The sequence below is a fragment of the Trichosurus vulpecula genome, chromosome 8, assembly GCF_011100635.1.
Source record: "Trichosurus vulpecula isolate mTriVul1 chromosome 8, mTriVul1.pri, whole genome shotgun sequence".
Taxonomy (NCBI): Eukaryota; Metazoa; Chordata; class Mammalia; order Diprotodontia; family Phalangeridae; genus Trichosurus; species Trichosurus vulpecula.
In genome coordinates this window covers 74,802,003-74,874,091 of record NC_050580.1, presented here as the reverse complement: position 1 = coordinate 74,874,091, position 72,089 = coordinate 74,802,003, and the positions used below count along the sequence as shown (strand labels likewise).

Here is a 72,089-nt window from a genome sequence, read left to right as displayed (position 1 = left end):
ATTTTTATAGTTGTAGCATTAAAAAAAGTCTTTTTTTGGTCCAGTTTTTTCCTCTAAGGAAACTAATCTTGATGTATTGGCATGAGGCTTTTGTCTAGCTAACAGGTCTTTGGCCACTCAGTTTCTTTACTTCTGAACGATATTTTCCAACTTTTTTTCCCATCCTTTTTTAATATCTTCGAAAACCCAAGATCACCTCCATGTCACTATAAGGTATCAAGAAGAGGACTTTGTTAAAGAATATGTCCTTTAGGTTGTCTAAATAGGAAGTGACCTATGTGATGTTGGGTAAGTCACTGAATTCAGTGAATTAGAAAGCATTTATTAACACCTGATCTGTGCCAGGTACTATGCTAAGTACTGGGGATAATACAAAAGTGAAATGAAACAGACCCATAAACTCAGTGCATTTATGTTCAGTTGGAGGAATGTGTGTGTATTTGTGTAGTAAATATATATAGAATCAATAGAAGGTACTGGCAGGAAGGGGGCACTAATAGTTGGAAAAGCTTCATGTAAAAGGTGGTACTTGATCTGAGTCTTGAAGAAAGTCAAAGATTCTAAAAGCCAAAGAATTGAGGAAGGAGTTAATTCATTTCAGATATGGGAGGTAGCCAGTACAAAGCAGCAGAATGATAGGATATCATGTATGAAGAACAGCTAGAAGGCTGGACCATGGAGTGGATGAAGTAATATGTCCAGAAAGGTAGATTACAAACAGGTTAAATTTATATTTTATATTTTTAAAAAAAATTTTTTATATTTAATTCTAGAAATAACAGGGAGCTGAGCCACTGGAGTTTATTATGTAAGGGTCAGACCTGAGCTTTAGGAAAATCTCATTAGCAGCTGTGTGGAGGGTGGATTGGAGAGAGCCTCGAGGCAAGGAGACCAACCAGAGAGATGCTGGAATAGTGCAGGCAAGAAGTGAGGAGAGTCTGTTAATTGGTTTCCCTGCCTCAAACCTCTTCTGCCTTCAGTCCATCCTCTAGACAGCTGCCAAAACAATTGGAGGTGATGCAGTTGGGCATCCATTAAGAGAGTGTAGAGAGAGAATTGAGCCAAAGATATAACATTGGAAGACACCAAAGAGGAAGGTTATGGAGGATGAACCAGCCAAAGAGACAGAGGGAGAAGATAGATATCTAGGAAGAAAACCGAAAGAGCCAAGTATCACAAGATGTGGAGAAGAGAGAATATCAAAGAATAAAAAGTGGTCAGGAGGGTCATATGCTACAGAGATGTCAATAAAGGTAAGAATTGAGAAAAGATAATGGGATTTGACAGCTGAAATTGCTGATAATTTTGAAAGGAGCACTTGTAGTTGAGAAATGAGGTCAGAAGCCTGCTTACTGAAGGTTTGAGGAGTCATAAGAAGTAATTGATAAGACTCCAGTGGTATCTAGAAGTCCTTGACAGAGATCACACAAAAGAAAATAAAGAAAGCCTCAAGGGCACAAATCACTTACAGCTGATATGACCCTTAAAAAAAAATATTTGTTGAGACATCAAATACTACTTTAAGTATAAAGCATAAACTTGAATGAATTACGCTCATAATTAAGATATTAAGATAATTAAAATATTAAGATAGCATTTTCCCTACATTATTAATTTGAACATGCTAGACTTTAAATTGTTTTTCTACAATATTTTCAATGTTTTTATTTTTAAAATTTCTTTTTAATTAAATGGGATTGAGTTTTGATGTCATCCCCACCCCTAACTTGTCACTAAAAATTACTTTGCTAACCCGAAATTTACTGAAATAGTCATCTACATTCATCCAACAAACATTAAGTTTCTGTCATGTGCCATACACCATCTTGTGAGTGGAAGAGGGAGTAAATGCAAAAGTAAATCAGAGACAGTTGCACCCTCAAGGAATTTACACACTAATAATCTATATATCAGAAACTTAGTACCAAGTACTGAAATAAGATTATATGGCCCACAAGAATAGTTATTTGAGCCATTTCCCAATGAATGCATTATCACAAACTAAAAACATAAATATAATGGCAAAATGAATCTTTCTAACATCTGTTTATAAAAGTTCATGATTGAAAAAGCAACCTTTTCATATTTTGTAGGCTGGGTCCCCACAACCCAGGAAATCCTTACTACCTTATATTCAAAATAGAATAAGTTTTGGGACATTGCTGGGATTGAAGGGGTAGGAGGAGATAGGAGTTTATTAAACCTTGAGGAATGAGTTTAGATAGGGGATTTGGCCTCCAGTAGAGGGAATTCTAGAGAATCACCTCAGGACACAGCTGGGAAGCTGGAAGAGGGTGGCATGTATGGAAAGGTACTTGGAGATGTGCATGGGGAAACTGGGGTGAGGTGACTGGTAGAGGGAAGCAGTGGAATGGCCTTTCCTATCTTCACAGACAGGCTTCATCAACAGCCCCTACAATAATTATCATTTTCATTTTTTGACATCTTTGCCGATACGGTGGGTCTGAGGTAGAATCTCAGAGTTGTTTTAATTTAGTTTTCTCTAATTATTAATGATTTAGAGCATTATTTTCTTTAAATTATTTCATTTTTGACATTTACTTGAAAATTTTGAGTTCCAGTTTCTTTACCTCCCTCGCCCCTCCCCCATACTTTGAGAAGGCAAGGAACAGAATATCAGTTATACGTGTGAAATCATGCAAAACATTTACATATTAGCCACCTTGCAAAAAATAATAACAAAAAGCAGGAAACAAAGAAAGTGAAAAAAGTATGCTTTAATCTGTACTCAGAGTTCATCAGTTCCCTCTCCAGAGGTGGAGAGCATTTTTTCATCATGAATTCTTTGGAATTATCTTGGATCATTATATTGATCAGAGTAGCTAAGTCTTTCACAGTTGATCATTGTTACAGTATTGCTGTTATCATGTTCTGTTTTGGTTCTGTTCATTTCACTTTGTATCAGCTCATATAAATCTTACTAGGTTTTTCTGAAACCACCCCCCTTATCATTTCTTGTCGCTCATTAGTATTCCATCACAATCATATACTATAGCTTGTTTTGCCATTTCCATATTGATAGGCATCCCCACGGTTTCCAATTCTTTGCCACTACTAAAAGAGCTGCTGTAAACGTTTTTGTACAAATAGGTCCTTTTCTTTTTTCTTTTATCTCTTTGACCTAGTAGTGGTATTGCTGGGTCAAAAAGTATGCAAAGGGTGTGCCCTTTGGGCACAGTTCCAAATTGTTCTGAAGAATGGGTGAATCAGTTCACAACTCCATCAGCAATGCATCAGTCTGCAGTTTTCCACATCTTGTCCAGAATTTGCCATTCTCCTTTCTGTGATGTTAGCCAATCTGATAGGTATGAGGTGTTATCTCAGAGTTGTTTTAATTTGCATTTCTCTAATTAATAGTGATTTAGAGCATTTTTATGTGACTTTTGATAGCTTTGATTTCTTCTGAAAACTGCCTTTTCGTATCCTTTGAATGTTTATCATTTGGGGAGTGGCTCAGAGTATTTTTTCCTTACGACTATATACAGCCTGGATTTCTTCCCTCAACAACTGCCAGTTTTTATCTGTAGACCATTTGTGTTTTGAGGAATTTATTCTTATAAATTTAAATTAGTTCCTATATATTTAGATATGAGACCTGTATCAGAGAAACAGAATTAGTGGTTTGCTTTAATTTTCATATAATTAGACTTGTTATACATTTTATCTTCAGTGTGATCCTCTCTATTCCCTTGTTCTATCACGAACTCTTTCCCTAGCCAAATTGTGAATTATTTTCTTTATTGCTCTTATATTTTATTTATGACATGACCTTTTATAGCTAAGTCATGTATCCACTTGGAGCTTATCTTTGGACATAATGTGAAATGTTGGTTTGTATCTAAATTCTGTAGCCTTCTTTCCAGGTTTCCCAGTAATTTTTGTCAAATAGACCTTATCACAGGGCAGCTAGGTGGCACAAAGGTAGAGTGTCAGGAAGATCTGGGTTCAAATGTAGCCTCAGACACTTAGTAGCTGTGTGACCCTGGGCAAGTAACTTAAACCTGTTTGCCTCAGTTTCCTTATCTGTAAAACAGGCTGGGGTGGACACAACTGAAAAATGACTGAACAAGTCCTGCCTAATCTCTTTCAATGATTGACCTCTCTGCTTTTAACTAGTACCCAAAAGTTCTTTTTAATCATTACTAATTCAGTATAGTTTGAGGTATGGTACTGCTAGGCCCCCTTTCTTCCCACTTCTTTTCCCAATTTGTGTTGAGATTCTTGACCTTTTTCTTCCTCTAGCTGGATCTTACCCTTTTTGCTAGCTCTAAAAAGTAATCCTTTGGCTGGTATGGCACTAAATAAGTAAATTAGTTTAGGCAGTGTTACGATTTTGGGGTTGAAATGGATGATGAGAGAAATTCCAGATGGAGTTAACAGCTTAAACAAAATTATGGAAGCGACAAAGTACCGTAGCTTAAAATTTGGGTAATGTTGATAATGTATACTGACTGGTGTCTGTAAGGAGAGTAGGTTGAGGTCACATGATGGTGGCTCTTGAATGCTAGGTGCGAGCAGTGATGTTGATCAGAACTGTTCTAGGAAATTAACCTGATGATAGTGTGTCGGGGTGTGCTGGAGGTAGCTGTTAAATTTTCAGTGTCAGCATTTATACCTTTTACTCCTCTGAAAGTGGCAAATGCTTCAAATCACAGCTTGACTTCCTGTTTTATTGACTGACTAGACATAAGAAAGTGATGGAGAACATGTTAATAGTGCAGATTAAACTTAAAAGTGGGTTATGGGTCCATTTTTCCCCCACAAAGAGCCAGTTGTTAAACATTTACCAGGATAGTCCTGTGTCCTAGTAGGAGAGGAGAGACCCAGAGAAAGGAGTTCAGTCAAGAAGCTATCACCATTGCCTAGGGAGAGGCAATTCAGCTCTGAATTCATGGTGGGGGGGACCTGCCTCGAAGGCCTAAGGCTAGAGGTGCCTTTGCAGAATCAGGCCTGCTAGGCCTTGATGCCATTGGGCCCTTGGGCAGGGGGGAGCCAGCTTTAGTCATTGGATCACTGACATGTATGCAGCTTTGTGTGTGTCTCATGACATGGAATTGCATTGCATCCCCCTTCAGCAAGAGAACAGGGAAGATACCAACACCCAACTCATGTTAGTCCCTGAGTGCATTGGCATCCCCAGGACATCTGGGACTTCTTCTCTCCCCCATAAGAGGCAGAATGTCAGTTCAGTAGAGTAGTTTGGGTGGAAAAGGTGTCACAGACTGTCAGGGCTTTCTGAAGCTCCAAACTAGACACTTAAGTTTAAAAAGATAGCACCACTTTGTACTGGTTTAGGGAATCTCTATATTTGATGATTCCATGTGAGCGCATTGGGAATCTTTTCCTAAATTACCCAGAATCAATAAAGAGAGGTCAGTTGCCCTTTTCATCCATTTTGCAATATCAAGATTGTAAATGTGTTTTCTGCACTGTACTTACTGGTTCACACCCAGTGTCCTTTCGCCCCGGACATCTTTGATTGTTTACAGAATTTGACACACTTATGTCTTTTACTTTTTCCACATTATGTTTTTCTCAAATTATTGAAAGACCTTTCCACAAAAGCATATGACAGGTTCTGTCCTTTTAAGTCAAGGGCTATTACCCTGGGGTCCACAGGCCCCCAAGAGTGTTGTGGATTGATTTCAGGGAGAGCATGAACTTGAAGGGGGGAAAATTGCCTCTTTATTTTCACTAACCTCTTACTGAAATTTAGCATTTCCTTTAATTACTTTAAAATATTTTTCTGAAAAAGAGTCCATAGGCTTCACTAGACTGGCCCTCTAACCCAATCCCTCTGTTGATCTTTTAACATTTTTTTAAAAAAATATAATAGATTTAAAGTTGGAAAGGATTGTAGTGCTCACTCATCTGGTCTAACTCCTTCATTTTACAGAAGAGATAATGTTAACTTGTTTTCTCTATTTTTATTTTAACCAAATCCAGTAGTGAAATTTTTTTCCACAGGCACAGCTGAGTTTGTTGATTGATTGAAATACCATTTTAATGAGATATGTGTTAACAAAAGGAGTACTAGTAGACAGCTCCCTCCTGGTGGATGGAGCACTGGGCCTGAAGTCAGGAAGACCCGAGTTCAAATCTGGCCTCCAACACTTAACTAGCTGTGGGCCCCTGAGCCAGTCACTTAACCTCTCTCAGCCTCAGTTTCCTCGTCTGTAAAATGGGGACAATAGTAGCACCTACCTCACAGGCGCTTAGTACGGCCTTTCAGATGGTGGGCACTATATAAATGTTAGTTAGCTATTAGTATTATTATTATTTTTAGCATATTGTAATAAAATCCTTAGAATCTCAGGTTTAAAAGGTCCCACAGAGGTCATCCAGTTCAGCCTGTAAATGAAGAGAAATCTCTTTTTTCTGCAACCCTGATAAGCGGTCATCTAGGCTATTCTTGAAGACCTCTGGTGATGGAGGTGCTCACTACTTTTCCAAGACAGCCTATTCTAATTTTGAACACTTCTAATTATTAGGAGGTTTTTCCTTGCAGTGAGCTGAAACTTCTCTTCAACTTTGCCCGTTCTTTACCACTTCTGGCCCCTGAGGCTGAGCAGAGCAAGTTTAACCCCTCTCCCACATGACAGCTTTTTAAATTGTGAAGACAATTATAATATCCCCTGCTACATCTTTTATTTCTAAATTAAGCTTCCCTAGTTTCTTAAGCCAATACTTTTGTGTTGTGATTTTCACCGTTCTTGCTATGATGGCCCTCTTCAGGGTGTGCATCAGCTTGTCAGTGGCCTTCCTAAAATTAGATGACTTACAGTGAACCCAGTGTTGCGTATGTGACCTGACCATTCTATAGGATTATCAGCTCTCTTGTTCTGGACTTTCTGCTTCTGGGATCCCAGCGATTTTTCTGGCTTCCTAGTGTCCTGTTGTTGAATTAAACTTGTTTGTGTTTTGTTTCTCCACAAGAATTGCCCATCTAGTCACACTCCCCCTTTCAGTACTTGTTAAGCTGAATTTTAAACCCAGTTCTAGCTCTTGACTTTCGTCTAATTTTTTTTCTTAGATTTTTGCAGCTCATTTTTCTGTACCTTGGGTTCTGTAATCTTAATATATTAGCCATCCCTCTTAGTTTTGTGGCATCTGAACATTTGAGAAGCATGTTGTTTATGCCTTCTGTCATTACACGAAATGTTGAATATCAAAATTGTGTTATTGTGTTCATATTTTGTTAGCATTTCATGACAATACCTTACTTCTCCAGATCTTCACTATCAGGTGGTCGCACAACCAAGATCATAGAACATTAGATCTAGAAGGTGACCTTAGAGTTTTTCTCATTCAGTCTCCTAATTTTACAGTGGTATATTAAAAAAATGCCTCTGAACAGCCAAAAGAGACTATCTCCACCGCTTGATCTTCATCAGGTCTCAGCTAAAATCCTACCTTCTTTCTGCCAGAAGCCTTTAGCAGCCCCATTGAATGCTAGCACCTTCCCTTTGAGAATTTTCCCATATTATTCTATATATCTTGTTTCTACATAGTTGTTTGCATGTTGTCTTCCCATTTTATTGAGGACAGGAAATGTTTTTGTCTTTCTTTGTATTCTCTTTTTTAGCACTGTGCCTGGTACATAATAGGCACTTTAATAAATATTTATTTGTTGACTTAAGGTATTCCAAATTGACAAGTTCCTGCTTTGTTTCTGCCACCCACAGATGTTGCTGTAAACATGTTGGTATGTATAGGACCTTTCTTTCTTTGAGTCCTTTGGAGACATTTAACTCGTACTGGGATAACTGTGTAGTTCTATGTACTCTTAAATATGCCATGTATAATATGTTTTATTTGTGCCTTTTGTTTTTTTATAGTTATTTCCTCTTTGACATTGCTTTCTTTCCATTTGAATCCCACCATGTAACCAAGGAAAACATTTAAGCAGAACCAACAAAATCATTGACAATTTCTGACAGTTTATACCACATTCTATATCTATAGTCCCTCATTTCTCTACTGAAATTATAGGCAGGGTTGAAACGGTATTTCATCACTGGATTTCAGGGCCCAAGATTGAATATAATTAAACAAAATTCAGTTACCTTTTAAGTGTTATTTTGTATACATTATTATAGTTGTCTATATTTTCCTAGCTCTCCTTAGTTTTTTCTGCGTCAATTCCTGTCTTTCCATGTTTCTCTGAATTTCTCTCGTGTATAATTTCTCATGCCACAATAATGCACTAAATTCATATGCCACAATTTTTTTTCAACCATCCTCCAAGTGGTTGGTGCCCACCATATTTCCTTCTTTATGTTTTTGAGATCTCCTTGATGACCTGTGCCCTATCATGAGATTCCTGGGTTGTCCTATATATCTTTAAAAGGATTTAAAAGCAATATGTTTTAGAAAGGTTACTCTTTTTATTATTTCCATCCCAAGTGGCAAAAATAAAGTGTAAGTATGTAAAAGACTGCTTACCGACATGGAAAATTCATTCAGTCAATATTATTGAGTATCTGCGATAGGCAGACTCCTGATTTAGATGCTTTGAGGATTCCATAGAGTTGGGATGTGACACTGCTTAATATATCAAGACCCATAGAAGTAACCTATGGAATATAGATGCCATTCAGATAAGGAAGGGGTTCATTTGCATGCTTTAACCTTGTTTACTAAGTCTCCAAGTTTCCTGCCTATTGCATAAACTTTCTAGAAAGGAACAAAGTTCTGATCATCCATGGTGAAAAGAGAAACATCAGTTACAGGAAAGCTGTTTACTAGATTCATATCATGATAGAGGACTAATTGTGCTGGAGGACTCATGCCACTTGCTGCATCCTAAACTTTCTCAGTTGCTGTAATCATTCACTTCCACCAAGTGTACGAATGTAAACTTTGTACCAGCCATGCATTAACTTAGCAATGTAGTAGTAAGCATTTTTGCATTTAATAAGTTATTTGAAATTCTGAAGAGTGTTATAAATGACTATATGCCTATCCCAATTGATAAAAAACAAAACAAAACTGTGTATTACACATAATATGTCATTGTTTCAGTAATCTCTCCCCAGCAGGTATCTAACGTAGTATAAATTCCTCCTTGACTGAGAAGACTTGTATGAACTGACACAAAATCATGAGTGCAGAACAAGGACAGTTTATACAGTAACAACACTATAAAATCAAGTAACTTTGAAATAGTAAGAATTCTGATAAATGCAGTGATACCAGAAGACTGATGATGAAGCATACTACACACCTTCTGAGAGTCAGTAAGCATTTATTAAGCTCCTACTATTTGCCAGGCACTGTGCTAAGTACTGGGGATATAAAAAGAGGCAGAAGGCAGTTCCTTCCCTCAAAAGCTCACAATCTAATGGGGGAGGCAAGCAAACGGATATATACAAAGCAAGATAGGCAGATAAATAGATATGCATATCTATCTATATGATAAATAGGAAATAATTGACAGAGGGAAGGCACTAGAATTTAGAAGGTTTTGGAGACTTCCTGTCGAAGGTGGGATTTTATTTGGGGCTGGAAGGGCAGAGAGGTGATAGACTCACGGTGCAGAATGAGACATAAGTTCTTTGGACAAGGCCAAGGCAGGAATCAGTTTTGCTTGGCTGTGCATATTTGTTAAAAGAGTTTTGTTTTTTCTTTTTTCTTTTCCAAGGGGGAATCGACTGGAGAGATGCAGCAGCATATATTCAGTTATTACTATGTCAGGCACTGTGCTAAATGTTAAAAATACAAGCAAAAAGAAAAGACTCTCTTTGCCTTCAAGTAGGTTACATTCTAGTAGGGAAAGTACACACAAAAGGGAGCTGAAAAGTGGGAGGAGAGAGGGAGAAGGTACCCCTGTGAGTGCATGGTTTTGGAGTCTGGGAAGTTAGAAGCAAAAGCAAGAGGGGAATTGAGGTTGGCCAGCGAGGTCCCCCACTCAAAGTAGAGGCACTGGAGGAACTCCCCAGCTCCCCTGTGGTGGAGGAATATCCCAGGATAAGAAAGCTGTGGAAGAGGACGGGATCAGCTCCTTGAAAGCAAAAGCAGGGTTTTATTCATTGACATTTAGCATCATAGGATTTTGGAGCAAAGAGCACATAGAAAGAAGCCAAGAGGCAGCAGTGTTTAGTGTGATCCCACTTCAGAAGCTTGCTAGTGACATCATCTCACAGCTTAAGTTTCCTCATCTATAATACAGGAATAATGATCTTTTTACTACCTATTTGACGGGGTCATGGGGCTGAAAGCACTTGGCAACACTGAATGCTAGTAAAGGCAGTGTAGGGGAGTGGATAGAGAACTTACTTTGGAGTCAGGAAGACCTGGGTTCAAGTCCTATCTCAGACACCACACCGGCTATGTGGCAATTGTTTAATTTCCCAGGGTCCCGGGCAACTTTAAGATTATTAGGTGGTAGAAAAATTACTGATCTGCATTGGAAGAGAAAATTGCTTTTCTTGGCAACTTTAAGCAACAGTTAAATCACAGATCAGACATTCCCTGCCCAAAAAAGGATCAGTGCAGGTTGTTATTATGTGACTAGTCAGGGCCACAGCTGGGACTAGAACCCAGGTATCTTGGATTTGGTCCAGTGATCTATTATATCATGCAACTTCATTATATTGACAAAATTACTCTTCCTTTTTATATTTTCATGTTAAACAGTGTGAACTCTGAACACTTTCTCATGGTTCAATGCAAAGGACTTCTCCCTGGTGTGAACTCTGATTGATGGGAATGGGAGGGGGAGGATAATAGAAATGCTCTCAAAGTTTAGTTCGCAGAATTTCTTTTTAGAATGAATTCTCTGATGTTCATTAATGAATAACCTTCAACGAAAATTTCCCACATTCATTATATTTCTAAGGTTTTTCTCCACTTCTGAACTCTCTAGAATAGAAGCATCTGAGCTCCTACAGAAGGCTTTCCCACATCGATTGCACTCAAGGTTTCTTTACAATGTTAATTCTCTTGTGCTGACTGAAGGCCTTCCTACACATTAGAATAGTGGATTTTCTCTCCAGTACCCAATGTCTCTTTTATTCATCTTTGTGTGCTCCATAACACTTAACACAGACACATAATAGTTGTTCAATATTTGATTAATAAATGACTGAATACTAATACTATTATTTCAGTTATACCTAACCTCCTCAAGAAACCTTATTTTTATAGGCAAGTAAATTCAGATTACTATATTGAAGTACCAACTAAAATTAGGGACTCTGTCAGCTCCTGTTTCTAAAGAACTTAGTTACTCCTGGTCACCAGTAGTTTAGTATCATAATGGCTGAATAAGAAAAAATCCTCTCTGTGTTGATCATCCTGAAATACGGAACCAAAAATATTGGCTCCAGATACACATTTCCCAATGTATTTATATGTATCAGTCAATGTCTAAGTCAACAGAAATAGTTCCTGCTTATGCAATAACTAGAATGCTCTTATGATGACATATTTTCCCTACTTTCTTTTCGTTCACTATGAATTAAATAGAGGCTCTTTTTTTTTTTAAATGCAAGTGTACTGTTGCATCTAGAATAAAAGAAGTCACTGGATGGATAAGTATATTTATAGTCTATGTGTTACTACTGTTAGTCTCTAATTTTCTATGGTACAAATGAAATGCAAAATTGATCTCAGTGAAAGTACTTTCTATTATGCAAAAATATAAAGCCCAAATGTAACTTATTAGACATTGTTCCCAAAAAGAAGAATGTGAGTTGACTCAAAACCAGGGTTAAGGTCAAATCAGTAACAATCCTTAAATCAATATTTTTCTAACTGTTCTGTTGACTCCCGTAATTCTGAAAATCAGCTCTATCGAATCTATGGAGAATGTAATCTCACTTTTGTATTTGAATCTACAGCACCTAGCATAGAGTGGGGATTTACTAAAGACTGGTTGATTAATTATTGAAAAGAGGGCTGTGGCAACTACTTTAGAGTGATACGCACTATGGCAGTCATCCATGTTGAATTCTGTTTTAAAAACAAAAAAAAACCCTATATATTCTTGTGATTTTAAATTATTTTTATTATTTGTGTGGTCAATGATGTTTATAGTTTGTCCTTGTTGAGCTAACCCTGCATTCCTGTTAAAATCCAACCTAATTGTTGCATATAATTTTTAAAAATATATTGTTGTTGCCTGGAGTCAGGAATACCTGAGTTCAGATGCAGCCTTCAAATACTATTAGTTATGTGATCCTGGGCTAGTTGTTTAACTGTGGCTCTCTGCCATAGTTTCCTCAAAATCTGTGTGGATAGTAATAGCACCTACTCTCCAGAGTTATTATTGAGGATAAAGTGAGCTATTTGTAAAGCAATTTCCAAACCTTAAAGCACTATATAAATCCAGTCTATTATTATTATTATTATTTGTGGGGGTTTTTTCTTGCTTTCAGTTTTTAAATTTTTTTTTTTTAGATTTTCAGAATTTCTCTTGGGAGTTTTTTTATTTGTTACTTTTCTAGTTTTTTTAGTTGTATTCTGATTCGTTGATCTTTTACTGATTATTTTAATTAGAGATATAAAACTTCCTGTGAATACTGCTTTACTATACCCCCAAAGTGTTGGTATGCTGTGCCATTATTGTCATTTTCTTTTGTGAAACTTTCTTTTGTTTTCATGATTTGTTCCTTGACTCAGTAGTTCTTTAGGATTAAATGACTTAGTCTCCAATTAATTTTTAATTTTTTTAAAAATTTTTTTGGGGGGGCAGGGCAATTGGGGTTAAGTGACTTGCCCAAGGTCACACAGCTAGTACATGTGTCAAGTGTCTCAGGACGGATTTGAACTCAGGTCCTCCTGACTTCAGAGCGGGTGCTCTGCACACTGTGCCACCTAGCTGCCCCCCAATTAATTTTTAAAGTTAAATTTTATTTTACTTTCAGAGCCATAATCTCTCCCTTCCTTTCCCTTCCCCTCTCTGCATTGAGAAAGCAAGAAAAACAAAACTCATTACAATATGAATAATCAAGCAAAACAAATTTCTACATCAGCCATATCCAAAACAATTCCAATTAATTTTTAATGATTTTCTCAAAAAGCTTTTATTGAATTTTTTGTTTTGTGTTGGAGTTAGTAAATTGTGTTCAATATTTCTCCTTTTCTGCATTTGTTTGTGAATGTTTTTTACCTCCATTACATGGTTGGCATTCGTCAAGTGGCTGTGCCTAGTTGAGAAGTATTTTAACTCCTTTCCTGCTCACGTTTAGGAATCATCAGAGAACTAGCATATCCATTTCCCTAAGGTTCTTTTCAAGTCCTTAACTTCTTTCTTGTTTTTCTTCTCCCCCCACCCCCCAGATCTGTCTAGGCCTGAAAGGGGTACATTGAGATCCATCGCTTTAATGATAACAGCTAACATTTATGTAACACTTTAAGGTTTGCAAAGCACTTTACTTATGTTAAATCATTTGATCCTTATAACAACCCTGAGCAGAAAGTACTATTATTATTCTTATTTTACAGATGAGGAAGCTGAGGCACAGAGAAGTTAAATGACTTGCCCAGGTTTGCACAGGTAGTGAGTATTATAGTTTTAATATTTCTTCATGAAATTCAATTAACTTTTCCTTTAGGTATTTAAATATTGCGCCATTTGGTGCAAACATAGTAAGTATTGTTATTGGTTCATTATCAGTACTGCCTTTAAGAATCATGTAATTTCCTTGCTTACCACTTCTTATTATGTGTATTTTTACTGTCTTCTGTCTAAAATCATGCTTGCTACTCCTGCTTGTTTTGAGTTCGCCAGAACATGATTGATTTTATCTTTGTGAATCTCTGTGTTTCAGGTCTTGTTGGATTCTCCTTTGTAGTCTAGGATGCTCTCCCCCTCCTCTTTTCTGGATGAGTTCATTCCATTCATGTTCTTCATTAGGACTGTTACTCGGATATTCCCTGCATCCCGTTCTCTTATCTTTCTTCTCTTTCCCTACTCCATCTCCCCTTACAAAGAAGGAAGTGGCAAAGGACAAGCTTGCTTAAAACTGCTGAGCTGTGATTGATCTGTTTCCACTACATTGCCTCTGTACTGTTCCCCTTGCTTGGACCTTGAACACAAGTTTTCACTCACTCCTTCCTTTCCTTTTCATCCCTTTCATGCTTCACATCTAGTGCTGGAATTTCTTGTGCTTATGATAAGGCCTTTACCTTTTTTACCTGTTCTCTTAAATACCCCTCTCTCTTTCCCCATCTATTTGTCTGCTAAATTTAATGTATTTCCATACCATACTCTGTGTGTGTGTGTGTGTGCATGCGCGTGCGCGTGTGTGTGTGTGTTCAGCCTTCCTTTGTCTAGTTCAGATGATAGGGACTTTCATGAGATGCACATTCTCCTCACGCCTTTCTCCATGTCAGTATACTCTTCACCCCTGTTATATAACATAGTAAATTCCTTCTCCTTCCTCCTGTTTTCTTCCCCAGTAAATTCCCCTTCCATTGCATTTCAGTCTAAGAACATTGAAACATAACAACACCATGCTTCCCACCCTCTTGGGCTCTCTGCCTTTCTCTGTGACCTCTATAAACATTAAGTTTCTGAGAAGACACTTGTTTCTTCTCCCAGTTGAAATGCAAACCATTCATCATCCAATGGTTCCTTACAGTTGATGAAAATATTTACCTTTTTGTCTTTCCCTTGATTCCTGCCTTTGCATTTAAAAATTTTTGTCCTCAGGAATGTTTGGTAGCCTTCTATTTCGTTCAGGTTCTACTTTTTCCTTTTTTAGGATTATGCTTAGTTTTGCCAGGTTTGGTTTCTGGAATAGATTCCAAACTCTTCTCTCCTTCATAGTGGTAGCTACCAATTATTGTGTGACCCTGACTGTGGCTCCTTAGTACTGGAATGGGGGTGGGGTGGGTGGGGAGGGTACTTAAAATACCTTTTCTTGACCTGGAAGTTCTGGGCCTTGGCTCTGAGATTCCTAGGGGTTTTCATTTTGAAGTTTCTTTTAGGAGGTAACTAATGTGTTCTTTGTGTTTTTATTTGGCCCTCTGGTTTTTACAGTTGGGATATTTTTGTTTGACTTTGTGAAATATGGTATCCAGACATTTTTGGTTATGATTTTCAGGTATTCTTAGGATTCTTAGATTATCCTTCCTTGATGTGTTTTCCAGGTTAGTTGTATGAAAGTTACAAGTTGAGTCAAGCCAATGGGCATTTATTTCTTAGATTCCCTCTCCTTGTCAGGTACCTCTTCTTTTAATCTTTGATTTTGTTTATGATTCTTGTTGTCTGTTTGGCCAGTTCTTATTTTGAGGGAGGTCACTTTTGGGGTAAGTTTTACTATAATTTTTCCTAAAGTTGTTAATTTTTTTTGCCATTCTTTTTTCCCCTGGCCTTCGCTCCTTTTAACATTACAGTTTGTATCTCTGTTGCATTTCTTGTACTACTTGAGGCCAGAACATTATCTTCAAGCCTCTTTTGGGATTGTGGAGTTACCCTATTCTTTTTGGTTTGGTCTCTTGGCTTTGTTCGCTGTCTCTAGTGTTTCCTTGTGTTGAGCATTTTTCTCTATTGGGAGTTTGTGCTTGAGTCAGACTTGGCTCCTTTCCACCCACTTGGGTGATGTGCTCAAGTCTTTATTTTGGACATCGTGGCAAAAATCAGTCTTGCTTTCTTCAGATATTCCTGAGTCTTGGCTCAGTCTTTTGGTAGTTCAACTTAGGCTTTGACCTTGACTTGTTCTCTATTTCCCTCTGCTTGAACAACACCATACCTAGAGTTGGCTCTGCCCCTTGCTTGTGACCCTGACAGATCCCAAGCAGATATTATTGACTATGTTCCTAGTGGACCTTCCACAAAACCCCATTTGCTTTGCTTCCCAGGTACTGCCCAGGCCCTATCTCTTGCCAAGGCTGCCTTAATGCTGGGCTGCCCAGACACTGGGATGGTCTTGTTTCCTTCTGTGGTTCAGCTCAGGTTCTGGATTGGGCACAAGCTACCTGGCACTGGCTCAGTTGTGTTTCAGTGTTGGCTTGCATGAAGATTTTCTGGGCCCTGAACTGGGCTTTGACATGTCTCTATCTCCTGCACTTGGGAAAGTAGGCATATGTTTAGTAACTATTGATATTTTGAGATAACTCTGTGGCATAGTGGATAGAGTGCTGGAGACACTTGAGGCAGAAGACCAACTGGGAGATTATCAGAATAATCTAGGTTATAAATGATTCACTATTGATTATGGAGTACTAGGTCGACACCCCAGAAAGATAAAGGAAATAAACCCACATGTGCAGAAATATTTATAGCAACTCTTTTGAAGTGACAAAGAATTGGAACCTGAGGGGGTGCCCATCAGTTGGGGAACAGATAGTTGAACAAGTTATGGTATATGTGTGTGTGTGTATGTGTGTGTGTGTGTATATATTTATGTATATATGTGTATATATACATATATACATACGTGTGTGTGTGTAATGGTATATATATGTTAAAGAACGATGTATTCTAAGAAATGATGAAGAAAATGGTTTCAGAGAAATGTGGGAAGACTTTTGTGAACTGATACAGAGTAAAAAACGGAATGAAAAGAATAGTTTTTACAATAACAGTAAATATCATAAAGATAAACGACTTTGAAAAACTTAGGAGCTCTGATCAACATAACAACCAACCACAATTTCAAAGGACTCAAGATGAAACAAGCCACCACTTGATTAAGAGGTGACGGACTCAGACTACAGATTGAGATATATGATTTTTGGACATGACCAATACAAGAATTTGTTTTGATTGATTATACATGTTTGTAACAGGAGTTTTGTTTTCTTGCTTTCTCAGTTGGTGAGTGGAGAGGAGGTGGGAGGAGAAAAATGTATATCTGAAAATAAAATAAAAATAAAATACTATTAATTTTTAAAATAAGTGATAGGAGAATGAATTTAGAGTGGTAGCCATGTGAGTAGAGAGAAGGGGATGAATATACTCTCTTACCAGACTATTTCAAAACAGTCAGTCAATAAACATTTATCAAATACCTACTATGTGCCAGTTTCTGGCATAAGCTAAGCACTAGGGATGGAAAGAAAGGCAAAAGATAGTCCCTGCGTTCAAGGAGCTCACAGTCTAATGAGGGAAGACAATACATGTAAAAAAAAGTTGAAAATTGATGGGGTAAAGAGGGTATGATGAAGTCAAAGGAGAGCGGCCAGGTGGGAAATGAGGTGATGGCTGCCCTTCCTCTCTTCCTCAACTGTCTGTCAAGGTCACCACCGTTCTCCTCAGTTACACCCCCTATATCCGATGCATTGTCAAGTCCTGTCATTTTTCCCATGATGTCTCTTGTGTAAACTCTCTTCTCTCCATTAAGAGCCACTAGCCTGATCACGCCTCATCACCTCACAGCTGGGCCAGCCTGCTGGGTTTGATCTCGATGCCTCATCTCTTCCTGCTCCATCTTCCACTCAGCTGCCAAGGTGATCTTCCTAAAGCACATGTTTAACAGTGTCACCTCCTTCCCCCAGGAAACCCCAGTGGCTCCTTATTCTCCCCAGCATCAAATATAATGACATAGTAATTAGCTATGTGCCAGGCACTGTGCTAAGCACTTTACAAATAGTTCCTATATTTATAAAAATCTTCTCTTGGGCTTTTAAAAGCCTGTCACAGCTTGGTCCTTTCCCATCTTTGTAATCTTATTCTATTTTACTCCTCTCTTTTTACTTTATGATCCTTCTGACCTTCTGGTAATCTCTATGATCTCTGTGATCACCATTGACCTTGTTATTCTTTACACATGACGCTCGTCTCCTAACTCTGCCTTTCCCTGGGCTGTTCACCATGCCTGGAATGCTCTCTCTCCTCACCTTCACCTCTTGGCATCATTTAAGACTCAGCTCAGATTCCATCTTTTCAAGAAGCCTTTCCACTTCCCCCACCCCCAAAGCCTAGTACTTTGTATGAACACAATTGTTTGTAACTTATGTCTCCCATTATAATGGGAACTTCTTGATAGCGGACCTTTTATTTATTTATTTTTGCCTTTATCTGTATCCTCAGCACTTAACATAGTGCCTGGCATATAGTAATTGCTTAATAAATGCTTTTGAATATCAAGGATATTCTTAGATAGGGTGCCCACTCTTTGTCTGAGGAAGATTTGATTGGAGAAGAGGTAGGTTTGGGGAAAAAAGATGAGTTCTGATCCCATTTAATGCTAGTGCCTTCTCTCAGTTGGTTATCTCCAATTTATCCTGTGTATATCTTGTTTTTATGTAGTTATTTGCAAGTTATCTGCCCTGTTAGATTGTGAGCTTGTTGAAAGCAGGGACTGCCTTTTGCTTTTCTTTATGTCTTCAGTGCCTGACGATAGAATAAGTGCTTAATAAATGTTTGTTGACTGATATGTTGAGTCAAGTTGTCTATGGAACATCCAGTTTGAAATGTTCACTAGGTAGTTGTAGGGCTGGAGCTCAAGAGAGAGACTAGGACTAAATCTGTAGATCCTGAAGTCATGTTGCTAGCAATCAGCTGTGGCAGCTGATGAGGAGAGGTTTCTGTTGTGTATATTTTTTCTTTATGTGCAGAAATTGTTAAATTTGAGTAATTTAAATAAAATTTCAAATTAACAAAGGCTGAAGAAAATAGCTTATCATATGTCAGACTGATGTATTGGAGATGTTAATAGGTAAGTGTTAGTTTGAATATCTGAGCTTAGCTGTATTTTTAAATTCTCAGGGCAAACTTATGATTATGTCATCAGTTATAGCAGACATAGATTGTCCCTATGCTGCTAGGTGTTTTGTTTAGTGAGCTTCATCTATATTCATATATATATTTGTATTCACATAATTTCTCTCAGTAGAAAGTAGGGATCAAGTCAGGGTGAGTTTTTATGGTTGGTTGGTTGGTGGGATAGGAAAGCCTGGACAAATTTGGTAACAGCATTTTCAGTTTCAGTAATCTGAAAGGGTAAAAGCTGCTGATGCAGTTCATCCTGTTTTAATAGATCTTTGACCCTTCAATCAGACTCTGACCATTCTAAAGATAAAGGGTTGTAGTTGTATTGGTCTTCCTGAGTGAAGCAACCTTTTGTAGATTATGAAATGGTATAATTATTAACAAGGGTAATGGCTGTGTGCTTTCAAGTTTCATGTAGTGCATTAACCCTTTGAGCACACCCGAACATAGAGATTGGGCAGGTATAGCTGACTTGGGAGCACTGTGAGCCACAATATAGTAATCATATTCTTTTTGTCATGACTAACAGTGTTAATAAGTATAAACTTTTTCTTTCACAAAGTTCACTGTTTCTATAAGTAGAATAAAATGAAAGGGGAAATCACAGCAGCAGAAGAACTTAAGAGTTCATTAATGATATAAATTACCTTTAATAAATTTTACTTTTTTAAAATATTTCTTTACTTTATTTTTTATTTTTAGTTTACAACACTCAGTTCCACAAGTTTTTGAGTTCTAAATTTTCTCCCCCACTCTCTCCCCCCCCAAGATGGCAAGTAATCTGATATAGGTTTTACATATACCTTCACTTTAAACTTATTTACACAATAGTCAAGTTGTAAAGAAGAATTATAACCAATGGAATGAATCATGACAAAGAAGAAACGAAACCAAAAAAGAAGGAAAAAGAAAAAAATAGCAAATAGTTTGCCTCAATCTGCATTCAGACCCCATAATTCTTTTTCTGGATGTGCATAGCTTTTTCCATCATGAGTCTTTTAGAGCTGTCTTTGAGCCTCGTATTGCTGAGAAGATCCAAGTCTATCAAAGTTAGTCATTGCAGATACCGTGTGTCTGTAATCATGTATAATGCTCTCCTGGTTCTGCTCCTCCCACTCAGCATCAGATCACGTAAGTCTTTCCAGGTTATCATGAAGTCCGTATCTTCCCCATTTCTTATAGCACAGTAGTATTCCATTATATTCATATACCATAACTTGTTCAGCCATTCCCCAGTTGATGGGCATCCCCTTGATTTCCAGTTCTTTGCCACCACAAAAAGAGCCGCTATAAATATTTTTGTACATATGGGTCCTTTTCCCACTTGTGTGATCTCTTTGGGATACAGCCCTAGAAGTGGTATTGCTGGGTCAAAGGTATGAACATTTTTAAATCCCTTTGGACATAGTTCCAAATAGCTCTCCAGAATGGCTGGATCAGTTCACATCTCTACCAGCAGTGTAACAGTGTTCCAATTTTCCCCCATCTTCTCCATTTTATCATTTTCCTGTTTTGTCATGTTAGCCAATCTGACAGGAGAGATGTGGTACCTGAGAGTTGTTTTGATTTGCTTTTCTCTAATCAATAGTGATTTAGAGCATTTTTTTATATGCCTATAGATATCTTTAATTTCTTCCTCTAAAAACTGCCTGTTCATATCCTTTGACCATTTATCAATTGGAGTGAATTTTATTAAATATAGTATTATCTCAAACATCTAGATCAGCCCTGCATCCGTTCTGGATATAATCTAGTTATATTTTGGGACCTTGCTTCCTTTTACCACCCTTACCCTCTAAGTTAGAAGGTTTGGCTGTACTGACTATTTTATTTCAGTCTCTGATAACCTTCCCACTAATTGAAACTGAGAAAGAAACAAGCTATAAAACTTTCTTCTTTGGGCATATTGCTTGGCTTAGTTGAAGCCAAGAGGTAGAAAGGTAGAAAGTTGAGGTAGAAAGTCTCAGACTAGGAATCAGACAGAGGATGTGGTCTCTAATATCATCAGACTCGGCACTAGTGTTGTCACCTTGAGTAGGTCCTATAACCTAGGGGTTTCCTTCCTCATCTCCAAAATAGCAAGAGCACCTGTCCTACCCACATCACAAAGTGGTCAAGAGGATCAGATGTTTATGGAGTGCCCAGGTGCTGAGCACGATGCGATGCAAAGTTGAGATGAGACATGACCGCTCCCTCAGTACAAGAGAGGGATTTGACACATCTAGAGGTCACTCTAGTTCAAAATGCTTAAGTGCGCCAGAGAGCTTCAGTCCTAGTGCCTTGTGAGCATCAAGGGCATAGAGATAATTACCAGACTGGGGAGGACCAGGGGAGACCTCCAAGGGAAAACAGCCTTTAAGAAGGTAGTTAGGAATTCAGCCATGGAGGGAGAGGGCAGGCACTCCAGGCAGAGTAGCTGATGAGCAAATGTGCTGGAAGCATTGATGTGTGGGGCATGCATGGGGCCTGGCCAGTAGTCCGTTTTGTCTGCAGAGTAGACCGTGGGGAGGGAAGGCAAGGGAAGGTCTTTGTGGAGAGCCTGTTGTGCAAGCTGAGGAGTATAGGAAGGTCTTAGAAGGCTTTGGTAAAGGAGTGACAAGCTCAGGTCTACACTAATCAGAGAAGATAAAGGTGTGAAAGCACTTTGCAAAGCACCCTACAAATGTCAAGTACTCAGACACTCAGAAAGATCTGTGGTTTCATTGATGAGGATGTTTCTTCTACAGCTGCAGGTCCCAAACCAGAGACGGGGAACCTCTGGCCTCAGGGCCACACATGGCCCTCTACATCATCAAGTGCAGCCCTTTGCCTAAATCCAAACTTCACAGAACAAACCCCCTTAAGAAAAGGATTTATTCTATGAAACTTGGCTTCAGTCAAAAGGCTGCACCAGGGACCTAGAAGGCCATGTGTGGCCCCAAGGCCACAGATTCCCGACCTCTGTCCCAAACTATCCATTCCTGCCCATTCTGTGCCATGCTTGTTTGTATTTTCACACACAGGGGCCACTGTGGGTCCCCCTTTCTGCTGGTGGCCTCTCTTGCTTTCACCTGATATTTTAAGGACACCATTGAAGCACACAGGCTGTCCACTGATAATCTCTTGCTCTTGCCACATGACCGGCCCATCTTCTTTGATCTGGCATTTCTCTGATAACATCTATCCCTTGATTTTTCTTTGAAGTTCCTTGTTTGTTATGTGCTGCAGTCTGCTCACGCCCACCATGAGCTTGCCTTTCCAATGGCCCCTGTGTGATATTTATTTATATTTTATAGAATCATAGTTCCACAGCTAGCAAGGATTTTAGAGGTCATTTATTTCAACCTTCTCATTTTACAGATGAGATAGCTAGGTGGCACAGGGGACAGAGCGCTGAGCTTGGAGTCAGGAAGACCCAAGTTCAAATCCTGCCTCAGACAGTTACTAGCTGTGTGACCTTTGGCAAGCCACTTAACCTCTCAGCTTCAATTTCTCATCTGTTAATGAGGATAATAACAACACCTACCTCCCTGAGTGGTTGAGGATCAAATGAGATAACACTGGTAAAGTCCTTAGCACGGTGCTGGGCACATGGTAGGTACTACATAAATACTGGTGATTATTTTAAGGAAACTGATGCTCATAGAAATCAGAGGACTTGCCCCATATTACACAGGTTATAGGTGATAGGGTAGGATTAAAAACTCAATTCCTTTAACTACAAGATGAGCATTTTTGCATCTGAACTCCCCTACTTTGGAGTCTGTGGCATTGGAACCATTCAATACCAGTAGAATATTAGAATCAGAAAGATGGACCTTAGTTTTGGGGGGAGGTGTGGGGTCACTAAAGGAGCTTTGCATTTTCTCCAGTTCAGACCAGCTTGGTCCCCTGCTTTTTAATTCTGAGCCCCATGTGATCATGTGTACTATCTAATATATACTCTACTCCCGTGTTCTTTTCCAGCTAGTCTTTCCTATGTGACGGTCTCTGTGCCTGACATTCTATCTCTTGTGCCTTTGCACAAGTGCTCCCCTTGATCCAGAATGCATTCCTTCCTCATTTCAGCCTCTTTAAATCCATAGCTCACTTCTGAGAACAATTCAGATCCCACCTCCTACATGAACGAATAAGTGCATTTACCATGTGCCAGGCACCATGCTTAAAAGGCTGAGAATACAAACATAAGAAAGCAAGACAATCCTTGCCCTCAAGGAGATTGCAAGACAACACATAGATGTGAGTGGCCAGGAGGGTTTGGGACAGTTTAATGCTCTCTCTCTTGTTGAGGTTTGGGGTTGAGGGGTGCTTGAGACCCAAAAATACTGACATGCCAGGCCCTGCTCGAATGAATTCGACTCAGAGCCTTCTCAGCCAAAGAAAAACAAAGTTTATTAAAGATTCACCATACTGGGTAGGCTGTTAGGGAGCCTGAGTATTTGTGATGCTAGTGGCAGTGGGCCAGATTGAATCTAAACTGAGCTAGATTGAATCTGAGCACCTTAATGGAGGCAAGATGGAGCTTATATACAGAAAGATTGTGGTCGAGTAATCTGGGGTGATGGGAGGAGGCATTTAGGGAAGATTGGGGTGACTGGGGTGAGGTCAGACTCCGGGGTGGAAATAGCTGAAGGCCACCTGAACATGACAGACAATAGAAGGTCAGGATAACAGACGTGGGTATAAATTTTTTTTTGGAGGGGAGAAGGCAGGGCAGTTGGGGCTAAGTGATTTGCCCAAGGTCACACAGCTAGTATGTGTCAAGTGTCTGAGGTCGCATTTGAACTCAGGTCCTCCTGACTCCAGGGCCGGTGCTCTACTCACTGTGCCACCTAGCTGTCCCCGGGTATAGATATTTTGACAGGATCTAGGGTGGGAATGGCCAGAAGGCAATCTGGAGGTAACTAGACTGTGGAAGGCTAGGCTATTTGGGCATGAAAAGCCAGATCAAGTGGGAAGATCCAGGGTAGGGTTCAAGGGGGTTCCCAGAGTCTAAACCCCATCATTTGACTTCATCTGTTTTCCAGCCTGCAACACCCCCCAGCCCCACTCTGTCTATCTCCCTCTTCCTGGGCTGAAATGCAGGAGCTAATCATGGGCTGTTCCCATTGTTGATCAGCACAGGCTCTTTGACCAGCTGTTTCTGACCTGCACTGGCTCTGCACTCCTGGGGGCTCTCAACATTGTTGTCAGACTTAGTGTGGACACCTGTTTGGCTTTGCCTACTTCAGGTCAGACCTGAGCTGAAGGGATCCACCAGACTCAGCCTTCCTGGTGGCTCTGATTACAGGCATGTACCCCCATGCAAAGCCACAGTCCCTTTCGTATAGGAGCAGAGATCCTGGTTCGAGAATCAAATCTCTTCTTAACAGATGGTCATTCTGTTTTGCTTAGAAGAGTTCTTGAGCTGGAACGCTGGAAATTCCACAGACCACTTCTCTTTTCTGCCACCCCATCTATGGGGTGCTGAAGACTGGGACTAGATTAGTGTCACAGTGCCTCTTGTTGGCAGCTTCAGTTCCATGAGACAACACAAAACGTGTGATACAGAATTAGAATGAGTTTTTAAAACTTAGTGTGGCAGGTGAATCTAGTTCATGTAGATGTACCCTGGTTTTACTAGCTTTGGCTCTAATCGTTCATTTCCCAACATTAGGGGAAAAGCAAATTGGAAAAGAAGGTCACCTTTTTACTCTCTGGACATGAAGTTCAGTGACCTGAAATCACACATGGAACAACAACCCAAAATGTAAAAATGGCCTCCTAGAGCTGATGCCAAAAAGTGAAGAAGCACTTTTCTTTCCTTAAAAAAATAATAACCAGGAGTAGAGAGAAAATACTGAGTCTGGGTAAAAATTTAAGGGTACAAAGGCCTGGAAGAGTTTACCCTATTGAACCTAGTCACTCTTAAGTAACCATAAACTCCTCTTTTACTTCCTCCCCACTCTTAAAGTGGGGAGGGAGAAGAGGACCAACATTCTCAACTCTTTTCTCTCATGGTCAAGGGAGCTTGTTTTTTAGTAAATGCAGTGGAATTCTTGGACGCTGCTGACTTTGTGAGTGGTTGTACGGCCCCAAGAAGTATCCTGGGGAATTTTTGGCTGGCATATACATTCTCCGTCTGCTTGTCTCTGTCTCCCTCCTTTTCTTCATCCTCCCCAACTCCTCCCAATTCCTGACTATCTCCCCCATGTTGTCAAGCGTACAAGCCATTCATGTTTGCTCCAATCTCTTTCTCACTTGGTGTACAAGTTCTTCTCTCTTCTCTTCTGTCTTCATCACTCTCCTTAAATGCTTCCCAGAGTTGTTGGGAGGTGTTAAACCACAAGTCAAGTTAGCAAGCATTTATTAAGCACGTCCTGTTTGCCAGACCCTGTGCTGAGCATTGGAAATACAGATACAAATGGAAAGACTTGCATTCTAAAGGGATTGGGGCAGTACCCCTGAGACATGGTGGAGAAAGTCCAGAGAGTCAGGAGTGGAGCCTGGAGAGGATGGATAGTGTGCTGGAGTAGTGGGAGAGAGGAGGGCTCATTGGGGCCGTGAAGTCTAGCCCCTTACAAATCTCAGGAAGATCCCTTGTTTCATAAGCTCTCTCTCTGTGCAATATCATCAACGTTCAACCTATTTACATTATTTTCCCTCAAAAAAAGCTGTCTGTAGTCTTCTGTGGATATTATTTACTTTATTTCTGGAACAGTTAGTAATCTTGGTAATTGGCTGTTTGAAGATGGGTATTATCTACTTCATAAGGAATGCTGTATTTCAGTCCAGTTTTCTTTGGCTCAGAACAATCATGGGACATCCTCCGCTTGTTCTGGTTCACCTTAATCACTTGTATTTTCCTGATTGAAAGCCAAAAGCTGCTCAGGTCAGTGGAGCTCCCTAGGTACTGGGCTAGATGACAGTTGCTTCAGAACTCTTCCTTACTTGGGCTCTGCACTGCCACGGCTGCTTCCTGCTAAACAGGTATGGGGGTGGGGCGAAGGCCGTTCTTGGAACATGGTCCCTCTTCAGATGGTTCTCACCTGACGCTGCTGGGGCAGTTGTATGAGCCAGAAAGCACGGATCCTACTACTCGCTGATAATCTGAGATGACGGTATTGATTTGTTTCCTGTTCTGAAGCTGGAATTATAATGCCAGTTGGAAGGGTTAGCACTTGATGGCATGGCATGGAGGCGGCGTGATGTGCCTGGGTCTGGGCAAGATAAAGGGAATGCTTGCCATCAAAACTCAGGGTACCAGTGTCCGGAGAGCCCAGGCTCAGGTCGGAGATAGGAGCTAGAGTGCAGGCAACTCACCGTGGAGGTGTACAGGAAGGAGTCTGTCGGAATCCCCCCAGTTATTAGCACTCTCTAGAAAATGTTTTTTGTTACTTTGCTAATATTTTATGTTTATTTATGTACATGTTATGTCTCCCCCCAGTAGAGCACAAGCCTCTCGAGGTCAGGAACTATTTCATTTTTGTCATTATACATTGTATATAGCATTGGTAAGGTAGAGAAATCTGGGTGTTTTATAAAACTCTAATAGATATTTATTGAATTGAATTACATTACATTCTGCGTAAACCTTCTTTCTAGCTTGTAAAAACCATAGAACCGTTACAGGTTTTAATAGATGTAGGAGAGGCCTCAAGGAGTCACTGAAGAGACACTAAAACCTGTTATCGTTATAAGATGTCGTTGTAGAAGGTAGATAGTTATTGGTGTTCCGTTGTTTCAGTCGTGTCTGGCTCTTTTTGACCCCATTTGGGGTTTTCTTGACAAAGACACTGGAGCGGTTTGCCATTTTCTTCTCCAGCCCATTTCACAGATGAGGAACTGAGGCAAACAGGGTTAAATGACTTGCCCAGAGTCATGCAGCTAGTAAATATCTAAGACTAGATTTGAACTCAAGATGAAGTCTTTCTTACTTCAGGCCTGTCACTCTACTGTGCCACCTAACAGTAGGTCTCTCATGTTCCATAAAACATTTCATTTACTTACCACATTTTCTGGGAAAGAGACTATTCCTAAAAATGAAACAACCATCTATTTATTAAATTGAGTCCAGATAAATGATATTATACTTACATGATATTTAAATAACAAATCTGCCCTTATTGATGTGGGGACTCCATCCATGCCTTCTCCTCCTGTTCCCCTAAATCCTTCCAAGTAGATCTAGCCTGGACGTTCCCTTTATATATATTTTAATATTTCTTCAATAGAAGTATAACACTTAGGCCATACAGACATTATCCATTATATTCACTACATAGCCAACACATCTCCTTTTCAGCTTATATACATGTCTTTGATGACATATCTTGTGCTACTTCTTCCACGGAAGTCATTGGTAGTGAACTGTAAGCTGTGCAGCTCCCCATTATCGTTTAGGGTCACCCACAACTTTGACTCTTCAAAGGTCTTGGTGTTCTAGGATTCACCCATAGGCTGTATTTGTCTCTGCTGAGTCAATCTTTTTGTTGTTATCAATAAATAGCAAATAAAGTGAGATCTTCAGTCTTTATACTTTTCAGTCAATTGTGTGGTTATGAAATTATCACTTGCTATAGAAAATAGTCTATGAAAACTTGGCTGTTCCTCTCCCATGTTTTCATCATGGATACTTCAAGTGTATAGGCCACTTTCATAAAAATTTATGAATATGATACATTATACTACTTCTGTCATCCTCTTTTCAAAATAAGAAAAAGTCCTCAGATCCTTTCTGATTTAAAGGTATTTCCTATTGGGATCTTTATTTTGTTTATTATCCGGAACACAGTATTACTAGCAATACTCTTCTGAAGCCTGTTGACCTATCAGGCTTAATAGTGTAAGCTTCTGCAAACTGGGCAGGATGCGTCATGATGAGACATGTTATAAAAATCACATTAAAAACAATTCTCTCTCTGTTCCAGTGGAAAATTAGTAGAGTAAGTAAGTAAGTAAGGCTGTTTGCCCATCGATATAAAAGTCTTTAGAACTTTTAACCTCTTAAAAATATAAACTAAGCATGCCTGATGACAAGACATCCTATAAAAACTTTTTTTCACTTGCTATATTAAATTTCATTACAAAGTAAAATCAGAAACTGCTGCGGTAGAGTTCTATGGCTTGTGTTTGTTGTGTGTATTTGTACATGGCCCCACCCCAGATAAAATACTAAACATCAGGTGGCAACACTTGAGGCAGTGGGATACAATGGAAGATTTGTGTGACCTTGGGCAGATCACTAACCTGTCTAAGCCTTTCTTCTCCACCTGTGAAATAAACCACGAGATGTTGTTGTGCACCTTCCAGCTCTAAGGCTGTGATCCTGTGGGCCTTTATTTCAAGTCTGAACTTGAGGATTTTTATTGGGTGCTTTGGTGACCCCTAATGGACAAACAAGGAAATCACTTTTTAGAAATCTATTTGATGAAGAATGGCTTTGAACTTGTGACTGTGAAGTTGTGCAGTAATCAAAGACAGTATTTACTTTAATAGCCATTCCTTCTTCCTTGACTTGTAACAGGTCAAAAACTGACACCTCGCCTCACTACTTTTGCTGACATCTCGACATTATTTGTTTGAAAATTGCAGCCTGAAAAAAAAATTTAAAAAAAGAAAAAAGAAAGAAAATTGCAGCCTCTCTTGATTATTAGTACTACCAAAGTAGTAACAGATATCACTAGTGTTCTCAACTCTCATATTCAAACTTTTGCTCTGGAAAGATTCAAGAGCATGGAGTCGTTTCAGCAACATATCAAGGTTAAAGAATATGAAAGCAAAATTAGAATTCTTAAAGTTTAACTTTTCTCAAAGTATTTTCCCTTTACTTGGTTGGAATTGGTTACCTATTCCTTCCTTCACAGTTTTCACTTTTTATGAAGACTTTTTCTACCCACAGTTACTTAACATTTTTAAAAGCTTATATTGTTGTCTTCAGATACCATGGTTACTGTGATAAAAACAATCACATTAACAAGTTATAATAAAAAATATGTGCTACTCATGTTACTGTTACTATTCTTAAGCCTATTTGCATTCTTAATTTTTTTACTTTACAAACATTTACAGATTAAGACATTTTCTAAACAAAATAGCCAACTCTTGATTATGCTAAGTGGGTTTTAAAATATGAATAATACAATTCTGTTCTATAGCACAAGTATTTATTGAGCATCTCCTGTGTGCAAGGCACTGTGCTAAGTGCTGGGGATAAAAAGATTGAAATGAAACTTTCCTTGACTGCAAGGAACTTGTTACATTTTGTTAGGGGAAGAGGGGGCACAGGGTAGGGAGACAGTGGGTATAAGTACCATGCAAGTAAAAATGAGGAATATGCCTTCCAGGAATGGGAAATGATTTGTTGAAATTCAAGGAAACAAGAGATAGAGAGGAAAGTTTAGGAAGCAGGTAGGTCTTCAGTTTGGTTTGGAACATGACATTTGTGAAGGGAGGCAGAGGCTAGAAAGGCAGGTAGGAGTAATCATATCTTTAACTCTTAAGAAATGGAGAGGGAACCACTAAAGGTTTCTGAATAGGGAAAGGGCACATAAGATAACAGATAATCCAAAAAGGAGGATCTGTGGATATAGAAATAGTCAGTTAATCAGTTATTACATCTATTCAAGGCTCTGACTTTTTGGTTTGGTTCATATTTTGACAGTATGTGAGCTATTTGGCTTATAAATAATCCAGATAAATAATCTTTGTGTATAGTCTAGGTGTTTATACTACTAATTAAATAAATTATGTATTTGGTGGTTAAAAAATAATAGCAAAATAAAACTAACCTGTTATTAAAATGGGATTGAATTGTACATCATGAAACTGAACAAATAAGGATGAATGTAGAAAGCAGTGTTTTAATTACCTGCTGAAAGAGGCTTTAAAGAATATTATCAGTGATTATTTTATTTTTAAGCATAATATGCTGGTTGGATGGTTATGAATATTGGAATAAAGTTGAGAGTCTCATAATGGGTACTATAGGTTAATTTAAAATTCTTATTTCAATTGAGATCAAGTGAGATGTTTTTAAAACACTTTGTAAACCTTAAAGCTCTATATATTAATCTTAGCTATTGTTTTAAATTTATAGTTAATTGTCTTTTGCTTTTGTGACTCTGAAGTTAATATAACATTACATTCATAAATTTTCATTTTTTTCTTAGAAATCATGAATAAAATACCTCAAATCCACATTTTCTTTGGAGCACCAATTATTCCATCAAATATAACAGTATCACAAGAACAAACTTGTTCAGCAACCAATGCTGATCCATGGAAAATAACTCACCTTTTGTATGATCACTATTCCTTAAACGTTGGTGCTGAAGTATGCAAGTATGGTCATCTTGAAGGCCACCATGCAGGTCATCCACTTCCTCTTAAAGAACATGTAATGGTGAACTCCAATAATACTAGATTTTGGCATGGTGAAAACTATTTAACATGTGTTCCTGAAACACAGTGTATAGAATCCCAGAACAGTGATCCTTCAAGGACAATTGATAAAGCGTGTTATAATGAGCAAATACCTGGATTTGAGAGCAGAGTTCAACAGCATTTAAATGAAAGAAAATGTCATTATCCTGTGAAAATCACGGACCAGCAGAAGAAATTTGAATCAAATTCCTGTTTCCACAGTCTCTTAAGAAAAAATTCCCAACCAATAAATCAGGATTATTCTGATATGTGGGATTTGGTCCGCAGTACTAAGCAGATTAATATAGAGCTAGAAGCTACAGAAAATGATCATATGCCATCAAAAAATCATGAGACATTAAACCGTTATCCGGGATTCTCTTCTCCCCAAACAACAGATGAGCCAAAGTCTAAAGGAGTAATAAGGAAGACCTCAAGCCTCAGTATGTCAGCAGACATTGAATTTCTTAGTATTATGACATCCAGCAAGATAGCTTTTCTAGCCCAAAGCCTGGATAAAGAACAGAGTTTTCCAAATAAAGGAACTACAAGCATGAAACCAGAACCAAAGGAAAGTTGTAGGGAAATGAGACTAGGAAATTCCAGTAATTTTGTGGATGGACCAAATCAAGCAAGCTCCCCTGAACTTTTTAGTCCTGATTGTCCTGAGACAACAAGCAACCTCAGTCCCTTAAACTATAACAAAGGAATTGAAGAAAATAAAGAATCTCAAGAACTTTTCAAAACTCCTAATGAACAGCCTACTGATGATTTTTGTATTGAATCATTTAGCACAAGAAAAATTTGTTCCCAACAAAATACTTTCAGTAAAGTTTCTGTTAAAAGAAATCGAACATCTGAAGATAAATTAGTTCCTTCAAGCACTGTATCAGAATCCCTCCAGGAACCCAAGAGGGTTAAGTCAGTTTGTTCTTCAGATGTCCATCAAATCTCTTACAAAGCTCCTCCTGAAAGAAATATATCTAGATTTGGCAAGGTCTTAAAAAAAACATCTCTGCTTAAAAACTGCATTTGCAAAAGCCAGAAATATAATTGTTTGGTTATGGCTTTACATCCATGTCATGTGAAGGAAGTGCACATAAAAACAGGACCAAATTCTGGCTGTAAAGTTCCTTTGGCAACAATTATAGCAACTGACCAATCAGAAATTAAGAAGAAGATTGTGCTCTGGCGTGATGCTGCCTTTGGTGTGCTAACAGTATATCCCGGAGATGTAATTTTACTAACAGGTGAGAGCCTTGTGCTGCTAGCAGTTGTTTTATTTCACTAAAAACTTTTCTCCAACTTCACGATTCATTTCCCATCACCTTTCTCTTCTGAGCCAGAACATAATTCCTCCCATTTATTCATTTATGTTACTTTCTTTGCAGAGTGATGCTTAATATTGGGAGAAAGACAAATTTTTAATGGTCTCTGCCACTGTAGAACCTGTAGGGTAGGGATAAAACACAAATGTGATTAACAGTAATACATAGTACTACATAGGTTTTTTAGAGAGTTTCAACACCAGCTGCTATATAAGGTCAGGAGACAAGGTTTTTACCAGTTGGGAAGATCAGGGAAGGAGAAATGAAGATAGGGTATGGCATTTGAGAAGAATTATAAAGGATGGTTTGAAATTCTGCACATAAAGGGGTGAAGGAAAACATTTGGGGCATCCTAGAAAGCTTGAGAAGGGGCATAGAATGGGAAAATTTGTATGAGTGATACAGAATAAGAGAAGCAAAACCAAAAAAAAATATATGATGACTACAACAATGTAAATTTTTTTTTAAATCACTAAAGCAGCAAAACTCCAACTAATTGAAAAATCACTGATGGTCTTAGTGAACAGATCATGAAATGGAGCTCCTTCCTCCTAGCAGAGAACCTAGGGGCTTTCAGGACAGAAAGTGGTACATATTATCATTGTGTTTAATGTTTTTGCTTAATTCCTTATCTTGGTTACAAAAGAAGATTGATTCTGGAGGGAGTTTCCCCCAGAAACAACTGTTATATAAAGGCAGAAGACATGAGTAACATGTTTTGTGTTTTTGTTTTTTAAAGAAAAGGCATGGAGATGGGAAAGGTGTAAGGTAGGTTCTGGGGAAAGAGCAGCCTAGTCAGAAAAAAATGTAAAAGTAGCCTGGGTGGTCTCAAATCACAGGCAAAGGAGTCTGAATTTTAATCAGTAAGCATTAATTATAATAGCTTCCACTTATATAGCATCTTTAAGGTTTCCAAAGAATCATGCATTATCTCATTTGTTCCTGACAAAGACCACCATGGGATACTATAAGTGACATCCCTATTCGAGGAATCTTAGATATGGATAGTAAATGTTTGAAAGTCATTGACATTGAGATGTTCATTGAACCTCTAGGGGTAGATAAGATCACCTAGACAGGATGTAGAGGGGACCTCAGAATAGAGCCACTCCCCAGGTGGGAGATGGATAATGATCCAGCAAAGGAAACTGACAAGTCAAAGTTGGGAAGAAAAAAACCAGCATAGAGTAAGTAGTGTTTGTTATGAGAAGGAAGGAGCAAACAGTATCAAAAGTCACATAAAATGTCAAGTAAGATGAAGCTTGTGAAAAGGCTGTCTGGTTTAGCAGTGGAGAGATTTTTGTTTTTTTGTTTTTAAGGATTGTGGAGAACTTGGTTGTTTTAGGCATAGGAAGGAGCCAAGGGATAAAGAAAAATTGAAAGTTAAAGATAGACAATGATCAAAGAGGCAGCTCTTAAAACTTCTGGGAGGGAATAGGATCAAGGACCCATGGAGGAGTTAGCTGTGGCAAGAAACCTCTTCATCAGAATGGAACAAAACAAAAAAGAAGAATGGGGGACAAAGTAGAGGGGTTGTGACCTGAAATAATACTCAGACGTGATCCCAATAGTTAAGAACAAGTATCTTGAAAGGTAGTTGAAAAGTAGTTAAGGGATCCAGATGCATTCAGTTAATGTTCTTTTGATTTCTTTTTTCTCAGATGTCACTATACACAATGACCAATGGCATAAAGAAACAGTACTGCAGTCTACATTTACCAGTCAGTTATTGAATCTGGGGAGTTGTTCATCTGTCCAGCCTAAAGAACGTAAGATATATCATGAACATAATGGTTTGTTTGCCAGGTTCTTTGTATTTTTAAGTGGCTAAAAAATGGTACAGGAGCTTGGTCACATGCGTTAGTCAGTGTTAGTACCATAACTGTCAAGGTTAAAAGACATATAGCCCTTTTTTTAAATAATATTTTTCCCAATTACATATAAAGTAAATTTTTAACATTAATTTTTAAAAAAAATTTGAATTCCCCATTCTGTCTCCCTCTACTCTCCCATCCCTGATACAGTGAGCAATTTGATATAAATGGTACATGTGCAGTCACGCAAAACTTATTTCCATATTAATCATGTTGTATTGCAAAAGAAGACAAAGAACCATCACTCCCTCCCCACCCCCAGAAAAAAACCCATGGAAAAAAAGTGAAAAATAATATGCTTTGATCTGCATTTAGACTCTGCATCAGTTCTTTGTCTAGATGTGGATAGCATTTTTCATCATGGGTCCTTTGGGATTGTCTCAGAGCATTGTCTTGCTGAGAATAGCCAGTCCTTCATTGTACGATATTGTTCTTATTGTGTACAGTGTTCTCCTGGTTCTGCTCACTAAACTTTGCATCAGTTTGTGTAAGTCTTTCCAGGTTTTTCTGAAATAAGCCTGCTCATCATTTCTTATAGCTCAATAGTATTCCATTACAATCATATACCACAGCTTGTTGAACCATTCGCCAATTCATGAGCATCCACTCAATTTCTAATTTTTTGGCACCATAAAAAGAGCTGCTTACAAATATTTTTGTACAAATAGGTACTTCTCCTTTTTTAAAAAATCTCTTTGGGATACAGACCTAGTAGTGGTATTACTGGATCAAAGGGTATGCACAGGTTTATAGCTCTTTGGGCATAGTTCCAACTTGCTCTCTAGAATGGTCGGATCAGTTCACAACAGCAACAGTACGTTAGAGATACGTAACTCTTAACAACAGATAAACTAACTTTTTCAGGGAATGCTTTGTAATGGAGTTCATTTTGATGTTTATTGAGGAGTATATCAAAATATAAAAAGTTAAATTTAAAGATGCAAAATTTATATTAAATTGACTTCACTATCATTTTTTGCTCCTTTTTTGTTGACATAGATGGAAATCAACATTTTTACGAACTTGTTGCACTCAAATTTCTTTTAGAAGGAATAATAAAAAAGAAGGCAAAGAAAATTATGGCTAAATATATACTAGTATTTTAGTGATTTAATATTTCTATAACTATTAAAATAGTTTTATCCTATGGGTTCTAAAAGTTTATGAAATTATATTTTTTAAAAACTACATTGCTCTTTCAGCTCTTTAATTTGCAGGTTACGTACAGTATATAGTCCTGTTTTTTCATGTGAACTTGTGCTCTGCCTTAAAAGCTGCCTTGAAAGTTACTGACCTTTGATGCAGATCACTGCACTTTACCTTAGCCTGTGACTGGTTTTTCTATTTTGTGCAAACTTTTTAAGTAGTTAGCTTTCTGGAGATGGGTGATTAGAATTAGATGGTCACAGGTTTTGAAACTTTAACTGCAGTGATCCTTTATACAGGATGTCCCAAAAGTCTAAGTGCAGATAGGTTTGGTTTTGTTTTTTGCCGAAAAAGCGTTTAAAAACCCAAAGTTAACCTGCACTTAGCGAGGCATAAATGTAGGATTTTAGCAAAGCACATAGGTATTAGATAAGAAAAATAACACTGTTTATAGGCTGCACTATTTATTTTAAATAAAATAAATTAAATTAAATTTTAAAAAATTAAATAAAATAAATAAAAACAAAATATGGTAATTTTTAAAAAAGGAACAATTTGTACTGGTTTTTAGTTAAGTATATAAATATTATGTATATGTACATACATACATATATATAAAATAACTATTAAGGCTTTTTAAATGACAAAAGAAATACTGGAAGGTTGGGGGAGCACTTTAATAAAGTTTACCTTCTGTTATCATTCTTTATCCAGGAAAAAATCAATTTTATAAATTTTCCCTACAGGTGGCAGCACTTGAACGGTTTGTTTTTGACTCAGTCCTTAATAGCATTTAGAAATAAATGCATTATTGTGGCAGAGTAAATTAAGTATAATTTGGAAACATGAGAATTGCAGAATCTCAGAGATTAAAGGGATATTCAAGGCCATCTAATCCAAACCATTTCTGAAAAAAGAATTCCATCTATAACATATGTGACAAATGCTAATCTGACATTTGCTCAAAGACCTCCAGTGAGAGAAATTCACTGCCTCCCAAGGTAGGCCCCCTTTCAGATAGCCCTAAAAGTTATCTTGGATTCAATTTCCTCTTTGCCAGTTTTGTTCTATTTGTTTCTATTGTTTCTGGTCCAAGGATTATTCTCTAAGAAAATTCATAATCCAAGATTAATGTCCTCATACAAATTTAGGCATAAAAACTCTTATTTCACAAAAACACTTTAAACAGCTCCACTTAGATCATCTGTACTGGATTTTAGAATTAGAAGAGACTTCAGTGGTCTTCTGGCCAAGCATTGCAGCTCTTTCAGGAATCGCTTCTATTGCATCCCTAGCAGCCAGTGATCATTTACTTAGAATATATCATGGAATTCTTTGCATTCTGCTTTCATGAGAAAGAAAGAAATGGCAACTAAAAAAGCTTACTCCAGGGATTTTCTTTAAAAGGCAATTTCCAGAGCATTTCAGAAGCTTGTCTACACTACTATATAGTAGTAATTGACATTCATGAGAAGTGCCTTCAGCAGTACCAGATAGTGATTGTAGTGTGTTCAGTAGAGGTTCTCATGTTTCTTATTATAATTGTTTGAAAATTGTCAACATTTTTAAAAATTAGTAATCCATTTATCATTTATTCCTTGATTTATCATCAAGGAACAATAAAAAGTAATTGAGATTTTTGAGCCCAATTGTGAATTGTGTGTCTCTGATTCATGGAAAAGCATGGAAATTCATGGAAAGCAGCCTTTGTAAAATATGCCCCAGACTTTAATGTGCTAAATAAATGTCAGATATTACCATTACTGCTATTGTTGTTATGATGAATAAATGGAATTTATTATGAAGCCTCAAATAAATGTTTTACTGCACTCATTAAAAATCTATATTACATGATCCGTTAAAAAAGATAGAACACCTTCACCTGGCTTTACTTTGTTCATTAGATCTGATTCTGAGTCACTAACCAAAATAAACCTAAAGATATCTTTAGAATACTTATTTCAGAAACAAATGATTTTAACTTTGCATTATAAAGACTGAGTACTCAGTGTTCCGACATTGTAATGAGGATGTGTAGCAATGTGCCCATTATAGTTAAATAGTATCTACAAAAACTGAAAATTTAGGTATTGTCTTTCCTTCAAGATAATGTGAGTATTTATACATTATTTTATTATTATCTCCCTCCGTAATTTACACACTTTCCATTGTAATAGGTTGAGGTGCAGTCTAGAAAGCTGAGTACCATTAAGTGAGAACTTTATACCAAAAATATTATTTTAGCCATCAGTAAAATGTTTATTGAGACATAGTTCCTCTAAACAAATAACTTAAATTCTAATTGGGTATGGTATATAAATAACAGTACAAAGCAACAATATAATATCACAAAGCAACATAAATCAATTGCTGAATGAAAGATATTAACAATAGGATCAATAAGTTCAAAGAGAAGGAGAAACCATTGTAGACTGGATGGGTCAGGAGGTGTCATGAAAGGGGAGAGACTTCAGCTGGGTACTGTAAGATTTTGGAGATGGGTAGCGGGGTTTTAGGTTATTCCAGGTAATAAGGCACATTAAGGACATAGGGAATAGACTACTTCAGAGTGGAGGGCTATGTTGATTAATTTGTAGACACCTTTGAATAGTAAGCTAAGTAATTTGAATGTTTTCTGGTGGAACTGCCACTGAAGATATTTGAACAGAGGACTAATGGTTCTGAAGAGATTGATCTGGTGGTGATGCATACACAGGATAGATTGAGGGACTAGAAAGACTACAGGCAGAGAGACCAATTAAGAAGCTGTTGCTCTTGTCTTAGTGTGAGAATAATAAGGGTCTCAACTAGGTTGGTAACAGTGGAGATGAGAGATCCCTGAGGAGTAAAAGAACAATCACTTGTCAAGAAACAATAAAAAGAAACTGGAATTTTGAGCCTGACTGTGAGTCAAAAGAAATAGGAAAGTCAGGATTAGAAGCCAGTTTATTTAAGTTCAAAGCTTAATTTTCATACTTAAACTGAACTGGATATTCTGCAATAAGAGAAATACTAATGTATATCAGAACACAGAAATAGGATTGTTTACTTTTTGTCTAATGTTGTGCAGCCAAAATGGAGTCCTCAATGTAGACTGATGTTTCCGTCTTTATGCTTTTTTTTTAGATTCCCGTGTAGTCAGTGTTACAGTTCTGCAAGATTTATTGGACTATATCTCTTCAAAGCATTCCTACATCATAGATCTCCCTTTCAGACATCCTCAGAAATTGGAAGGTGTACAGTATGTAGAACTGGACCAGCTTCAGCCAAATACTTTAGTCCATTTGATACTAAAAGTTATCAGTGTCACAGTAATAACAGGTAAGTCATCTTGTGGCACTTCGTTGCAGTGGCTGATAGTGGTGCTTTCTTAAGAATAAAGATTTTTCAAGCATAGGATAAAAAATCTAGATTAGTGTGACAAAGTATGTCTAATCTTCTTTTTGTTGTTGTTGGTTAAGTGACTTACTTAGAGTCATGCAGCTAGTAAGTGTCTAAGGCTCGATTTGAACTCAGGTCCTCATGACTCTAAAGCCTGTGCTCTATCCACAGTGCCACCTAGCTGTCCATTGTCTAATCTACATTTAAATTAAGTTATAGACTTAGGAAAATGAGAAAAATTTTCAGTTAAGTCAAATAAAACTAATACTCTTGTTGCTTTTCCAGAGGCAGTATATGGTTACAGAGGACAGAAGCAAAGAAAAATTATTTTAACAGTAGAACAGGTCCAAGACCAACATTTTATACTTGTATTATGGGGTCCTGGAGCTGCGTGGTACTCAGACATTCAAAGGAAGAGGGGTAATGTACCAGACTTTCTTTTTAACTTAATAACATTACTATTTGAATAGTTGATGCTCCTGATGTGAGTTAAAGAGGAACACAAGGTTCAGAATGCCTCAATATTCTATAAACATGCCCTGTGTCTTTAATTTTAAAGTAGAAAAATAACTGTGTCCTAAACATTTTCTTTACTTAGAAATGTTGATAAAATAACTCACTTATTTAGAGGGACATACAACAGTGCTGTGCCATATATATATCTTTTTTAGTGATGCTTATTCAGCCTCTAAATTATGTCCTTTAAAGTATTTAAATATTGAGACTGTGTCTATGTATTCAGGTTCAATGTGCTAAAAATATAAACTGTTTGGTATATGTCTTTATATTCTGTTGCAACATGCTACTTTGGTTCTGAGTTAAGCTTTTAGAGTACGTGCATGAACTTAAAAAATGAATTCTGAATTTACAGAAAAAAAAATGAACATTTCCTCATACAAAGCAGAATAGAGAAAGAAGAATATATATGAAATTGCGAGTTTCTATTATATATATCACATATATTCTATTACATATTACTTTTGCTTTTTTAAAAGTATATAATAAATTTAACTCATTACTTTCACAGTTATTCTGCTTGCGTTTCCTTCTGAACTTCTCTGTGCATTTTTGAGTGATTTTATGACCTCCTTTCTTTTCTTTTTTTTGTGGGGGAGCCCTATCACTAGCTTCCCTCCCTCCACCCCCCTAGTCCTTTCTCCCTATAATCCTTCTAATAAATAAACATAGTTAAGCAAAATAAATCCACCTGTTGGCCATGACCATTTTGCATGTGTGTCTCATTCTGCACCTTAAGAGAATATATCACCTCACCTCTTGGGAGGAGGATAGCATGCTTCATCATCAGGCCTCAGGACTCATTGTTGATCATTGCCTTGGTCAGAATTTAGAGTTTTTATCTTTGCAGTATTGTTGTTTACTATATAAATTATTCTCCTAACTTCACTCTGCATCATTTCCTAGTCTTCCTAGGTTTATCTGAAACTGTTTCTTTCATCATTTCTTGTCACTAAGTAATAATCCATTACATCCCATGTTCCATAATTTGTTCAGCCACTTTCCAGTTGATAGAGAATTAGTTTCCAGGTCTTTGCTTCTGCAGAAAGAACTTCTGTAAATATCTTTGAATATATAAATCATCTTGTTCTCCCTTTGATCTCTTTGGGATAGAGACTTAATAGTGGTATCACTGAGTCAAAGGGTATATGCATAGCTTAGTGACTTTGTGGGCCTAGTTCTAAATTGCTTTCAAGAATAGCTGACCTATCAACATAATTGATCATATCAGTAACAAAGCTAGCAGAAACCACATGATTATCTCAATAGATGCAGAAAAGGCTTTTAATAAAATACAATACTCATTCCTATTAAAAAACACTAGAAAGCAGAGGAATAAATGGAGTCTTCCTTAAAATTATAAATAGCATCTACCTAAAACCATCAGCAAGCATTATATATAATGGGGATAAGCTAGATACATTCTCAATAAGATCCGGGGTGAAACAAAGATGTCCATTATCACCCCTATAATTCAATTTGGTACTAGAAATGTTAGCTTTCGCATTAAGAGAAGAAAAAGAAATTGAAGGAATTAGAATAGGCAAAGAAGAAATCAAATTATCACTTTTTGCAGATGATATGATGATTTACTTAGAGAATCCTAGAGATTCAAGTAAAAAACTACTTGAAATAATAAACAACTTTAGCAAAGTTGCAGGATATAAAATAAACCCACATAAATCCTCAGCATTCCTATACATTACTAGCAAAGCCCAACAGCAAGAGATAGAAAGAGAAATTCCATTTAAAGTTACTATAGACACTATAAAATATTTGGGAGTCTATACCTGCCAAGACAAACCCGGGGCCTGTATGAACACAATTACAAAACACTTCTCACACAAATAAAGTCAGATCTAAATAAATGGAATAACATCAGTTGCTCATGGTTAGGCTGAGCTAATATAATAAAAATGACAATTTTACCTAAATTAATTTACTTATTCAGCACCATACCAATCAAGCTACCAAAAAATTATTTTACAGAGCTAGATAAAATAATAACAAAATTCATCTGGAAGAAAAAAAAGTCCAGAATATCTAGGGAATTAATGAAAAGAAATGCTAGGGAAGGTGGCCTAGCCTTACCAGATATCAAACTGTACTATAAAGTAGAAGTCATCAAAACTACCTGGTTAGTTCTGATGAAGTTTTTCTGCTTTATAATAAGTAGGAATGATCAGTACAGATGGCCTGTCCCTTTTTTTAGCTTACTGAAGTGACTTCTAGACTGAAACAGTTTGTAAACCATTGTATCATTCAGCTGTCCTGCATGGAAAGGGTTATTGGCTCTCCCCAAATACTGAACTTACACCCTGTTGAGTAGTTACACAAAAATAAGGCTCTGGCCCATCTTCTTTTAATGATTAATAGGGAATACCTAGAATGTTAGATATCCAATTTAATTTTTTTTATGTTGAGATCAAATGTTCATGATATGTCAATGAGAGTTGTTTGCCAATTGTGAAATCAGACAAATATCTGCCATGGGTAGACAAGCCGTGACCATTTGATCCCAATCTGAAAGCCTAGACCATGAGTCTAATGCTTGCTCCCAGAATGTGAGTCATCACATAGCCAGGTCACAGAGCAGATAACCACATGATGGACATTCTTTTAAGGGTAACTAGGGTTAGCATTATGTGTCTTCAAACCTCTCTCCAGAGGAGGGTTTGTACACTATTTAGTTTAATATTAAAAAAAAAAGGATCAGCTGAAATGCAAATATTGTTCCAGTATTCATTTAATAAGTGTTTATGAAGTGCCTGCTATACAAGACATTGTGCTATATTGTGTAGTTTTAATCTTTAACAGATTCAAGAGAGCTTCCTACCTCATCGGTTCTGCTATGCTATGTTCTGGGACTTCACTGTGAAAATGTTACCATTTTCATGGTTTCTTAAAACTCTTCTGCTCACTTACTAGCTGTGTGACCCTGGGCAGGGCACTTAACACTGATTGTCTCCCCTGCCCCTCCCCACCCAAAATTCTCGCTCTGCCACTTAAGTTAAAGGCAAAAAACCCAACTCAATTCTGTTTTACTCCAAGAATACAGCTCCCATTCATATACAGTGTCATTGTTGATTAGAAAAAGTAGAAGAGCTGATTTTTTAGAAGGGAAACAGGATCCAAAATACAAGGCCCTTTTCAGAATATACTATTGCTGTTTAGTATTGACAAACAACGTGGCATGCCTTAGGACTAATGTTTGTGGCAAATCCAGCACCACGTGGTCACCGTCAAAGTCCCGTTGGCGGGTGGACCATCAACATAAATGAGTTCTTTTGCACAGCCACAGGAATAAACAGACGAGTTGTTGGGCTTTTTTGTGACGCTGTGGAGCGAGGGCAGAGCAGCCCAGATGAGCCAGCAGAGGTGGTGCATGTGGCAGAAACAGCATCGCACTCGCAGGCATAGGACCCGAGCCTGTGGGGTGACCATGGACCGTTCGCCGAGTCTCTCAAAGCCTCCATCTTCTCCATCTTTAAAGTGAGGGCGGCCATGATAATTATACTGCTCGCCCGTGAAACTGTGAGGAAAGGGCTTTATTCAGCTCGAAGCGCTGTGGAAAGGGTTGTTGTAATTTAGTAGCTAGAATTCAACCGTGTCTAACTCAGAATCGCAGAACTCAGGAGTGAAAGAGGCCTCAAAGGCCGAGAAGTGCATCCGGTGCCTAAGCAAGCTCTGATTGTCAGGCTGCTTTTCCTTGCATTGACCCCTATTTTCTTCTTTGTAATTTCCGTCTGTTGTTCTGCCCCTGTTCTGACGCTGGCTTTGCTGGCAGCTCTTTCCGATTACTCACGGGCTTCTGGTTGACTCTGTGCAGTTCTTGAGTGGAAGTACTCACTTACAATAGTTGCTCATTATGCATTCTAGTGTGAATTTTGGGACTTTGCTGTGGTGCGTTTGGGGGAGCTTTCCCTTCCAGCAAGTAGCCATCTTGTCTGCAAGCCCAACAAATCATCTTTGAAAGGACACTTTTTTTAAGTGAAGACACCTTACTTTGATGCCTAAATGAAGCCTACACATTTAATTCTTTGAGAGATCTTATGTGTACTGGAAAGAACATTAGACTAGAACGCAGAAAACTTGGGTTCTGGTCTTGTCTCTGTTCCTACTAGCCATGTAGCCGAAAGGCAAGTGATGCTTGAGCCTTTGTTTCCTCATTTGCAGAATAGGGATAAGACTGCAGCCTTGCCTCTCTGACAAATTAGATTTTGTTATGTAAAAGAACTTTGAAAACTTTAAAGCATTATGCAAATGTATAATGATTTTATTTCATTCCCAGATTCTTAAGTGTAACCCCCGAATTGAGGAGTTCAATACTGTTCTGATTCTAGATTGTTTTCCTTATGTTGGCTTTTTTATTTTCTTGTCTTCAGATCATCTTTGGGAGTTTAAGTATCTCCTCACTCAGCACAATTCCACTTTAGGAAGTCTAGAATTGCACACGACCCCTTGGTCCTCCTGTGAGTGCCTCTTTGAGGATGACACGAGGGCAGTTGAATTTAAAGCAAAGTTCCAAAAAAGGGAAAGTCACCTTGTGAACATCTCACATTTATCTGACCTTCTGGAAGAGAAGCACTCAGGTAAGAGTGTGCATGCACAGCTTGTGACCTGTTAATGAAGGGAGTAAACTCTTTGGAAACCAGCAGGGACTGACTGACTTGAGTAGGACTCTGCAATCGAGCGGCTTCACAATTGTCATCTTAGCTAAGCCCCAGGAGGTTTGAATACTGTAGCTGGTAGACAGGGCACTTGGGAGTGAGCTGTATTTACTGGGACAGTACATTTCAAAACCTCTGTTTTTTATAGCTTCAGCCGTGTAGGCCATTTTCCTAGAAATGTTAAGTAAAAAATGATAGTACTTATCATTGAACTTTTTAGTGATTTAACCTGCTTTCTAATAGACACTGAGGTGTCATCCAGGTACTGTTATAGTTTCCAGATACATTTTAGTTTATTTAGCCATCTAGATACTGATATTCAAATTGATCATTTGTATGGTATATGAAAATTCTCTCTTTTATAAAATGCATATATAAGCACCTACTCCCTAAAACTTCTCTTTTTGAATATGTAATTCATCATCAAAAGCATTTTAAGGATCTCTTAAGTGATTGCTTTGTCCTTTAGAATTACTCCCTACCAAACAGAAATATACTCTGAAGTATACAACATGGAAAAAATTTTTGTTTTTGGCTATCATCATCTATCTATTTTATTAGATATTATTCAGATATTTTATTATATACAATTTAGATGACATGCAATATATATTATTTAGAAAATATTATTTAGATTAGTTGGCATAGATATGGGAGTTAAGACATGTTCTCAGATCTTAAATGTGACTACATATCACTAAAGCTATTTACTCCAAGTTTTTCAAAAATCTAAGAAAAATCTTCCTATAGTTATTATTCCAAATGTATTTAGAGAAGAAATAGGAAGTGGAAAATTGGGAAATATCTTTTAGTATGCCTTGATATAATTTAATACTAATAAAAAGTATTCATAATTTTTGCACAATGTGTGGTTAAAAGTTAAAGAAATCAGACCGATTTTGGCCTTAACACTGAAAGTTAAATAACTATGATTATTACATTTGTAATGTAACTTTTATTTATAGTTATTATGGTAATATTTATTATATATTTAGTTATATATTTATACTATACTTACATTTGTTTTAGATTTTATTATAAAAACTTTATAGTTATATTTTAATAACTCATTTTCTTAGCTGATTTTTCTCCCGTGTTGCCTTAGGTTTTTTTTTCAAGATTTTGTATGTTCTGCAAATAAAAAAAGATTATTATAATTGTATGAAAAAGAATGGGAAAATATAAATTATCTGACATTCATAAGAAATTAAATGGTCTGGTTCTCAGTAAGTTTCTTGACCTTATGTTGCAATGCCCCCTTTTGGTCATCTGAAGGAACAGTTTAGAACTTAGATCATTTGGCACATCAGCGCCTGTAAATTTTAGGGGCAACATTTTTAAAGTGTAGAGGTAGATAAGTGAGTTCAGCGTTTTTATGTTACTTTCCATCTGTTTTCTAGCTTTGTGCCATGGGCTCTGGGATTAAAGAGTTGATCTCAAAGGGTTAGTAACTAGGAAGCCACCATGATCTTTTAAGACAACTTATGGGAGCGTAACAATTCTAATTCTATATGTATTTTTTGTCTTCCATAGGAGTGGTACAAGTAAAAGCTCAGATATTGGCGCTTATGTTTCCTGTTGTTGTCCACAAGAGCCGGCAGCTTGTCCTAGATGCTAGCTCTTCTCTGGAGGATATTCTGACATGTCTCCCCTCCATTATGTATTCAGGCTGTGGAAAATGTGGACTGGAATTAGAAACAGATGAGAACCAGATCTACAAGCAGTGTGTCAGTTGCTTGCCATTTACTATGGTGAAATTTTACTACAGGTAAATAAAGCCAAAAACCAAGTTATCTAAAAAGACTATATTTAGAATAATAAGACTGGAAATAAACTTAAAGAATCACTGGTACCAGCTTCTTATATCTAACCAAAAACTATCTTCCAAGGGAGAAGAGATTCCAACCATTTCAGAAAGAAAATATTAGGATGTATAAAAATCATTAAAATAGTTATATGTGGAAAGAAGAGTAGATTGGTAGTTAAAATGAAAAGTTTTTCTTTCCTTGCTGTTGAGTTACTATAGGGAATATAAAACATCTTAGAGTCTCAATTATTTTTTATTTTCAGAATAAATAAAACAATGTTTACCTTATGGGATACTGGTTAGCAGTGTAATGGCTACAGAACTTTTGTAGGTCCGGTATAATTTTTTTTATCTATATATGCTTTTGTGAAACAGCATCTCACTTTTTACTGCCCAAATTTTATAATACCACCTAAAAACTTGCCGTACCTTTCAAGGAGGCATATCAGATCCTATTCCAGAAGTAGATTGTCTGCAAATTATTTAGTACCAGATTCTTCCAAAACCCTTTTCTGAGGTCTCATTGTGACATGGGAATGACACTGCATCCTTTTTTAAATGTTTGTATTTTCTTTTTTTTCCCCACTTACTAAGCATTTATTTTTTTCTCTCGATCCTGCCTTGTCTAGTTTTCCTATCAGTTTTTGTAAAATAGCAAGTCCTTGCCCCTGTGTCTTTGGGATTATCAAACATTAAATTACAAGGTTAATTTGCTTCAGTATATGTGTACCTAATCTGATCCATTGATAGACCTCTATTTTTAACCAGTACCAAATTGTTTTAACAGGTATTGCTGAATTCCCTTCTTTTTTTTTTCTTTAGAATTTTCCTTGGGATTCCTGACTCTTTTGTTCCTCCAGATGAATCTCATTAATTTTTCCAGCTCTATAATGTAATCCTTTGGTAGTTTTATTGATGTGGAACTAAATAAATTAATTAATTTAGATAGCATTGTCATTATTATTATGTTGGCATGGCTTACCCATGAGAAATATTTTCCCAATTATTTGTCAGTTTTTAGTTCTGTAAACAGTGCTTTATAGTTAATCATACTCATGTAGCTCTTATGTGAATCTTGGTAAGTAAACTCTCCAGTATTTTATACATTCTGTAGTTGTTTAAGTGAAAAGAATTTCCCTTTTCTCTCTCTTCCTACTGGGTTTTATTAGTAACAAGAAATGTTGATCATTTATGTGAATTTTTTTATATCCTACAATTTTGTTGGAGCTATAATTAATTTTTAGTTGATTCTCTAGATTCTTTAAGTAAATCACCATATCATCTGCAGAAGGCAATAACTTTGTTTCTTCTTTGGTTATGCTTGTTGCCTCAGTTTCTTTTTCTCACCTCATTACTATAGTTAACGTTAGCATTATATTAAATAGAATTGGCAACCACAGACATCCTATCTTTACCCCTGATCTTACTGGAAAGGACTTCAGTTATGTCTGTCACATACAATTCTGGCTCTTGGTTTTGTTGGGTTGATAATGGTTTTTTCTTTGGCAGAAATGGATTTTGTCAAAACCTTTTTCTCCATCTATTGATATAATCATATGATTTCTACTTGTTCTTATAAATATGGTCAATTATGATCATCTTTTTCCTACATTCCTAGTATAAATTCAACCTGATCATCATATATAATCTTTTGATACATTGCTATAGTAACTTTATAAATGTTTTATTTAAAATTTTTGATTTAGTGTCAACTAAGGATATTGGTTTATATTTTTTCTTTCTCTGTTTTGACTCTCCCTGCTTTAGGTATTAAGGTCATTTTTGTATCTTAGAAAGAATTTGTTATTTTGGCAGTTTGTATAATATTGTAATTAATTGTTCTTTGAATGTTTGAAAGAATTTACTTGTGAATCCATCTGGCTCTGAGTTTCATTTTTTTCTTTGAGAGTTCATTTATGGCTCATTCAGTTTCTTTTACTGAACTTGTGTTATTTAAATTCTCCATTTCTTGTTCCATTAATCTGGGCACTTTATTTTTATGTAAATATTCATCCATTTCATTAAAGTTGTAGGTTTAATTGGCATATAGTTGGGAAAATCATTTCTAATAGTATCTTTTATTTCTTCTTCATTTGTTGTGAATGCTCTCACAATCTCTCTCCACTCAGCCACCACCCCAGTATAGGCCTCATCCTTTCTTTTCTAGAGGATTGTCTCTGCCCCAATCCATCCTCCATTCAGCTGCCAAAGTGATTTTCCTAAGCCCAGATATGACCATGTCATCCTCCACTGCCACCCTCTATAATCTTCAGTGATTCACTGTTACTTCCAGCATCAAATATAAAGTCTTCTTCACAGTCTGGCCTTTTCTACTTTTCTAGTCTTCTTTCACTTTATTCACTTCCACAGACTTATCTAGCTACATTGGCCTGTTTACTGTCCTCAAACACAACACCCACCTCCCATTTCTGCCGTTTCAGGGCTGTCCCGGAGCTCAGAATGTTCTGTCCCTGCTCCTCTATCTCTTAGCTTCTCTGACTCCTTTCAAAACTCAGCTCAGATCACACCTTCTGCAGGAGGTTTCCTGGGCACCTCAGCTGGTAGTGCCTTCCCTCAGTGACTGTCTTCCTCTACACCTGCATGCATGTGTGTGTGTGTGTGTGTGTGTGTGTGTGTGTGTGTCCCTGTGTGTGTGCTCACACAGTTGTCTCTCCCATGCGAATGTGAGCTCCTTCAGGGCAGGGATAGTGCTTTTGCCTTTCTTTGTCTACCCAGCACATAGTAAGTCCTTAATGAATGTTGGTTGATTGACTTACTCTCTAACAAGTAAATATAGTTGAGTTTATATTAAATTCATATTTATTTTAATTGAATTTATATTAAATTGGTCTGCTTTGGCCCTAAAAAGTTAAAACAAAACTCCAAAGGATTGCCACAGGTAGCATTATCCCCAGTATTATGGGGCAACAGGATGCTAATTAATGAAAACATTTCTCTGTAGATAAATTACCCATTCAACTGTATACTTCCTGCTAGTGCCACTATTGAATAACTGAAGCCAGTATTATAATTTTCCAAGGAGATTAGGACTTGAGTTTGGAAACTGTTTCATTTTCCCTTACTGCCTTGTCACAATAACATGGGTATAGTTTTCCCAGAGGCACAGGTTGTTCCTCTTCCATAAAGACCAAAGGTAGATGTGGAATCACAGGAGCATTCTCAGCTGTTTTCAGCATGCTAAAATCAAGTCTGGACCAGAAAGTAACGCTTCACATCATTAATTTCACTGAAACTTTGCTCTAGTTTCAAAGCTTCTCTTTTGACTTTTGTCTCTCCTGCCATGTCTCCTTTTCCAGGTCAGCTCTCATGACTGTGTCTGATGGCAAGAACAAGGTTTGCATTCATGTAGGATCAGAGATGATGCAGAAGATTCTTCTCAATATTCCACCTGATTGGTTAAGCAGAGTTGTAGGTATTGTATCAAAAATTAAAATGCAAATAGTTCTTAGTGATCTATGTGTAGATCTCAATAGTCACTTAACATACAATGAGATTATTTTTAGTCACCTGTTCTTAACATTTATTTAAACATAGAATTCTTTAGCTAACCCCAGTGGTACTTTTTAGATGTGAACACTCACAGTGTTTTCAGTTTCAGATTTAGGGTAATAGTAGACAATAAATTCTTCCACATGTCACTTACTTATGGCTAGCAATGGAATAAGGAATATCCTTAATATACAAAATACACACCAGAAGTGATACCATTTCTTCAGCTGCAATGGAGTAACTAAATTCTAGGATACCATCTCTTTGTTGTACCTGAAAAGGTAGGGAAATGAGAGTCTTTTGCTCTGAGCAGCAAAACGGAACAGTAGAGAACAATTCTAAGTGCCACTAGAAAAATTATCATTATGGTTTTTTTTTTTTGGCAGTCCCGTCCTCGGGTATCACATATGGTATGGTTGCAGCAGACCTGTGCCACTCGTTGCTAGCAAGCAGAGAAAGAGCCTACACACTGAAAGTTCAGAGCCTTTTTATTCTAGATGAAAACAGCTACCCTTTGCAACAAGACTTCTATCTGCTGGATTTTCATACTGACTTTGAAGCTTGACTCTGTAACCATGTACGCCATCAGAAGAATAAACTGCTGGTAATTGGAGGAGAAATACGATGAAATGATTTTTTTTAAATGAATTGAAGTAACAAGACTTTACCTTGGGTTTTTGTCCAGAAAACTCCCCAAAAATGTAATAAAAAGAATTGTGTGTATTTGTAGGCTCCAGAAATACTAACTCAAGCTTTTTATTTTTAATAAAACTTTGTAGTCATTGAAAAAATAAATTATTTTTCCATAGTCTCCCAATTTTCCTTCTGAAATATAATCTAATGATAATCATAGTGTCACATTTCTGTGTGGCACTTTAAGGTTTACACCTCTTCCCACAAGAGAACCCTGTGAAGTAGATGATCATACAGGTACTATCCTGACTTGATAAATGAAGATACTGAGCTTAAAAGGTTAAGTGACAAGTTTTGCTTCCAGAATAGTTATAAGATAATGGGCATTCACTATAGGGGCAGGAATTTTCTAAACAGTGAAAATTATATTGAAGGGAAAATGAAGCAGAGGGGGAAAAATAAGACAATGATGTTGAGAAGATTTGAGATATAGCACTGGGGAGAAGAGGGAGCTTTTGCTAGATGGTTTGTATTTCCTCTGCAGGGTATGAATGTTAGTGCTTTCCTGTTCTAAAATTACTTATATTTACTTTTCATATACTTTGTATTTACTTACCTATGTCCATATTGTATCACCCCACCCACCCCCTCAGTAGAATGGAAGTTCCTGGTTAGAGATTGTTTAGTTTTGTCTTTGTATTCCTGCTGGTTATACTTAGTAGATGCTCATTCAGCAAATGCTTACTGAATGAATAAAAGGGCCTCTATTGAGAAGGCAGCATAGAATAATGGATAGAAAGCTAGCTAGCTTTGAAGCTAGGAGTACCAGGTTCAAGTGCCACTTCTGAGGCCTACTGACTATCTAACCCTAGGCAGTGCTGTAGGCAATTTCCTGCAACTGTGAGTAGCAGAAAAGGTGCTGACCTGCGTTAGTGGGAAGGCCTTTCCTCCTTCAGGAGTCTCTTCTACCAGTGAGATTCTAGATCCCATCCCTCTCTCTATATTGTGGAAAAGAAAGGGAGAGGTGGCTTGAACAGAGAAGGTTTGGTCCAGCCAGTACAGGGAACATGATCCAATCAGTCGGGAAATTTTAAAGGATGCAGCAATGAAGGCTCAGTTGAGAATCCAAGCCAATACCACCTTCCTTTCTTTCAGCGAATAGTGAGGTCCTGGCTTCCTACTACACCTAGAAGAATTAAGCCCATTCATCCTGAGCTCTGTCACCTCCCCTCCTCCACACCTCAGCCCTCCTCTGCCTCATCACCTGTCCTCTCCTCTCCTTCTTGTTGAGGGTAGCCAGGTGTTTTACTGGAGCCTCTGTTTCCCTCTCTGTTAGGAAACTCTCTCCTTCTCTGTCATCTCTAAACAAACATTCTCCAGTTTTCCCCCTCCTATAAAAGCCTTCCTCTTCACCCTATCAGTCTCCACCCCCCCCTTTTTTTAAAAAGTGGTATCTTTGTATCCAGGTAGGCTTCTTGTGTCACTAACTATAACTCATAGAATGAGTCCTTTCTGACAGATGAAAAGTGACTGACCTCTGCTCTGGTTTACAGGGAGAGAAGCTTGTGACAAGAAATATAATTTGCCATATTACTCTGTCTTGAGAGGTCTTGGACCTGGTTTGTCATCAGTTACATCAATTCCTTCACACCCAAGAAACATGTTTGTCGAGAGTGGCCTGCCTATTTCCAGGAAGAAATGGGATCAGTAAAATCCTCCAAAGCAATCAGTGTCAAATTATCACAGAGAAAATGTTTGGCTCATCAGTAAATGTGAAATTATGCTTTAACTTTCCTAAGCCCCAGTCCCCTAAAGTCAGGGCCCCAGAGCATCCAAACTGCAAAGTTAGCTACACAGGGAGACAGCACAGGGACCCCTTTAGCTGCTAAAAGCTGATTAAGCTTTGCTGTAAGGGTATTTGCTACAAATGCCAGCTTAGAGTCCTAAATACCTGGTTTGGGGGTTGGAAGCCTTTTCAAAGGGATGTTGATGGAAGCCCATTTCCCACCTCACATGTTGGAGAGTAGGTATTGAACCTCAGATGTCAGCTGCCTATTCTTAATGCTACTCCCTCTCAGCACACTTATGAGTTAATGACCCTTGACACTACCTCTCAATAAAAGCAAGATGCTAAGATGCTTTAAGGAAACCCACCAAGAGATAAGGGAAGTGCCAAGACTGTACTTAAAGCAAAAATTAAGCCACAGAAAAATTGTTCCTAAAAAACATGAATCTTCAAAAAAACAAAAAACAAAAAAGGAGTATGGGAAAGAGAATAGCAGCAGAGTTGGAAGGGATTAGAGAGACCCAGCTTTGCTTGGTTTTGGTTTTGGGAAAAGCCACAAAATTAGTCTTCCTTCTGGCTAGATATAGAGCTACATAATGGCAGAAAACAGGCACCATCTGCAGGGAGCCTTGAACCAGTCTACAATTTCTCTCTCCTTTGGACCATTTTCAGAATCCAGAGCCAGCTGTTTCAGTCACCGCTATGGAGAGGTAAGTAGGTTATGAACCCTCAACGTGGCTAAATAGGCAAATTTTCCATTTCAGACTTCATCTCCTAGCTAGCTGTATGTCAGGGTAATTCTTAGAGTTGGTGCAATAAACAGCAATAGAGTCGGAAGGGATGGTTCTAACTTACGTTCACCAGTAATCCTAACAGTTTCCTTCCTATGCTGCCTCCTTTATAAACAGGTACTTAGCACAATGGTTAATGCAAAGTTCATCTAGAAAAGAAGACGGTGGTGACTTGAAATTTCTGAAAGTCTTTGTCAGGTATAAAACAATGTAATGGATAATAAACTTTAAAAATAAAAACACCCTATCCCAGCTTCCCATGGTTCATTCATTTTTCTTCCTTGGTAACATGGAAAAGTGACAGATGAAAACTATATCTAAACACCACTTCATGGAAAATATCCAAGATAAATTTGCTGTTTACTTGTATCATACGAGATGGTTTGATAACCTTCACTGAATTGCCAATTCTACAGGGCCATTCCATTGGATCCCAGCTCACAGATTCTGTTGTGAGCTGCACTGGCACATAGTAGGTGTTAAATAAAGATTCATTGAATCAAACTTTCCCTCCAAACATCAAACTTCCAAAACACTGAATACACCTGCTATGGGCGTCTTCCAGTAACTAGTAAAGACAATGGCAGCCAGTCTTGATTCACAAGTGTTTTAATGACCAGAAGAGTATGAGAATATGCAACGGCTTGGTCAAAGTAGAGGAAAGCACAGAAGTCAAGGTTTTTTGACAATACCTGGCCAGGAAACCCTCACAATAAGGGTCATGCATTGTTCATCAGGAATTTTACCATGGTAGTCCAGTCTCCTGTCTCAGTCCCTTAGAACAGTATGAGCAAGTATCGCAACTTCCAAGTCATTTTGACTTAGACAATCTCTAGTCTACTGTGGCCAGCTTGTATTTCCCCTCTCATTTGGATATTTGTAACGTCATTTCCTTGCTCTGAAGAGATTTTCTTCCAAGTAGCTCAGACAACATTCTTGTCACCAAGGAATCTCACTGTTGTCACTGGGATGGGTCCTGAGCCACAGATCCCTAATGCTCACATCTAGTGGTAGGGTCCACATGAGTTTCAAGTAAACAAGTGATAAGTCAGACTTTTCTTACTGTGATCAACCGCTCCAGTCCATGTGTAGTTCTCGTTGACATAAGGGCATAAGTACAATATTTTCCTAGCTTCTTCCTATTCCTATCCTCTTAAAATAGTATTTCCTTTTGTGGCTAAATACAGAGGCCGGCCTGCCTACAAAACAGTGCTCACATGGGCTGAAAGGAACTTAATCTCGGAGAAAACCAAAATTTGTCCCACTGACATCTATACTATTTAGCAAACAGTCTGAGTGTCTGAAATGCTAACTTAACTTCAGCTTTACAATGATAAAGGTCCCAAAAGAGGACTCTTCTGAGTACTCCACAAGAGGAAGAAGAGACATTTTATTAGGATTTTCCCTATGCTAACCAAGGAAAGATAAGGCCCTGTTTCTGACACAGAACCGGTGAGGACATCTTGCCTCATCCTGTTAAGAGAGGCTGCTCCCTGCGTCCACTGTCCACCGTGAGGCCGGCCTGGTGGTTCTGCTAGCCGTTGGGGGAAATGGTGATGACACATTGTTCTTATGTCATGGTTTTCTAAAGGGAGAGAAGCAGTTTCCAAAACAGAAGTCGCTGTCCTTGCAGACCAGGCGCAGTTAGGTGCTTCCAGAGAGCGCGTGCCACCTCTTCACCAGTTCCTTGGGCTTATTGATCATCTCATTCCAGTGTTCCAATTCTTTCCCCCTCGTGTACATGAAGGGTCCTACTACTACACGGCCCAGCTGGTGGCTCTCTGGATTGAAAAGGGGAGTGGGGTAGGGAAAAAGCAACATAGTTATTCTCTTCTGTACATGATCAGAGTTACCTCGGCAACACATTTATTTCTTTTTTTTTTTTTTTGAAGGGGGAAAGACAGGACAATTGGGGTTAAGTGACTTGCCAAGGTCATACGGCATGTGTCAAGTGTCTGAGGCCAGATCTGAACTCAGGTCCTCCTGACTCCAGGGCTCACTGCTCACTGCGCCACCTAGCTGCCCCTTGAGTTACTTCTCAACTTCACTTTAAGGAAGTAGCAAATTCTCTCTCCATTATACAGATAGGTAAACAGGAGTCAGTTTTAACCTTTGAACTTGTATTCCAATATCTGTGGCCATATCTTCTATAAAATAGTGATAGTAAGGAATCGTCCAAAATTCAATTAACCAATGCGGGGCTCTCTTTTCTAACAGTAAGCTGTGGAGGCACTATCACATGGTGGATGTAGTGACAGAAAATCCTCGATTCAGATCCCTTCCTCGGACACTCAGGGCATTGCAGCCCTGGGCAAGCAAACACTTGACCTCTCAGCCTTGGTCTCCTCAACATGAGGCATCTGGATGGCACAGTAGATAGAACACGTGAACTGGAGTCAGGAAGACTGAGTTCAGATCTGGCCTCAGACCCTTACTAGCTGTATGACCCTGGGCAAGTCACTTAACCTCTGTTTGACTCAATTTCCTCCACTGCAAAATGGGGGTGATAATAGCACATTACTTGCAGGGGAATTATGAGGATCAAATGAAATAATAACTATAAAGTGCTTAGCACAGTGCCTGGCATGTTGTAGGTGCTGCATAAATGTTAACTATTATTATTATACAGCCCACTATAAGGTCATCTGAAGTCTGAGCGTCCGAGCTCTGGGTCAGAAAGATAAACTGCCTTACTGTCCCCTTCTGTGTTCTGCAGCACCGTCAGGCTCAGGCTCGCAGTGTCTAGCTCCTCAGGATCGGCCTTGAAGCTAAAAGTCTCATTATACACAGGATTGGGGGAGCCCAGCACAGCAGAGGTCCTCTTGCATTTGACAAATTTGTTGTGGTTCATCAGCGACACTTTGACAAACACACCTAAAGAAACCAAGGTGAGAATCACCGGTGGATTGCTGAGGGGACACTAAAGAGATACCCCCATTTATCTTCTCCCTGGGAAAGCCATGAAATCTTTTTACTGATAACAAGCCTCTATGGAAGCATCTTGACGGAATAAACCAGTCAGTAGAAGCCAAATGCCCATTCTTACCTGTTAACCTGTAGTGTGTCTCCCAAGCTGAATAAGACAGGATTTTTCCCTCCTCCCCCACTTCTAGAATATGCCCAGTTTGGCAAACATGCTGCTGTGCCCTTGGAACTCAGCCAACATGATCCATAACCACTGCAGCCAGGAGCCATTATCAAAGGAAACAGGGGTTAATTATTTTAATGTCTTTCTAGCCTGACCATCCATCTTAAGGAAAGGCTTAGTGACAGCTTTTCCTTCCTCCCAGGCTTTGGAGAGCATTCATTGTCCAGACAAGATTTTTGCTTATTTGAAAATAACACAAGATCCTGGCACCGCATTCACCCAAGCAGCAAACAATCTCATGAAAACGGCAGCTATGTTTCCAGGCCCAGCGAATGGATCCACTCCTCTGGGAGTCATGACCTTCCCAGCATTCCTGTTCCACAGGAACTCCACTGCTTCGGTTAGTATTGATTTTTGGCTTTAATCCCTAAAGAGAAATCCAAATCCTACCAAGCCTAAAGTGAAGAAAGAAAGTTGACTCCATCTCTAGAAAGTGGGGTCAACTTTCCCTGTTACCAAAAGGTAACGAGTAATGGGGGAGGGAAAAGGACATATAAAAACACTTTAATGACCGAGTCCTAGCTTCTTCTCCCTGCACTGGGTCCTCTCCACCCTAGGCTCTGACTGCCCTTGCCCTAAGAGAGCTCCCAGCCTCAGGAGATTGGGGGTCGGGGTAAAGACCTGTCATGGGCACAAATCAAAAATACCCAAGGAAGAGTGAGATTAGGGAGACTAGGGCAGAGTGCTGGGCGTGGCAAGGATGGAGAGGGGAGATAATTAGTGACTGAGGGGTCGAGGAAGGCTTCCTGAAGGAGGTTCTAGAAAGGAAGCTCTAGGCATAAAAGAGGGGTGGAGGGAGGTATAGAGAACAGTGTGAACATGAAAGGGAAAGAGTTCGGGGCACACAGACAGCAACTGGTTCAGTTTAGCAATATCCTAAGATCATAGACACTCAGCCCAGCCTCAGAGAAGCCCTAGCTTCCTTTAAGAAGGAGTCCAAGTTGGGGCAGGTAGGCAGCGGATGGAGTACCAGCCCCAGAGCTAGGAGGACCTGAGTTCAAAGCTGGCCTCAGACACTTACTAGCAGTGGGACCCTGGGCAAGTCCCTTAACCCTGTTTGCCTCAGTTTCTTCATCTGTAAAATGAGCTGGAGAATGAAATGGCAAACCACTCCAGTGTCTTTACCAAGAAAACCCCAAATAGGATCATGAGAGTCAGCCATGACTGAATATATATACTTATTTATTTACACACACACACACACACATATAGAAGTTCAAGGACCCCAACACAAAGCCTCTCCTGGTTCACCCACATCTGCTCATACCCTCCATTCCTCAATGCCTTGTATTTATTTGCATTTATCCTCTTATTCTGCATGTACTTATACATGTATTGTCTCCTCCATTAGAATGTGAGCTCCTTCAGAGACAGGACTACTGTCTTCTTTGTGTCTGTATCCCCACCAACAAGCACAGTGTCTGGCACTCACTAATATGCTTTTTGATTGATCACTCAGAAGCCATCTAATCCAACTGTCTCATTTTACAGATTACAGAACTGAGTCCCAGGGAGGCCAGGTGTAGCTAGTAAGCCTCTGAGGTGGATTTGAATCTAGGTCCTCTGACTTCAGAGCCAGGATGCTTAGTTCATATTATACCAAATGGTAGAAGGGAGTGCAACATAATAACAAATTATAACAAATAGGATGAGCCGGAGGTCTGGCCTGAAAAAGACATGATTTGGGATGGATGTGCTAGCTATTTTCAAACATTTAAAGGGCCATCATGGGAAAAAGGGATTAGAGTTGTTGCTTTGCTCCCGAGGGCAGAATGACGTGGGCTTTGGATGATATTTGCCAAAGTCTGATGTCAGAACAACCTTACCTAATGATTAAAGCTATCCCAAAGCAGAGGGACCCGCCTTGGCAGGGAGTTGGGGTCGCTATCACAAATGGTCTTAGAGCAAAAATTGGATGACCCACTTGTGAGGGGTGGCATAGAAAACAGCCTTGTCCAGGCACAGGTAGGATTAGATAGGCTCTGAGGTTTCTTCTGGCCCTGAAATTCTATGATTCTGTGCGATTTGAAGAAATGGGTTATGAAGAGTGATGGCTTCTTCCCCCCAACTCTGCAGATTGGAAAAAGGAAGAATAAAAAGGCTCCCAAGTGCGATCACACTGTTAGGGTCGATTTTACTGGTAGAAAGTTAATCTCCCAGGGAAGGAATTCTTAAATGGAAGGAGGCCACAGGCCCCCACAGGCTCCAGGCCCATGGATAGATTTCTGGGATTCGGTGAACTTGTATAGAGAAAAAATATTCCATCTTTCTTTCCACTAATTCCTAACTGAAATTTAGCGTTTCCTCTGAATGTTGGCAACAAAATACCACTCTGACAAATGGTTGCACAGGTTCCCCAGACTGCCAAAGTGGTCCATGGTACAAAAAATGGTTAAGAACCCCTGCCCCCAGGGCTTCTAGACTGGGGGGCCATCATATTGGAGGCTAAATTCCCAGACATCATCCCAGCAAAAGAGAGGTAGAACTCACTGACAACATTCCTGTCATCCTGGAATTTCAAGCCCTTGGCTCTCAGAACCACCACAGTCAGGCGTCCCAGGTAGTCGTTGTAGCTGAGAGAGAACTGGATGTCCCCAAACTCGGAAGGGGGCTGTAGAGAACAGAATGAACAGTAAACTTAAGAGAAGAGATTTGTCTGAAAGGGATAGCAAGGGGCTTCCATGAAACCCCGAAACCCCTAGCCTTCTCCAATAGCCACAGTGATTTCTTCCGGCAGGGAGCCCACCATGCCAATGCTGTGGCTGGAATACTCTCTCCCTAGCTCCCTCATCAGCCTCCCTGACTTACTTCAAAGCCCACCTCCTATATAAAGCCTGTTCTGATTCCCCCAGCTAATAATGCCTCTCTTCACCCCAATATTATTATATATAGTATATATATGCATATGCTTTCTATATATTGTATATATACTTATGTGTACAAATGTTGTTTCCCTGGGGGGGGAAACATAAGTTCTTCATTTTGACTTTGAATCCCTAGGACCTAGCACAGTATCTGGCTTTGTATACTGCTGATGGATAAATAATCTTTACAATCTCTGCTAGCTCCGTATCTATGATCTCATGATCACAATCAGGTCCACAAAAACAAAGACTTTGAGGTTAGAACACTTGCATATAAGTAATTCCTTTCTGGACAATTTCCTTAAGTCTTTATATTCTTTGCAAAATTTCTGCATCTTTGAGAAATAAATGTTGTTGATAATTAATGTTTGCTGATTTTTTCTCACCATTTCCTATACAGATAGCACACTGGTCAGATGGTTTCCTGGGCTCATCCATGGCTAGTACTACTTTACAAGATTGTCCCTTAAGTGAAGGTCAGTAGTTTGGGGGTTGGGTTTTTTTCCACCATGTTACCCTGACAGCCAGGGCAAGAAAAGAATGTGGTGCATTCCCATAGGTCTTCTTCACCATCTCTGCAAAGTCATAGGGGAGAGATGTTTTCTCACGTCTCTTCTATGGAGCCAAGATTATTCTCTGTACTTTTGCAACTTTCATTTTCTCTTGCTTTCTGGTTATTGCTCTTTCCACTTACCCCAAACTGATTCTTGATAACCTAAAAAGGTAAGTTTAGGGGAGGGCTTTCTTTGCTGACTGGACACCTAGCTAAGGTGGTCTCTAGAGCAGGAGCTCCTGTGACACAGCCACTCCTTCCCTCAAGCAGTCAATTACACATCAGTCCAAGGCAACGTGGTGCATACAAAATGTCACTGGATTTAGAATCAGAGGAACCCGAGTTTGGGCAAGTCACTTAAAAAAAAGTTCCTTCTGGGTCTCAGTTCCCTCCTCTGTAAAATGAAGGAGCCAGACTAAATGATTTGTGAGGTCCCTTTCCCAAGCTTCAATGACCCTTAGAAAATCCACCCCGGCATTCTACTGGAACCCTGCCACAACCTAAGAAGTCCGCTGCTCTAACACAGGGTGATATTTGCTTAATTAACTTAACCTTTAATTAGTGACCTACCTCCAGGCTCTCTGCTTCCAAGTCTCTCCAGACAATGGGCCGGCTATCGCTTGTTAGCATCTCATCTTTCAATGGGAAGAGCACTTGGCCCAGGAGGTGATGCTTTCTTTGCTTGTCCACGTGGAACACTGAAAACTTCAGCATCCTCTGAGTGACTGTTCGGCTGGATACCTGAGTGGGGATGGGGGGAGTGGGGAGGAACCCAGGACCAAGTCAAATGCCAAAGAGGCATCTGGGAAATTGCTTTGGTTTTTCATTTAACAAGCATTTTTCTTCTCTCTCTCTCACCCACCTTCTTTCCATCGAAGGTGGGGGAGGGAAGATGAGAAGCAGGGAAGCAGAAACAACCTTGTAACAAATATACATAATCAAGCAGCACAAAGCCCCTCCACTGGCCAGATCCAAAAATGTATGTCTCAGTCCGCACCTTGAGTCCATCACCTCTCTAGCTAGCATGCTTCATCAGTCCTCTGGAACCCTAGTTGACCGTGGCACTGATCAGTTCTCAAGTCTTTCAAAGTTGTTTGTCTTTACAGCATCGTCATACTGTATGAATTATTTTCCTAGTTCCACTCACTTCACTCTACATCAGCTCATGAAAGTCTTCCCACATTTCTCTAAATTCTTTCTATTCATCATTTTCATGGTGTAAGAATATTCCATTATGTTCATATGCCACATTTTGCTGAGCCACCGCCCAACTGATGTAGTCCATGTTTGTCTCTCTTATCCACAAGGACATCATGGGAGACTTTGTCAGATGCCTTGTTAAACCCAAGCAAATTTCATCTATGTCATTCCCATAATCTATCAGTCTGGTAACCCTATCAACCTTCCTGTACTTGTACAACACTTGGTTCCCTTCTTTTTCATATAAAGTACTGACTGGCTGCTAAAACAGGTTTAGTAAGGATGCTGGGGTCTAGGGGGTGCATACTTGCATGTGAGCACCTCTATGCTCTTCTCTGAAAAGCTGTATACAAAAGAAGTGGCCAGACCAATGTTGGAGGGGCTTCAGAAACTCTGATCACTACAGTAGCCAATTGTGACTTCATTGGATTTATGGTGAAGCATGTCTCCTGCGTATCAACACAGGAGTGATGATGGCCCACAGGTAATGAATGAAGCATGCATTTTGAGACATAGCCAATGGGTTGATTCATTTTGATTGACTACACTTATTTGTTCCAAGAGTCTTCTATTGGGGTGGGGAAGTCATTGGGAAGTACTAGTGATAGAGGGAAAGAAATCCATTAAACATCTAAAAAGGAAATAAGCAGGGAATGTGAACCAGATAATAGTACTGTTGGGTAAAGTTTAGATAATTGGATAACTATGGAGAGGCAACATGGAGTAGTAGATAGAAAGCCTGCTTCAAAACCAGAAAGATTTGGGTTCAAGTCCTACTTCTGATACCTTGTGACTACCTGACCCTGGGCAAGTTGTATCAAACCTAGACCACTGGTATCAAACTCATATAGAAATGGGGATCATTAATCCATATATAAGGAGCCCTGTGGGCCATATATTAACTTAGTTTTAAAATATAATATTATCTATGCTTTATTGTATTTTTATTTATTTTGTTAAATAGTTCCCAGTTACGTTTTAATCTGTTTAGGTCATACTTAGGAGTGTTGGGCTGCACACACCATGTTTGATAACCCTTTAAGCCTTTCAGTTGCAGAGAAGATGCCAACCTGCGTTAGTAGAGGAACTTTTCTCACCAGGGAGTTGTCTGGACCAATGAAATCTCTAGTCCAGTCCTGCTTCCTTTAATGACTACACCCAAAGTGTTGATTAATGCATATTAACTTTTATAGCGTTTAATGGAGGGTCCCAGAGCCCTCTTGTCTTCAACATTTTTATCAAGGACTTAAATGAAGGTAGAGATGTCATATTCATCAAACGTGCAGAGAACACAAAACTAAGATGTACTGGATGACAGAATCAAGCTGTAAAGCAAAAAAAAAAAATCCCAAAAAACGGTTTTGGAAGGGTTGCAATTGTGAACTGAATCTATAGGAGCTTGATAATTTCAGCCTAACAAAATGAAACATATTAGAGACATTTAAAGGAACAGGGACATGAAAAGTCTTGTACTTGGGTTCAAAAAATTCAGTTGCACAGGTACAGGATAAGGAAGATATGGCTAAGCAATAACTCGTGTTTTTAAAAAAAGACAAGGATTTTAGTCATTTACAGATTCACTGGCATCAGAGACTTAATCTTGCCCACAAGATTCTCAGTCATGCCTCTCAACAGGTCCTTTCCGTATGAGGTCCTGAAACTCCTTCATGCAGGGTATGGGAAGGAGTTAATCTTACCTACAAGGTTCCAAGCTTTATTCAGCTGAAAGAAAGCAACTTTTTACAATTTGGTCAATAATACGATGAAGTTGCCAGAAAAATTAATGCAGTCTTAGGGATCATTAATAGAAGAATGGTATTCAGAAAAAAGGGAAGTAACAGTCCTACTGTTCTCTGCCCTGCTTACACCACCCTTCAAAGACCCTGTCCAGTTTTCCAGGAACCACATAGTAAAAGGGACACCAACAGCTTCTTTCCATAGAAGAGAAATTAGAGTGATGAGTGAAGCATCTCAAAAACATGTTGTATGATGAAAAATGGAGGAAACTGGGAACCTTTAGCCCAGAGACAGGACATATGTTGGGGTAGCTAGGTGGGCTTGGAATCAGGAAGACTCAGCCTCATGAGTTCAAATCTAGCCATTTACATTTACTAGCTGTGTGACTCTGGGCAAGTCACTTAACCCTGTTTGCCTCAGTTTCCTTATCTGTAAAATGAACAGGAGAAGGAAATGGCAAACCACTCCAGTATCTCTGCCAAGTAAACCCCAAGGGTCTGAAACAGCTCAAGGACAAAGGACATATGATAACTATCTTTAAACATCTAAAAGTCTATTGAGATAAACGATTCTTCTACCTCTTAATATCTCTCTCTTCCCACATAGCCATCACCCTAGTTAAGGCCCTTCTCTCCTCTTGCCTGGACTATTTCAATAGTCTTGTAATTGGTTTCCCTGCCTCCAGTCTCTCTTCTCTAATCCATCCTCCACACAGCTACCAAACTAATGCTCCTGAAGGCCAACTCTAACCCTGTCACTCCCCCTCTCAAAAAGCTTCAGTGGCTCTCTATTGCCTCTAAGATAAAATTTAAATTCCTGTTTGGCATTCAAAGCCCTTTACAACCCATTTCCAACACGTGTCCAGATTAATTTCATACAATTCTCCCTTACATACTCTACATATTTGCCATGCCCTGTGGATGGCATTCCATCTTCCACTCCTTTGCCTTTGCAAAGGCTATCCACCATCACAACCCTCTTCCTCCTCGCCTCCAATTCTTAGAAGACCTATGTCCATCGGAGCAAGGCACAGCTCAAGTGCCATCTCAAGCTACAAGAGAACTTTTTTGATCTGTCTTCTGACAGTTATTAAGAGACCCCACCACCACCACCACCACCAAAAATGACTTGTATACATTTTGCCATTACCTCTCTATGTACTATTTCTTTTCAGTAGAATACAAGTTTTTTGAGGGCAGAGATTTGTTTTGTCTTTGAATCTTCAGAACCTAGCATAATGCCTTACATAGTAGGAACTTAATAAATGCTTTTTAAATTGAATTACATATTAGAATATTAGAATTATTCTATGTCACATCAGAGGGCAGAACTAATGAGTAGAAGTTACAGAAAAAGTCTATTGTTTTCATACAAAGCAAGGCTTAACTGGGGGCCCATGAACTTTTTTTTAACATATTTTGATAACTATATTTCAGTATAATTGGATTACTTTATGCATTTAAAAGCATTATTCTGAAAAGAGATCCAAAGGCTTCCCCAGATTGCAAGGAGTCCATGATGCAAAAAAAAAAAAAAACAATGTTAAGAACCGCTGATATAAAAGAAACCCTTTCTAATAACCAGACTTATTCAACAACAGAATTCAGTCCTTTAAGTAGCAATGGATTGTCTATCAACAAGAGCCTAGATTTCGGATGTGGCCAATGCAGGAATTTATTCTGCTGGACCACAAATATTTGTAAGAAGGTTTTTTTTTTTCCCCTTGCTTTATCAATGCAGGGAGGGGGAGAAGAGACTGTGGGTCTGAAAATAAATAAAATTGAATTTAAAAAGAAACAAAGGCTAAAGCCTACCTGTCAGGAATGTCATCGAAGAAATTTAGAAGAAAATATTTGGTATTTGGAAAGAAGTTTGACTAGATTACTTCTCCAATCCTTTTCAAGTATAGTTATTGATTTTATGATTGACATTTAAAAATATGGAGGTTAGTCAGGGGCAAAAGATTTGGGGTGAATGAATAAAAAAACACATTGCATTAGTAAATGGAAAAAAATAAGAAGTCTCAATGGACTGGAAGAATACAGAGTCTGCTATCTAATTCTTGTAGGTATAAGTGAATGAAAATATCTACAATTATAGCACTAGTTACTTATTTTTAAATAATGCCAATGATACCCAGGATCCAAGTTGCAGGGTACATTGCCTCCCTGATATCTGCTGCCCCCTTGCTCCATTACTCTTAAAGATGCTTGTTCAAATAAAATCTGGTCCAACTTCCTTCCAAATATCCTGTAAACCGCTTTCATAATAATACTAATCTTAATTTCTAATACTGTAATTCAAGTGAACAAATGCTCGAGTGCCTATTATGTTAAATGCTACTTGTGATTTTTTTAAACTAAGCAATGGTGTTTGGGGGCCATTCCTGGAGAACCCCACCCTGTGCCTTTTCCCTGAGATTGCCCTTTATGTGCTCTGTGTATATTTTGTACATATGAGCTTACTGAGGGCAGGGACTATTTTTGTCTCCCCCCCCCATTTATTGCATCCCCAATGTAAATGTGCTTAATAAATGTTTGTGGATGTACTAAGGATTACAAATGGACCATCGCACACAAGGGAAAATAAAAGGACTTCACGGAACCCCACAGGGCCCATTCCTATGCTCTCAAATTCTAAAGCTGACTATAGGTGTTGGGGGGAAATGGACAGAAAGAAAGAGAAACAAGTTCCTTTCCAAACAAGCCACAAACCTTCCCAGGATGGACCTCTGGGCTCCCCCACTCTGTTCCCTGGGGGAGTCAGTACCTGGAAAATGAAGTTCTCATCAAATTGCGGGTTGGCGGTTTTACGCTTTGTTTTGGACTGCAGAAAGCGCCGTTCATCAGGAAGCAGATAGAGCTTCACCAAGGGACTGCAAGTCTCTGACGGGGAGGGGGTCTGCAGCTTCCTCGCCTTGATCAGGCCCACCAGCAGCCTCTCTGCCTCCTGCTCATACTCCACCGTGAACCACAGCCTCCCCAGGCAGCCTTCAGGGAAGTCCGTCTCACTCTTGTCCTCAGGAAACTTGTAAAGCTCTGGGTTGATCGTCCCAATCACATAGGCACTCCCTGCAATAAACACATTAGGGGCTTCAGAAGGAGGAGGTTACACTGAAATATAACAGACAGGGAAACCTACCTTGGGACTACTTTTTTTTTCCTACAAAGAAGCTAGTTCAGGTGAGGTGGGTGAGTGGGTACTAGAAGCTTCAGCTTCCATGCCCATCATGACCTGTAAACTGCCAAGCCATCCCGGGAAAAAAGTTATCTCTGGATCCTGTTTCATATATTGGATAAAGGAGGCAGCTCCGGAATTTAGAAGTCACAAGAATTATACACAGGTATCCAGGTCTAGGCCCAGACTTGGCCTCAGAGTAGGAAAACCCAGATTCAAGTCTCCTCTCTCACATATATTGACCGTGTGACCTTGGAGAAGTCACTTTACCAGTGATCGTCATTGGCACTTCTCTGAGGTTACCCATTGCAGAACAGCTGCTGATTTGCCCTGGGAGAGGGGATTTCCTGACTAGTTATTTCCCAATAACAATAAAATCACAGAAATAGACTAAAAAAGAAAAAGGTCTTTCTGTTTCAATCAAATTTTTCCACCTACTTTTTCAAACAAAGCTCCTGTTTTCACTCTATATTTACTCACACCCTTCTCCTTGCCTGGAATAGCCCTATCATTTCCAGAGACACCTCTCAATTCAAAATCCCTTCCCTTGTAATAAAAAGCAACCGATAAAGCAACCACACTTGGAAGCATGTGTAACGTTCCAAACTTCTCCAACTGAAAAGAGTCTTCTTTTCTATTTAACTAAATGTCAAGTGTTATCTCTTCTATGAAGCCTTCTCTGGCCATCTGAGCCCACAGAAAGTTCTCCAAATTCTATTTAAATGTAAACATTTTTAAGTCCCCACTATGGTGTATGCGGAATGTTACTTGAATTTCCTTTCCTTTATATATGAAGGTCTTTCTCCAAGTCACTTGAAGAATTTGTTGTTTGTCATTGGCATTATTAAATTTGACCACTATATGTCTTGAAGTTTTGCAGCAGAGGATTTCTTTGTGGAAGCAAGCTGTAGATTGCTTTTTTTCCTGTGGTGAAGTTTACCACCATCCATTTACATTTTTCTGTTCTGCCAGTTACTTCTGTCATGTTGGCCAAAAATTCTGCTTTCAGAATTCTTATTTCTCTCTTAAAGGATTCAAGGGAATCCCACTGGGATTCATGCTTTCTTGAGAATCCACAGGATCCCCTGCCTCCTCAGTGTTGACTCATTTTCTTTTGCTTCACCGTATTTTTCATTGATGCCATCATTTCAATCTTTTCTCCTTATATTCCTCCACTGCTCACTTTATGACTCCCTCCCCTCTGATGATAGTTTCCCCAAGTGATTAGACTTCAAAGCTGTCTCAGCCTCCTCCCAAAATGGGCAATTCACATTTCACCAGCCCTGATCTGTGCCCCAAGTGCCCTCTGGGGGCACATAACTGGCCCCTACCAGATGCCAGTCCCCTTCAAGCCCAATGGGGCCATACACACTCCAACATACTGCCCCAGTTCCCTATATTCATAAGTTCTCTGAGTATTGTTGTGGCACAGAATGCTGCCACACCATAGTCCCAGCCAGAAAAACTTCTGCCTGTTGGCTTCCCATGGCAGAGAGATTGTGAGGGTAGGAAGCAAGGGGGCAGAGTTAAGTTCTGTTGCAAGACTGTGGATCAACCTGTGCATCCCTACCAGAACATGGCAGCCAGTGGAGGAGGAGGTTAGGAATCAGGAATTCGCTTTCTTTGCTGTTAGTTCTTCAGTTTAGGGTTCTTAGTGTCTTAGACCCTAGTAATAGGTAAAATTACTTTCTTTCTTGTGTATAACTCTTAATTTGGAGAAATTTGAGAGATTATGAGGATCTAAGGAAGTATCTCCTACTATATCTTATTAGCTATGAGATCTAGAACCTTTCCAGCCCTTTCTATCATTCCCTTCTATGCGCTCTATACTCCAGCCAAACTGGCTAACTCTTTGCCCACCTTCCTCCCCAAACCCCACCAAAACATACTCTGCTGTGCCACCCCTGTGTCTCAGTTCACTTTGTTCCCAATGCCTGGAATGCTCTCACTCCCTCCACTTTGTGGATGTCTATCTAGTTCAAACGCTGCCTCCTCCATGAAGTTCCCTCCGATCTCTAGGCTAAGTAGTTATGATCTTTCCCCTCTGGATGATCAATAGTACTTTGGCAACTCTCTAATGTATTTTTCATGAAAAATTTTGTATTATAGTTAATTTGGTCCATGTCTTACTTATCACCTTATTAGACTAAGTCCATGAGGATGGGAACCTTGTTGGATCTAAACTTTATATCTATCCCACCACCATCAAAGAATTCAGTATACAGAAGGAACCTCATAAATGTCTATTGAATGAATAGAGCCTGAGTGCAATCTGCTCACCGAGTGAATGAAAAGATGACCGAGGCAGGAATTCTGGGGCAATGTAGGGATCACTGTCATCCTGGATCTTCTCTCCATTGGTTAGAGTGATCCAGTCCCGGCCATGGAAGGACGGAGGAACAACAAATGGGATACCTTGGGTCCTGTTTACAGAAGCAAGTCAAGATGGAAAAAAATGAAGTGAACAGAGTGAAAGAAGGCCAGCGGGGGAACAGACCCATAAAACAAGAATGGGCACCAAGGAGGAAGAATAAAGATGCCCTGGAAGAAATTAATGTATATAGGGATTGCAAATTCTCCTTCTGGGTCTCTTATCCCAGCTCGTTTAGTCTATTTAAAAATAAAATCAAAGAGAAGGACCCTTAGGCCTGACTAGCCACCCTCCTACTGGGGCAGCTGGTGGCACAATGGATAGAGCGCAGGGCCTGGAATCAGGAAGACCTGAGTTCAAATCCCACCTCAGACACTTAATATCTGTGTAACTTTGGACAAGTCACTTAATCTCTGTTTCCTTAATTGTATGACGGCACCTGCCTCCCAGAGTTGTTATGAGGATCAAATGAGATATTTGTAAAGCCCTTGGCATGACTGGTGCTATATAAATGACAGTTACAGCATTATGAGTACTACACCCTCCAGACTCTTCAGACCCAAGCTGCCATCTGACTTGCTGATGCTCCAAGGACCCTAGAGTCTCGCCACCAACTCTCTTATAAATATTTTGTTTTCCCCAATTAGAGTGTGAGTTCCTTGAAAGCAACAGACTGTCTTATTTTCCTCGCCTAGTCCTAGTGCTTGGGACACAATAAGTATTCAAAAAGCGCTTTTTTTTCTTTCATTTGTTCAGGAATAGAAGCAAATCTCCATATTCTTCATTCACACCCAAGACCTCATCTTTTAGAGGGAAATGCCAAAGCCCCAAACCAAATCAGATTACTAGGAGGAAAAGCTCTCTACAACAGATCAGATATACCCCAGACCACCACCCCTGGCCTGCTTATTCAGTCTTCCTTCTTTCCTCCCTTGGCCTCTCCCTTCCCATGGCAGTAGAAGGGCTGAAGGCCATTCACCTGTTGGGCTGGATCACTGCTGACTGGGAAGGCAGCTTCTCCTTCCCGCCAGCGGGGGATGGCATTCCAGTCAGCTCCTCATAGGCGGAGGCGATGCAAAGCTTCTTCCAGAGACAGTACCCCATGATCCCAATCAGAACCAGCAACAGCAGCCCTGCAATCACTCCGCCGGCCACTATGGTTACCTGTTCTGGGGCCACAAAGAATCAGGCAGCACTCACTTTTAGGTAAGAGCAAATGGGGAGGCTTCCTTCACCTTCCTACCCTGTCCTCTGGTGAGCAAGCAGATCTGAAGTTCCATTTCCTTAAGCCCAAATAGTGCCCCTTGATTCAGTTTCATCCCAGGGGATCTCCTCTAATGCTTCCTCCCTATGTTCCCCTATGTCTCTACCACCCAGCCCCCCTCCCTACACACACACACACACACACACACACACACACACTCCCTTGCCACTAAGTTGCTAAGCAGGAGGCAAGATTTCAAGTACAAGGGAAGCAAAAAAAAAAAATCAAACAAAATTCCCCCAAAACTATCCTTCAAAAGCCCTTAACAGCGCCTTCTGAATCACAGGAAGCAGGAAATATGGTTATGTGAGAGCCACAGAGGAAAAAGCTTTGGGGGAGCATGAAGAACACACGCAGATAGTCAATGACTGGAATCTAAAGGAATTACAGTCCAAGCAGAATACAGACAATCATCCTTGGCTCTGGGTCTCTTTCCCTTTGTGGGAAAGTTAGTACCAAGAACTCAGCACAGTGCCTGATACTGTATGATTCCTAGTGATTGTGAGAGGCAGTGTGGTATAGTGGATGGAGAGGCTGACCTTGGAGCTAGACCTGGTTTTTATGTCCTCCCTCTAACACCTACCGGCTAGACAAGGAATTAGTGCCCTGGCTACAAATGGCCCTTATCTCCAGGCACTTGGAGTGGCCTTGAATTTGCTAATAGGAAGAAAAAACTGAGCTATGCATAAGCAACTGCAGCAAACATTTATTAATCCAAATGGTGAAGTGAATAGAGTGAGGGACTTAAGAGTTAGGAAAAATCGAATTAAAATCCAGCCTCCGACATTTACTCATTTCGTACTGCCAGCCAAGTAACTTAATTTCTCAGCCTTGGTTTCCTCACCTGTAAAACAAAGATAGCACCGACCTTAGAGGATTGTTGTGAGGACCAAACCAGATAGTATATGTGAAGCATTTTGCAAACCCTAAATCACTTTCAAATTGCTAGCTATTAAGTGTCCTCTAAGTGCTGACATTACAAAAATACGTAGGACATAGGATGACTTTTCTCTATGTAGTTTGCTCCTGGCTCAGAAACTGCTAAGAAAATGAACTTGGACTTTCTGTTTTTATAGGCACACCCACCAATCAAAACACCCCTTCCTTTTCCTTTCCCCACATCAGGAAAGCTCCCAACCTAGATCACTTCTCTCCAGGGCTTAAATCAGAAGCTTCTCCCAGAGGATTCAATCCGCCTTAGAAAGAAAGACAAGTTTCAACAGGCAGAACACTGAATTTAGACTCTCCATGGGTGGGTTCAAGTCAGAGCTCTGTTACATACTCTCCATATTCTCTTGACCCGTTAGAGCCTCTGTTTCTACATGAGTCAAATAGGGGATTCTGTTTGTTTTACTTACCTCCCAGAGCTGTTGTGATGAAACTTTTTGATGTCTGTAAAGAACTATATAAATATGAGCTGCTCTACAGTCACAGACCACTAGCTATGCCCAAAGAAGCATTTACACATTTCCCATTTCCTTGGCACCAACTGTTCGCCTGGGTGGGTGGCAATGTCTAACACTGACTATCTTGCAGTGGCAAAGCTGCTACTTTGTTTTGATATGACTAAAACTTGTTCCCAGTTTCTCTCTCTCTCTCTCTCTCTCTCTCTCTCTCTCTCTCTCTCTCTCTCTCTCACACACACACACACACACACACCCCAGCCTTCCCTTAGTCCTAGTACCAGCCCAAAGGAATCATTCCTGGGGAAGAGGCTGATTTCTATTTCTTAGACAACAGTTCTGTAACATACACCGCCCCTCATCCCAAACCACATCAGCCCCTCCTGCTCCAGCAACAATGTCAAACTCTCACCATACTGATTCCAATTAGCATCTGGAATACCAAGTACCCATAGAAGTCTCAGATAGGTGGCACAGTGGATAGAGGACTGGGCCTGGAGTCAGGAGAACTTGAGTTTAAATCTTCCCTCACCCACTAGCTGAGTGACCCTGGGCAAATCACTTAACCTCTGCCTCAGTTTCCTCAACTGTAATATGAACCCATCTCTTTGAGTTATTATGAGGCTTAAATGAGGTCATATTTGTATAGCTCTTAGCACAGTGCCCAGCACATAGTAGGGGCTTAAATGCTTCCTTCCTTCCTCAGTTACCCTCCAAGTGGTTCTACCCTGGAGAAGTGGGGAAGGCCAACTTGTGACACTTCATCTTGTTCCTATACCTGTGGGAATACATTGCTGAATTGTTCCTTATTGTCTCACACGCTAGAGCAGTGGCAGGACAGTAGGACTCTGCTGAATCCCCTTCTCACAAGAGGGATGCAAATACAACTTTTCTTCCAACCAGACCCCCTTCCCAGTTCCCTGCCAGGCCGCCCTGTCCAGCTGCTGCACTCCCACAGTCACCTTTGAGCGGCCCTGGACACCAACCCCAAGGCCAAGCAGGCCCAGGATCCCTGGGGGAGGGAAGGTTCGGTCCATCCAAGGTTGGGAGTGGGACTGGGCGCTCCCCCAACAAGCCCTGCGGGCACCACCTGAGGACAAAGCCCTTTCCTTCAGGAACAAGTGCCCTCCCCCAAACCCGACGGCAGGAAAATGGGGGAAACACAGTGTGGGCAGGGTCCCTGTCCACCCCCTGCTTAAAAGCATCCCCAGATGGCAGGAGCCTCCTAATTTGGTCCCTCGATTTGGAGACCTGCCAGGGTACTTACCAGGCATGAGTCTGGGGAGCAGCCGGGGTGTCCCAGAGGAGGGTTGGGGGCACGGGAACCTGGCTCCCCACCTTGGGGGTAGCAGAGGGGACAGCAGCAGTAGTGATCTCTGGGCCCCCCTGGCCCGGGACAACTGTCCCTGGCTCCGGCTCAGGCACAGGCACCAGGAGGTGACTTTCCCCCCCGCGTGGATGTCCCGGACCTTCGGCCGCTCGCTGACCTGAGACGAGCGAGCACCAGATCCGGGCTCCTGCTCCTGCTCTGGCCCCGCGCGGAGTCTCCACCCCTTCAGAGCTGACTTGGGGAGCGCCAGGGGATTTAAAGGACTCGCTAGCTGGAGAGCCAGGGGGAAGGGGGAAAGGGGCGGTCCCCCTTTCCCTCCTTCCTTCCCCCCTCCCTCTAACACCGCGCCCCAGGAGTTAGGCAAGTGTGCAGCTGCCTCCCTGCCCCTGAATTTGGCTCGTTCACTCTGCTAGTAGGTGACTGTCGGGTGGAATGAGCTGGTGGCCGGTGTCTGTCCGGTGGCCACCGGCTCCACCTTGTTATAGCTGGAAAGGGGCCCAAGGAGTGAGTGCTGCCTCCCAGGGCCGGTGCGCCGGAGGAAAGAGTAGGAGTGGGTTAAGACGTTTGGCCAGATGGGTAATACAGGTATCATTAGCCCCATTTTGCAGATGAGAAAACTGGAGCTGGGAGAAGTGTTACCTCACTTGCCCACTATCGTAGAGCTACCAAGTATCAGAGGTATATGATTCGACTTTCCTGGCTTGCTTTAAGGGATCCCACCTTCCACAGGAAGCTTTCTCTAACTCCTCTTAATTCCAGTGCATTCCCTGTTATTTTTTCTTCCTATTTATCCTGTATATAACTGGCTTTGCATGTATTTGTTTACATATTGTCTCCTCCATTAGACTGTAAGCTCCTTGAAGACAGGAACTGTCTTTTGCCTCTCTTTGTATCCTCAGCTCTTAACACCATGCCTGGCACATAGTAGGCCCTTAATAAATGTTTATTGATTGACTCACTTGAACCCAGGTCTTTGTATCTCCAAACACAGAGTTTAACCTACTACTCCATGATTGTCCCCCATTGATGAGCTTGAGACCTCAGAAGTTACCTGAATTGTACAGTAGTGACTGAGAGAGTAAAGACTGTTGGGTGGGAAGACATTTCTTTACAGAGTTAGTGCTGTCCAGTATTGATGACTTGGAGAAAGAAGTTATACATTGATAGCAAAGATGGATCTCTGCAAGTTAAGCTGGTCAATCAATCAAAAAGCATTTCTCAACTGCCAAGCATTGTGCTGCGCCCTGGAGAGAGGGGATCATAGAATCCTTGAATTGCAAGGCAACTACTAATTAAAATCAATGATAGTTAAAATGGAACCTGGGCTCTTATGTCTCTTCCTACTCAAAGTCTATAATAATGCCCTCCACCCCCCTCTAGGGCTTTAAATTTGTCTAGGGCTTTAAATTTCACATCTATCATCTCATTTTACCCTCACCTTGTGAGGGTAAACAACCTTGTGAGATTAACTCATAAAATCATAGATCTAGGCTGGAAAAGACCTTAGAAAACTTGTCCAAGGTCTAAGGTCTT

At 39.5% G+C, this 72,089-nt stretch overlaps 2 protein-coding genes across 2 annotated transcripts; one reads left to right on the top strand and one right to left on the bottom strand.

Annotated features, from left to right (window-relative positions):
- The first annotated feature begins 29,807 nt into the window (after nucleotides 1-29,807).
- On the top strand, nucleotides 29,808-49,094 carry LOC118828291 (shieldin complex subunit 2-like). The gene is made up of 8 exons (XM_036734817.1): nucleotides 29,808-31,317; nucleotides 33,057-33,164; nucleotides 37,542-37,736; nucleotides 38,082-38,216; nucleotides 42,698-42,904; nucleotides 44,516-44,750; nucleotides 48,107-48,222; nucleotides 48,686-49,094. Exons 1-8 carry the CDS (start codon nucleotides 29,820-29,822, stop codon nucleotides 48,862-48,864), a joined length of 2,673 nt encoding a protein of 890 aa, XP_036590712.1. The 5' UTR covers nucleotides 29,808-29,819; the 3' UTR covers nucleotides 48,865-49,094.
- Nucleotides 49,095-52,118: 3,024 nt separating this feature from the next.
- Nucleotides 52,119-70,681, bottom strand: LOC118829066 (synaptotagmin-15-like). Its single transcript, XM_036736005.1, has 8 exons — nucleotides 70,494-70,681; nucleotides 67,539-67,728; nucleotides 66,469-66,611; nucleotides 63,781-64,082; nucleotides 58,645-58,815; nucleotides 57,148-57,268; nucleotides 54,204-54,383; nucleotides 52,119-53,290 (listed from the first exon to the last, which is right to left on the bottom strand). Exons 1-8 carry the CDS (start codon nucleotides 70,498-70,500, stop codon nucleotides 53,154-53,156), a joined length of 1,251 nt encoding a protein of 416 aa, XP_036591900.1. The 5' UTR covers nucleotides 70,501-70,681; the 3' UTR covers nucleotides 52,119-53,153.
- Nucleotides 70,682-72,089: the final 1,408 nt, after the last annotated feature.

What these genes read in the sequence shown, in the direction of transcription:
- LOC118828291 (XM_036734817.1), top strand. Translation starts at nt 29,820, where the DNA reads ATGAATAAAATACCTCAAATCCACATTTTCTTTGGAGCACCAATTATT. An exon ending in AGATGTAATTTTACTAACAG is followed by an intron (nt 31,318 to 33,056) that starts GTGAGAGCCTTG and finishes CTTTTTTCTCAG; the next exon opens with ATGTCACTATACACAATGAC. An exon ending in AGACATTCAAAGGAAGAGGG is followed by an intron (nt 38,217 to 42,697) that starts GTAATGTACCAG and finishes TCTTGTCTTCAG; the next exon opens with ATCATCTTTGGGAGTTTAAG.
- LOC118829066 (XM_036736005.1), bottom strand. An exon ending in TGGAAGCAGAGAGCCTGGAG is followed by an intron (nt 57,269 to 58,644) that starts GTAGGTCACTAA and finishes TGTTCTCTACAG; the next exon opens with CCCCCTTCCGAGTTTGGGGA. An exon ending in GGATGACAGGAATGTTGTCA is followed by an intron (nt 54,384 to 57,147) that starts GTGAGTTCTACC and finishes TGGTTTCTTTAG; the next exon opens with GTGTGTTTGTCAAAGTGTCG.